We start from the raw sequence: 72,089 nt of genomic DNA on the forward strand, positions 1-72,089 counted from the left end.
AGAAAGCAAAGCACACACACGAGGAGACAGGAAAAAATAAACCATTCTCAAACAGCACTTAAAACATGAGAGTAAAGGGAAATCAGGAAGCCCTACAAAAGAAGAATGGAAAGAATAAACAAATACTTTTCAATAATAACTCTTAATATCAATGGCCTCAATGACCCAACTAAAAGACACAGACTTTCACACTGGATTAGAAGGCAGGATCCTGCTGTTTGTTGCTTCCAGGAAACTTATCTCCAATAAAAGATAGACACTGTCACCGGGCATGGTGGTACACACCTTTTATCCCAGCACTCAGGAGGCAGAGGTAGGAGGACTGACATGAGTTTGAGGCCACCATGAGAATTCAGAGTGAATTCCAGGTCAGCTTGGGCTACAGTGAGACCCTACTTCAAAAAAAAAAAAAAAAAAGATAGACAGTGTCTTAGGGTGAAAGGATGAAAAATGGTATTTCAGGCAAATGGGCCTAGGAAACAAGCAGGGGTTACTATCCTAATATCTGACAGAATAGACATCAAACCAACATTAGTGAAGAAAGATAAAGAAGGTCACTTTATGCTGATTAAAGGAACACTCCAACAGGAGGATATTGCAATCCTAAACATATATACACCTAAATGGGAGCTTCCAATTTCATCAAACACTATTAGACTTACAGTCACAGATAACACCAAACACAGTTGCAATGAATGACTTCAACACCCCATTCTCATCAATTGACAGATCATCCCAGCAAAAAATAAAGAGAGAGAGATCTGGATTAAATGATCATGGAGCAGATGGATAGAACAGATATCTACAGAACATTCCATCAAAACATTGCAGAATATACATTTTTCTCAGCAGCACATGGAACATTCTCCAAAATAGATCTTATATTAGGACACAGCAAATCTTAACAAATACAGGAAAATTGATATAATCCCTCATACTCTATCTGACCACAGTGAGATTAAAATACAGATCAGCAACAAGAAAAACTACAGAGCATACAGAAATTCACTGAGACTAAACAGTGTGCTATTGAATAAGGAATGGGTCATTGAAGAAATCGAAAGGAAATCAACAAATTCATAGCATCAAATGATGATGATGACAATGCAACATACCAAAACCTTTGGGACACAATGAAGGCAATCCTAATAGGGAAATTTATAGCTCTAAGAGCCCATATTAAGAAATTAGAAAGTTCACAAGTAAACAATTTAATGCTTCACCTTAAGGCTTTGGAAAAAGAAGAACAAGACAAACCAAAAATCAGTATATGGGAAGAAATAATAAAGATTAGTGCAGAAATTAATAAAATAGAAATAAAAAAATCCAAAGAATTAATGAAATGAAGAGTTGGTTTTTGAAATGATAAACAAGATTGATAAACCCTTAGCAAATCTGACTAGAAGAAAGACAGAAGAGACAAAAATTAATAAAATTAGAGATGAAAAAGGCACCATTACAACAGATACCAAAGAAATTCAGAAAACTACAAGGACATACTTTAAGACTATATATGCCTCTAAATTTGAAAGTCTGAAAGAAATGGATGATTTCCTTGATTCATATAACCAACCAAAACTAAATCAAGATGAGATAAAACATTTAAATAGACCTATAACAATTAAGGAGGTCCAAGCAGTTATACAAAGTCTCCCAACTAAAAAAAGTCTAGGCCCAGATGGATTCACTGGTTTATTTTACCAGACCTTCATGGAAGAACTAACACTACTGCTTCTCAAACTTTTCCATAAAATAGAAAAGGAAAGAATTCTACTGAACTCCTTCTGTGAAGCCAGCATCACACTGATACCAAAACCAGACAAAGAGAAAACAACAACAAAAAATTACAGACCAATCTCCCTCATGAACATAGATTCAAAAACTCTCAGCAAAATATTGGCAAACAGAATACGAGAATATATGAGAAAGATTATTCACCCTGACCAAATAGGCTTTATCCCAGAGATATAGGGATGGTTCAACATATGCAAATCAATAAATGTAATATACCATATAAATGGGCTGAAGGACAAAAATCCCAAGATCTCAATAGATGAAGAAAAGGCATTCAATAAAATCCAACATCCCTTCATGGTAAAAATCCTACAGAAACTGGGAATAGAAGGAATGTATCTCAACATAATAAAAGCTATTTATGATAAACCTGCAGCCAACATAATACTAAACAGGGAAAAACTTGAAGCTTTGCCACCAAATTCAGGAGCTATACAAGGGTCTCCACTGTCCTCACTTTTATTTAATATTGTACTAGAAGTCTCAGCTATAGCAACAAGGCAAGAGACACTCACAAAAGGGATACAAATTGGAAAGGAAGAGACCAAATTATCATTATTTGCAGATGATATAATTCTATACATATAGGGCCCTAAAGACTCTACCAGCAAACTGTTACAGCTGATAAAACACTTTTAGCAACATAGCAGGATACAAAATAAACACACAGAAATCAGTAGCTTTTCTGTATACTAACAACAAACATACAGAGGATGAAATCAGAGTGTTGCTCCCATTCACAATTGCTTTTAAAAAGTAAATAAATAAAGTACCTTGGAATAAACTTAACTAAGGAAGTGAAGGATCTCTACAGTGAGAACCTTAAAACACTCAAATGAGAAATTGCAGAAGGCACTAGGAAATGGAAAGACATCCCATGTTCTTGGATTGGAAGAATCAATATTGTGAAAATGTCAATCTTACCAAAAGCAATCTACACATTTAGTGCAATCCCCATTAAAACTCCAATGGCATTTTTCACAGAAACAGAAAAAAAAAATCCTAAAATTCATTTGGAAGCACATAAAAACCTCAAATAGCCAAAACAACTTTGATCAACAAAAATAAGGCTGATGGTATCATCATACCCAATTTTAAGCAATACTACAAAGCCATAGTAACAAAAACAGCGTGGTACTGACACAAAGAAAGGCATGTAGATCAGTGGAACAGAATATAGGACCCAGATTTTAATCCAGGTAGCTATATCCATCTGATTTTTGACAAAAAAAAGGCCAAAAAATTCACTGGAGAAAAGACAACCTCTTCAACATGTGGTGCTGGGAAAACTGTATATTTACATGTAGAAGGACAAAAATAGTTCCTTATCTTTCTCCATGTACAAGAATCAAGTCCAAATGGAACAGGGAACTTAATATCAGATTTAAAACTCTGAAACTGCTAGAGGAAAATGTAGGGGAAACCCTTCAACATATTGACATAAGTAATGACTTTCTGAATATAACCCCAATTGGTCAGGAAAAAAAAAAAAGAAAAAAAAAAGAAAACCACTAATCAACCACTGGGACGTCATGAAATTACAAAGTTTTTGTACAGCAAAGGACACTGTGAATAGAGCAAAGAGACAACCTACAGAGTGGTGGACAATCTTTGTCAGCTGTACATCTGACAGAGGATTAATATCCAGAATATGAAAGAACTCAAGAAAATAAGAAATTTAAAAATCCAATTAAAAATGGGCTATGAAATTAAATGGAGAGTTCTCAACAGAAGAAATGCAGATGGCATACAGACATCAAAAAAAGTGTTCTACATCCTTCGCCATCAGGGAAATGCAAATTAAAACTACTTTGAGATTCCATCTCACTCCTGCCAGAATGGCTATCATCAAGAAAACAAATGACAATAAATGTTGATGAGGATGTGGAAAAAGGGGAATCCTACTGCAGTGTTGGTGGGAATATAATCTGGTACAGGCATTGTGGAAATTACTGTGGAGGTTCTTGAAACTGCTAAAAATAAATTTACTATATGACCCAGCTATAAGCACTCCTAGGCATATATCCTAATGACTTTTCTCACTACCTTACAGATACTTGCACAACCATGTTTATTGCTGCTCTATTCACAATAACTAGGAAATGGAACCAGCCTAGATGTCCCAGAATAAATGAATGGACAATAAAGATGTGGTACATTTGCAGATGGAGCTCTATTCAGTGATAAAGAAAAATGAAATTATGACATTTGCAGATGGTTGGAGCTGGAAAGAATTATACTAAATGAAATAACCCAGGTCCAGAAAGCCAAAAGTTGCATGTTCTCTCTCATATGTGGATTCTAGATACAAATGTTTAGACTTGTGTGTGAGCTAGAACCAAAAATTGGTAGCAGAGGCCAGTAACCTAGAAAAAGACTATAAGGGAGGGAGGAGAAAGAAGGACTTTAAGGGATGGTATTGTAATTAGAAGAACAGATTACAGGAAGTGGAATGGCCTATGTGAGGCCAGGGGAAGAGACTGAGCAAGAGAAGGGTGGGGGGAGGGGAGGATCAATCAAAATTCAAGGTATTCTGAATAGGACATAGTTAAGCGTGCTTTTTTGGTTAATGGCACATCCAGAAGCCATAGATTGTCACTAGAAAATTTCCAGTGCCAGGGATGGGATACCTTCCATTGAGTTGTTGGCCAGGGAAGTCCGTGATGCATCCAAAACATTACAGGCTATTGCCAAGGCCCATGAGTAACAAATGGTAAGACCCTATTGCTGAAGACTTCACATACCTGGGTGGCAAAGTCACTGAGCAATCAAGCTGGGGCTGAGCTAAAAAAACCTTCTCCCTGTAGACCAGCCAACTGAAAGCTGGAAAAAGCTGCACTGCTTGCAGCCCTATGGGAGGCAGAAGTCATCAGTGGTGAAAACAGTGGATACTGGAAGCCTCAAGTTTGCTCAGACAGGCCAAATGACTGAATGGGTACAATAGTGGCATGTCTGCTCTGGAGGAAACCAACTGCTCTCTAATTGGACTGGAGATCCACTCTATGGGAAGGATACATGCCTGGTACTGAAACCTAATCAAAAGCCTATAGCAGGGATGTCATGAGCCATAGGGGTATAAAGCCTGCTCTTGTCTCACTAAATGCATGTATTATTCTCAGCAAACTACCCTGAAGGCATTACACTTCATGTTCATATTCATATATTACTGCTACTCTCATCTTTGGTTAGAGAAGCTTCTCTTTTCTGATGGCAGTGGCCACTGAGATGACCCAAAAAGCTACACAGTACAGAAAAGAAGTGACAGAGGAGTATGCAGCACTAGTTTTTCATTTTTAACTGTGTTTTTCAGGCCAGCTGTTCTGCATGTTTCCAGTTGATTCTCCTTTCATTGCCTACATTCTTTCCCTAGTGATGCTGGGATTACAGACACTAGAGACATAGTGTCCAGCTTTACATGTGATATGGGGATCTGAACATAAGCACTCATGCTTATGTAGCACTTTATCTACTAAACTATTTCCCCAGCCATAACAGGATATTTTATAGATAAACACAAACTAAGGCAACTCATGGCTACCAAGCTGGTATTGCAGAAGAAACTTGAACCCTAAATACAGGAGGAAAGACAGTCTCAATCACAAGTGTGCAGGCAAGCATAAATACCATGAAAGGAATAGATAAATGGAGAACTGAAAGGATTCCATGTCCATCACAGTAAGCCAGTAAACTTCTAATATGAATAAGGGAAAAAAGAACAAATATGTAAATATACTTAAATATAGAAATCACATGTGCTTATCTCTATTGAGACAAAAGAAACATTTGACAAAGTCCAATATGTCTTTATGTTTAAAGTACTGGAAAGAATTGGAATACATGGAACATACCTCAAAATAATAAAGGCTTTATATGACAAAACCACAGCCAACATTATATTAATTGGAGAAAAATGGAGACCATTTCCTCTAAAATCAGGAATGAGACAAGGATGCCCAATCTCACCACTTCTATTTAATATCATGGCTGAAGTCCTAGCTAGAGCTACAGGACACAAAGATAACATAAAGCAATAAAAGTAGAAAAGGAAGAAGTCAAACTACCTCTATTTTCAGATGGCATGATTTTATACATAAAAGGCTCAATAGAATCTACAAAAAAAACTCCTAGAGATAATAAATATTTTCAGCAAAGATGAAGGATACAAAATCAGAACACAAAAATAGCTTTAATATACAACAATTTTAAACTTGCAGAGAAAAATCAAGAAAACCTTCCATTCCCAGTAGTTAACAAAAAATTAAATACCTAGGAATAAGCCTAATCAAAAATGTGAAAGATCTGTACAATGAAATGTTAAGACACTAAAAACAGAAATCAAAGAAGACACCACATGATGAAAAGGCCTTCATGCTCCTGAATTGGCAGAATTAACATTGTCAAAATGGCTATCCTACCAAAAATAATCTCTAGATGCATTGCAATTCTCATAAAATTCTATTATGTTCCTCACAGAGCTCAAAAATAAGTCCAGAAAATTCCTATGGAACCACAAAAGACCACAACTAGGCAAAGCAATCCTAAGGAAAAGAGCATATCAGGAGATCACAATATCTGATTTGAAGCTATGTTTTAAGGCAATAGTAATCAAGATAGCATGGTACGGGCATGAAAACAGACATACAGATCAATGGACTAAAATAGATTATCCAGAAATAAAGTCACAGTGCTTTGGCCATCTAATCTTTGACAAGTAGACCATAAGTAGTGCGAAAAAGATAGCTTATTCAACAAATAGTGCTAGCCATACAGGGTATCCACCTGAAGAATAAAATTAGATCGATACCACTCTCCCTGTAGAAATACAAAGTCAAAATGGATCAAGGTCCTTAATCTAAAACCAGAAACACAGAAAGTGCTAGAGGAAATAGGATATAGACATAGCAAGAACTTCCTGAACAGACCTCCAATAGCACAAGAATTAGCCCCAAGAACTAAAGAATGAGACTACATGAAATAAAAAAGTTTCTGCACTGCAAAAGAAACCGTCACCAAAATGAACAGTCTATAAAATTGGAGAAAATCTTTCCCACCTATACTTCAGATGGGGGTTAATAATCAAAGTTTATAAGTAACTTCAAAAGTAAAACACCCCCAAAAATTAAATTGCCAATCACCAAATGGGCTAAAGAACTGAACAAACAGTTCACCAAAGAACAACACATGAATGACAAATACTTAAGAAATGTTCAACCTCCCTAGCCATCAAGGAAGTGCAAATCAAAACAACTCTGAGATATCATCTTGCCCAAGTCAGAATGGCTAGCATCAAGCAAACAGACAACAAATGCTGGAGAAGATTCCAGGAAAGAGGAACTCTTATGCACTGATGGTGGGAATGCAAACTAGCACAGCTATGGTGGAAATCAGAATAAAGATTTCTCAAAAGTGAGAAACAGAACACCCACAGGACCTAGTCATACCACGCCTGAGCTTATACCCCAAGGACCCTACACTCTACTGCAGAGATACTTGTATACCCTTGTATATTAAAGCTCTACTTACAAAAGCTAAGAATTGCAATCAGCCTATATGCCCAGTGAAAGGTGAATGAATAATGTATATTTGGTACATATACATAATGAAATTCTATTCAGAAGTACAAAAAAACAAAATTATGAAATTTGAAGGAAAGTGGATGGATCTAGAAAGAATCATATTAAATTAAGTGGCTTAAACTCAGAAAGACCAAAATCACATGTTCTCTCTGATATGCTGGTCTTAGTGTTTTCTCTCTCTCTTGATATATATATATGTAGTGTGAAAAGTCTGTAACCATTAGAACTATAACCCAAAGGAAATAGAAAACAGAAAGATGGGTTGGAAGCAGGGGATGGATATGTAAAAACAGTAGGAAGAAAAATATAGCGGGAGGGGATAGAGGTAGAATGGGTGTGGGGTAGGAAATAAATAAATAGGAAAGAACATGGGTTGGAGAGATGGCTGAGAGGTTAAGGCAACTCCCTGTGAACCCAGGTTTGATTCCCCAGAACCTGCATAAGTTAGGTGCACTTGGTGTCACATGCATCTGGAGTTCGTTCACAGTGGCTAGATGCCTTGGCACACCCATTCTCATCCCCTTCCCCCCCTCTCATAAATGAATAAAAAAAAGAAAAAGAACAAACAATCCAACCAACCAGAAAACAACCAACAAAATTATACAAATTAGTACTTTTCTTTCAATAATAATCCTAAAAGTAAATTGTTTTATCTATCTACTAGAATAAATTAGAAAACAAGATTCAAGCTACATACACATGGTGGTACACACTTTTAATCCCAGCATTTGGGAGGCAGACATAGGAGTATTGCTATGAGTTTGAGGCCAGCATGGGACTACACAGTGAGATTCATGCCATCCCTGGCTAGAGTGAATCTCTACCTCAAGAAAAAATGCCACCACCTCAAGAAAAAAAAAAAAAAAGGATTCAACTATTTATTGTCTGTAAGAAAAACATTTAATTGACAATGGCACTCAAAAACTGAGTGAAAACATGGAAGTCAACAGTGGAGCTCTCAATTTCAAAAAACAAATACCAATGGACATAAAAGGACAGATGGATTCTGATGCAGTAACAGTGGGTAACTTCAATATCCCACTCTTATTAATAGATAGGTCCTTATTAATGGACAGGCCACCTAGACTAAACATTGGTATACTTTGGAGTGTATCTTCTCCATGGGACTTAGAAGATATTTAATCTACCACATACAGAATATACATTCTTACTAGAAATCCATGGACCTTTCTCTACATAAATCACATTTCAGGCCATAAAGAAATTCTTAACAAACAGAAAAGAACTAAAATAATTTATGTCTTATCAGATCACACAGAAATAAAATTAGAAATCAGTAGTTAAAAAAAAAACTTAATAAATTCTTGGAGATTGACAATACATTCTTGGATGACCAGTGAGGATTTGAAGAAATAAGGAGTAAGGGCTGGAGAGATGGCTCAGCAGTTAAGCACTTGCCTGTGAAGCTTAAGGACCCTGGTTCGAGGCTCGATTCCCCAGGAGCCACATTAGCCAGATGCACAAGGGGGTGCACACATCTGGAGTTTGTTTGCAGTAGCTAGAAGCCCTGGTGTGCCCATTCTCTTCCTCTCTCCCTCCCTCTTTCTCTGTCACTCTCAAATAAATAAATAATAATAAAAATTTAAAAAAAAGAAATAAGGCGTAAGTTAAAAAGTTCCTAGAACTGAATGAAAACACACCATATCAGAACCTTAGATCTAAGGGTAGAGTTTATGACTGCTTACATTCAAAAACCAGTACGATCTCAAGTAAAGAACATAATAATATACCCAAAAGTCTTAGAAAAGTATAAGTTAACCCTAAAAGCAGTGCACAGAAGGAAATATATAAACATCAGGGCAGAAATTAATGAAATGGAGATTGTGATGGTTAATCTCTGGTTGCCAATTTAACAGGATTTAGCATCACCATGGAAAGAAGTCTCTGGTCTTGTCTGTGAGGGGTTTTCCACATTAGATCAGTTGAGGTGGGAAGACCCACCCTAACTCTGGGCAGCATGTCTCATGCACTGAGTTCTCAAACTATTTAAAAAGGAGAAAGCTAGAAGAGCATTCATTGTACTCTCTACTTTCTCTGCTGATATTGACAATGTGCTGTTGGGATATCTGTTCCTGCCACGTTTTCCCTCCTTTCTTTCCTTCAGCTGCTTCTGGATGGGTAATTTGTCCCAGCAATGAGTTGACTAACACAGTGACTAAAACAGCAAAAGAATTAACCAAAAAGTTGATTCTTTGAAAAAAAAATCTGGGGCTAAAAAGATGGCTTAGCAGTTAAGGCGCTTGCCTGTGAAGCCTAAGGACCCATGTTCAACTCTCCAGATCCCATGTTAGACACACAAAGGTGAGGGACACACAAGGTTGCATTTGACCACTAGGTGGCACAAGCATCTAGAGTTCGATTTCAGTGGCTGAGGCCCTGGCACATTAATGCTCAATCTCTCCTCTCTCTGTCTCTCTCACTCCCTGGCAAAAAAAAAAAAAAAAAAAAAAAAAAAAAAAAAAAAAAAAAGACACTTAGCCAAACTAAGAAAAAGGAAATAATAAGACACAAAAATGTAGAGATGAAAGGGGGGGGGTATATTGCTTATTATGCTATATACTAACAAAATTCAGAAGATCACTAATTATATTTAGAAAACCTAGACAATCAAAAAGAAATGGATAGGTTTAAAGGGATAAAATTAAATCTAATGAGCATTAGTGACTTAAGCAGATCTAAAACAAGCAAGAAGATTGAAGCAGTTATAAAGTCCAAGTGCAGCCCATTCAGCTGCAATTGTATGAGAGATTACAACTTTTGAGATTGGGACAGCTGACCTGCATTGAGACAAGGGAAAGAATGCAGTCTTTTGAAAGGGCCTGACTGCTGAAGGAGTCTTGTTTCTCAAAGTCTGCTTTATCGGGCTGGAGAGATGGCTTAGCAGTTAAGCGCTTGCCTATGAAGCCTAAGGACCCCGGTTCGAGGCTCGGTTCCCCAGGTCCCACATTAGCCAGATGCACAAGGGGGCGTACGCGTCTGGAGTTTGTTTGCAGAGGCTGGAAGCCCTGGCGCGCCCATTCTCTCTCTCTCCCTCTGTCTTTCTATCTGTGTCTGTCGCTCTCAAATAAATAAATAAAAAAATTTTTTAAAAGTCTGCTTTATTACTGAGTCCCCCCCACTGTGATTAACAAAATGGCACTCCACCTGGCATTACAGAGTATGAAAAATGCAAGAGAGGGTCATTGAATTTGCAACATGGTCTTGTATTTTAGAAATGGCCATGGGCATTTTGTAGCAGGTTTATTGCAGGCCAGCATGGAGACCCAATGGAGCCATGAGGATGAAATGTGGGTTGCAGTGGAGACCCAGTGAAGATGCTGGTACCACAAGATGGCTGCTAATGAGAGCTGCCGGCCCTAGATGAGGTTTTCCAGGACTGTGAGTAGCCTAGTTGTGGGGGGGGGGGGAGAGGGGCGGAGGGTGGTGGTGGTGTAATTGGAATTCCAGAGACTTGTGGCTGGTTAGAATTATCAGACTTGGAATTTGTCACTAACTAGAGTTGTTGGACTTGGAGCTAGAGAGTATGATGTTTGCCCTGTTTAAATCTTGTATTGGTTTAATATTTCTTTGCTACGCCTCCCCCCAAAAAAGTCCAAGTGCAGACAGAAGAGAAATTCATTGCTGAACTTGATTACCCACCTGAGGTAAAATGTAAGACTCTATTGCTGAATACACTACATGTTGCAAACACAGAACATCAAGAGATCCAGCTAGAATTGGGAAGGAAGGCAGTTCCCAAATGCTTAGCTGTGTAGTCCTGGGGGAAAGTGGCCAAAGACATTGTAAGCAAGCAGGGAACACTGATACACAAAAGCAACCAGCCTGACAAGACATACACACCTGTAAAATGGTGCCACACAGCCTTGGTGGGTAACCAATGGCTTTCTGATTGGCTAAGAGATCCACTCAGTGGCAAGGAATCCATAGCTGGAATTGGGAACCAAATCAGAATGCTATGGAGAACAGGGTTATGGTCGCCAATGACAAGTTCATACTGGTTTTTGAAGCCCAAAGAGGTGTCACAGCCATCAAAATCTCTCTAAATTAACAATTCTTAACCCCTTTAACATATGCTGATCTCTCTCCATTGGGTAATCTATTTTTCAGAAGGCAGTGAGAATCAAGGACAACTAAGAATCTGTCAACAAGACAAGAGAAGACAGCTGACTCTGGCAAGAGATAAACCAACCCACATGTATCAGCCAGTGCCCAGGTGAAACTACAGAGGAACTGGTAAAGTGAGCAAAAGTGCTGCTTTCATGGAGAGACTGACAACCTGCACCTGGGTGAAGGAGTCAGCTACTGAAGATACTTAACGTACACCAAAGCAAAAATCCAGAAGCTCCCAAGAGTTCAACACTAAAGTAGACTTAAAACGCACTAACCCAGAGCCCAGGGAGTTTTATGGAAAAGGGATCAGAAATATTGTAAGAGCCACAGACTGGGAGGGTGTATCTAAAGGCATTCTCCTACCCCCACAATGACTGCTGCTTTCACCCACAACCCCATGGAGAATATCAGCCATCTCACTGAGGAGGGCCCTCAGTGGATGGGGGCAGGGAGGAGGGAAATAATGCCAACACATGATGTGTCCACAGAAAGTATATAATTAATAATAATTTTAAAAAGAAAATTCCCAGCTGAATTCTATTAAAGTTTTATAAAGCTAACACAAATGATTTTCCAAGGGTTCCACAAAACAGAAAAGAAAGGAAGACTGAAGGGATGGCTTAGTGGTGAGGGCACTTGCCTGCAAAGCCAGAGGACTAAGGTTCAATTCTGCAGGACCCACATAAGCCAGATGCACAAGGTAGCACATACATCAGGAGTTTGTTTGTAGCAGCTAAAGACCCTGGTGAGCCCATTCTATCTCTCTCTCTGTCTGTCAAATAAGTAAAATAAATAAATAAAAATTTAAAAAGAGAAAGAAAGGAATACTACCAAGCTCATTATCCTGATATCAAAACTGGAGAAGACACTGAAAACAATAAAGCCCTTAAAGCAAAACCACAAATGTTCCCCCAAACCATAAAGCAATTTCTCTGCTGAACACAGATGCAAAAATTGTCCATTAAAATACTTGCAAACTAAATTCATACATATCAAGAAGATAATACACAATGATCAACTTGCTTGCATTCTAGGGAAGGAAGCAAGGTTGCTTTAATGTGTGCCAACAAGTAAATGCAATAAAGCACATAAGCAGATGGTAGGGTAGGAATCATGCAATCATCTCAACAGACACAAAAAAGGCCTTGATGAAGGCCAACCTTCTTTCATAGTAAAAGTTCTGAAGAAGCCAGGAATAGAAAGAACATACCTCAGTACAATAAAGGATAAACAGTCAAATATATAGCTAACATTATATGCTAAATGGAGAAAAACAAAGCACCTTTATTCAATGTAGCATTTAAGTCTCAGCTAGAGTGATAAGAGAAATAAGGGGGTACAAATAGAATGAAAGAAAATCTTTCTGTGATCCTATACTAAAAAGATCCTAATGACTCTACTGGAAAACTAAAATCTCATAAACACTTTTAGCAAACAGGAATACAGAATCAGCATGCAACAAATTAATAATTTTTCTATCAATAATGAACTTGTCAAGAGAGAAATCAGATGAGATGGAGAGATGGCTTAGTAGTTAAAGTTCTTGCCTGCAAAGCCAAAGGACCTTGGTTCGATTCCCCAGGACTCATGTAAGCAAGATGCACAAGGCAGTGCACACATCTGGAGTTCATTTGCAGTAGCTGGAGGCCCTGGTGCACCCATTTTCTCCCCCTCTCTTTCTCCTTCTCTCAAATAAATAAATAAAAATATTTTTTAAAAAGGGAAGAAAAAAAAAAACCTCTCACTCACAATAGCTTTAATAAACTAGGAATAGGGGCTGAGGAGATGGCTCATCAGAGAAAGGCACTTAATTGAAAAGTCTGCTGACTCAGGTTAGATTCCTCAGTCCCATTTAAAGCTAGACCTAACAGGGCACATGCATCTGGAGTTATTTGCAGCAGCAAGAGGACTTGTCATGCCTCTTTTTCTCTCTCTCAGAAGGTGAAAGACCTCTACAAGAAAAGTTATAAGACAGTGAAGAAGAAATTGAAGATACTAGAAGATAGAAAATGCTCCCATGTTCATGGATTGGCAGAATACTGTGAAAACATCTCCATTTCTAAAAGTCATTGAGTTAATGCAGCACCTTCAGAATTCCAGCACCACTCTTTACAGAAGTAGTCAGCACAAATGACCCCTAGTTACCAAAGCAATCCTAAGCCGAAAGAGCAGGGCTTGAAGTATCACACCACCTGCTATACTACAGAACCATAGGAACAAAGTAGCATGGTGCTGACACAGAAACAGTTATGGGAATCACTGCAGTAGAATAGGGGACCCAGAAACATATCCATACAGCCACAGCCACCGAACTTTTAACAAAAATTCTTCAGTAATGCTTGTAAGACAAATGAAGACATAATCTCAGAATGGACTGTTGTGAGAATTTCAATCGAATATGATTTAAATCCCTTTTCTGGTAAAAATAATATGAAGTTAGATGCTTTTGAAAAATACTGCTTCAAGCCTTAGAGCAAGCAGCTCATGGTGTTCACCATGGAATGGAAGCTTATTTTTAAATTAAATTTAACATTAAAGACTATTTTGATGTCAAGATAGAGCAGGACTTCTAAAACTACATTAAGAAGCACAAAATCTAAAGATAAATTCTTATTCTTTATGAATTTCCAAGAGAGTCTATTTTCTTAGAGTGAAACAAAGGATATATCTGGTCATTTACATAAAATTCAAATGTCCAGTAAATACTGACAAAGACATAGCATTTCATTAGTGATATCATTTCATTAGTAACCAGAGAGACTCAAATGAAGACAGCCTGGAGCTTCTTCAAGTTTGGTACTGCCAAATATTATGTAGTTTCCAATTCTTCTGTCTTCACCAACTCCTGTCAGGTTGCTACCATAACACAGCTGCCACCTGGTGGAGTCCTTTCCACAGAGGCTCTCCACTTCCACTGGTCAGCACAGGCCCCACGGCAATGTTGGGCCTTGTCAGGGTTCATCCACGTACATACACCGTGGTGTTGTACAACCCCCTTTGGGAACTGTGGGCTCGTGAGTACAAAGGCTATGTGTGGTTTCCCAGGAGGAGAAAATTCGCCTTGCTTTTATTATGCGTGTGAAGACATGCAAATGGTTCAGATCATGAAATCTGTAAGAAGGGTTTCTCCATGAGCTAAGCCCCTCACAGACTGGAAGCTGAGTCATTACCAAGCTATGGTTGAAATGTTAGGTGAATGAGGCACATACATTTGGTTGACTAACTAGGCTTGGAAAATGAATGATAATCTTCAAAGGCAAGCTTCTCAGGACGTTGACATAGAGCGAGCTGCTGGACACTATTTGGGCATCTAGCACACAACTGGCATGTCTTAAAAGAGCTAGTGAGGGCTGGAGAGATGGCTTAGCGGTTAAGCGCTTGCCTGTGAAGCCTAAGGACCCCGGTTCGAGGCTCGGTTCCCCAGGTCCCACGTTAGCCAGATGCACAAGGGGGCGCACGCGTCTGGAGTTCGTTTGCAGAGGCTGGTAGCCCTGGCGCGCCCATTCTCTCTCTCCCTCTATCTGTCTTTCTCTCTGTGTCTGTCACTCTCAAATAAATAAATTAATAAAATTATAAAAAAAAAAAAAGAGCTAGTGAATATGGCTTCCTGTTCTCACCACCTGAGCAGAACTCTATGCTTTCCCCCAAGAAGCTCAGGAAGGTGCACTCATGTACAGCACTTTGCTCTCCTTTCTCCAGTCCTGTCAAGGGGACTGCCACTAGGGGTGTGTGAGGAGCTAAGTTAAAACTAAAGCAGTATAAAATATATATATATATATATATTATAAATATAAAATAAAATATTGTTTCACTTTAGTATTTTGGTAAAATAGCTTTCGCCTAAGTTGAAATTTTCTTGTCTTTCAATTGGGTTTTTGAAAAAAAAAAGTTTGCATGTGTGTGTCTCACGTGTGACTAAACCCAGACCAAGAGGATTTGCAAGCCAGTACCTTTAAATACTGAGCCATCTCCCCAGCCACATGCACTTTATTTCAAACCTCACAGAACACCTTTTATAATAAATGGAAACCTTGTTACTGTTGACACTTTATGTAGAAGTGATTTTTCTCTCAGAGATGAGGCTGAAACACAAGAAATAAGAGATTGTGATCACCAATGTGCAGGCAAATTTGAAAATTAGATAAAAATGCTACAAATACATTGTTTATATGTACAGAAAAGTGCTCTTCAATATGGGAAGTAACAATTCTTACTTTGGGGACAAACATTAATGACAAATTATAATTTGTTACAAATGTGCCTTGTGATCAATTTTAGGAGGATTCTGAGGCCAGCAGCCTGGGGGTGACTAGGTAGACTGTGTTGAAGACAGAAAGAGAAGTCAAAGAGCTGACTGCCACAGCACCCTTTTCTGGCAGAAAGAGCCATTTACTTACGTAAGAGCCTAACTCTGCTTTCAAACCTTGTTGGGATGTGTATAGCTACAATTTTTAGCATCAAAATTGAACACATCAAGCCTCTAAGTACAAAAAAAGATTTCAATTAATTTCATGTTGAATGAAAAATTTTGAATATTTTAAATGCATTGGCAAACTAATTATATTGAATGTCACTGTTTCCTTTTATTGACATTGGCTTGTTACATTTCTTTTAAAAAAATATTTGTAAGCAGAGGGAAGAGACAGTTGCTAAAGACACCAGATACATGTGCCACTTTGTGCATCTGGCATTACATGGGTACTATGGAATCAAACTCTGTAGACAAGTGCCTTAACTGCTGAGCCATTTCTCTAGCCCTCATGTTACATTTCTCCAACACTGCAGTAGAATAATTTCTTGGCATGTCATCTCACCTCAACTAAGACGTGTGAGGTCCTTAAGAAGTCAACTGGGTTTGAGACCAGCCTACGGCCTACAGAGTGAATTACAGGTCAGCTTGGGCTAGAGTGAGACTCTACTTTGAAAATAATAAACAAAGTCAACTGGGGGCTAGAACAATGGCTCAGTTGGTAAAGTGCTGCCCAGGCAAACATGAGGACCTGGGTTCAGATCCCCAGCACCCATGTAAAATACCGTATGCCTATTATCGTAGCACTGGGGAGGCAGGCAGGGAATATCTGGGGCTCACTGGTTAGCTAAATCCATTCAATGACAGACCCTGTTTCAAAGAATAAGGTGCAGTCGTGGAGGAAGACACATAATAGACATTGACCTCTGGCCTACATAGAGAATGTCATACTGCAAAGGGCTTAACAGACACGAGGTAGTATTATGATATTCCTGCCAAACACTGTCCTGTACATTTCATTCCTCAAATAAACCTGCTCTTCCAGGTTCCCTTAATCCTTAAGTTTTCTTGGTAAGTGTGGAATGCTGACTGCTGTCTCCTAGCTACATGGCTGCTACCCCATTCCTGCCTGTCTCTAGTTAGGTGTGGCAGTCCACACCTAAAGCAGACCCAGCTTCAGACTCCTAGAGTCTTATTGCATCCATCTGCCAAGGGGATTTCAGAAAAATCCTCCAGGGAATGACAGCTTCAGTGATGACTAATTAGCCAAACTGCTACATGTAGACCACTCACATTTCAGGGGCTGCCAATACTCACTTCCTTTCCCTCTACTCTGTAGGACATGGGGGAGAGGAAGTTAGGGGCATTTTTGAAATAGCCTCCTATTACTTAATTTTGTGGAATCAGGTGCAGTGACTGTTAACTTGGTCACCAATGGTGCAACCACATTTCCCTAGCCTTGTGGACTGAGTGCTGGGAAGACCCTGACCCAAGTCCTTTCCCTTCTTAGGAGGCCATACATGCACCGAGGAAGTGCCCATGGGCAGCTCTGTAGAGAGGGTGATCACTGTGTTCAAGTCAGCACCTCTTGTGATTTAAGTCAAAGTACCTCAGGCACTGGTAGTGCCACGTTGACAGTTGTCTCCCACAGCTTCCTTCTGTGTTGGCCTAAGTAGCTGGTGCCAAACATGCCCTGGTGTAGAACTCAAGCACCTGTACTGTGTAGAAAGATGTCTTTAGGTGCTTAAGAAATATGTTATGTTACAGAGCAACCTGGTTAGTATGTGAATGTGAGACCAGATAAAATCTTAAGAGTTGCTTTATTTAACAAAACTTACGCCAACTTTTCTAACTATATACAAAAGTGTTTCAAAATCAGAGCAGCAGACACAAACTTCACAGAGGGGCTCTAACAATGCTTGACTGCTGTACAATGTTGTTTTCTGCTCATTCACAGATTCAAGTCAATCTAGAGGGAAGGAACTTTTGAGGGTTAATACATTGTTTAGCTAACAGTGCTTGGCCCATGATAGGGGCTTATAAAATGTTTTGGACTGGAGATAAAAATTTGAATAAAATATAATCTATTAAGAGAACATTTAAATCAGTGGCTTTAAATTTTTACTTCACTTGTTTATATTATAAACATAACAAGTTTCTTTCATTTTTTGGTTGACCAAAGTAAGAAAAACTACTTTAAAAAATAAATTTAAAATAATTTTATTAGTAATAGTATTATTACCAAAATGTAGAGAACCTTCAAAATCAACAGTACAGAAATACACAATGCATTCTGCTCTTCTCTCTCTGGGTTCACTAGATGGCTCCTCTCTCAGCACTCACCTACACGTTAACAACTTGTTCTGAAGATCTGCATGGGGAAGACAAGTCACTTTCTGCTCCCATGTTTATGGCTGCCAGGAACCCTTTGAATGTCTTACCAGGTCTTCTAATTCTGAAAATCCTCCAAACTTTTGCTACATATCCTACTCACAAAATTCAGCTCCACACAGGTTACATTTTAATAATACTTGAAAACACAGCTGAGCAGCTGCAGAGTAAATATTCCATGTTGACACCTAATAATTTCACTCATTCTGGGGCCAGCTCTCACACTGGTCATTCAGGAAAGTGCTACTGAGCTGTGAGGTACAGAAGGAAAAATAAAAGTAACACAAAAACCAGGGAACCCCACAGCCTTCCTTCCTTTTGCCACACTTTAGATATTCTGCATGCTGGAGGGGTGCCAGGCTACAACGTGGACCAAAATGCACAATGGTCCTCTCTACGTAGTGAAGTGTTACAGATTCCATCTGCTAACAAGCACCAATGCACGATAAAATGCCACAATGAAATGACCTAGAGGTTGTCTATTCCTGTTTGCTCATATAAAATCACCCCACCCACTACTGAGCTTTCATTATCTAAAAATGAGATGAAACCATTGTAAAAATGTACTTCCAAAATAAAATTTCTAGAATATAAAAATGTTTTATATTTTCCCAGATCACATTTTATAAATTAGGAAATCAGAAAATTAGTTGATAGAATTTGCAAATGGTAAAAAAATATTTATGTGTACACACATATACATACACATATAAAAATGCCAAGTTTTAAATTTGAAAAAAATTAACCAATTAACATAACTATCATGCACTGAATAATATCCAACAAATTCTGAGTTATCTATGAGAGCCAACTTGACAGTACAATCCTAAAGACAGGATAATCTAAGACTTCCTGTGTGAAAACTCAGTTGATTAGAAGTCATTGGTATCACTCTCAGATCTAACATCTCTCCTCCAGTACCACCACCAAATCCCCCAAGGAAAGCCTTGAGGAGGGCAGGCTGTGCTCTGTACGCATATCAGTGCCCTGCTGTCTGGGCAAGGGAAAACTAAAGTCCAGTCCTGTGTGCCCTTGCCCAGAGATCAACCTTCCCAGAAAGTCCTGCTTGTGTGGCAGGCAGGTTTCTAACATGCATCAAGGTGTGTCCTAGGTCAGTGAGCCCTGACACCCTGGTAGAGTGAAGTACTACCAGCGGAAGGGGAGCAAGAGGACACCGTGTTGATGTTTAGGACAGGTTAGAAGCAAACTGTGCCTGTGCCAGAAACCATGGAAGGTGAGGATCTCCCATAAGTTAAAGACAAGTAAGGCTTTTCTTCCATTCTGTTGACTCCTGCCAATTGTCCCAAATCAGGCATTTTAACAGAAAAAGCTATAACTTTGAAATTGTTTTTCTCCTGACTCCTGTTGTTGAATCAGGATCATCACACTTTTCAAACAGCCAAGGTTTTCATGGTCTCTAGAATACTGCTGAGGATTGTGGAGTGAGAACAGGTGAGCACAGCTTATTATCAAATGTATGATAACCAACAAAATAAAAAACATAACTTCTGAAGGAGTTAAAGGAAAAACTAAGTGGATGTGCATCAACATGTAGGTTTAGTTCTTCAACAACATTTGTCTAAGGAGCAAGTGTGAGGCATTTGAAACCTGTCCCTCAAATGCACTGTGAAAGATTCATGTCTACTCAGAAAACTGGTGCAGTGTGTGGAAAGGCTTCAGATCCCACTAGAGATCTGTTGAGAGCTTCACATTTATTCACCAGAAAAACATGAGCAACCATCCATGTGCATAGTTACTGGGCCTTATACACCTCTCCTGGTACCACCAGAGCTCAGGGAGGGGGCTCTCCACATTCCTAAGTCTACACCACTTCTGCCTCAGAGTGTACAGGGGCAACCCCAAGCTAGAAAAACTAAAACAATCTGGGTTTCAAAGACCAATGTACTTATTTGCCCTTGGAAGAAAGCACATCCCAGTCTCTAGTTGCCTCTATCAAATGTCGCTGGCCATGACTCATCCACTCTTCCTGGTCTTCATAGAGCCGGCCACAGAACCAGCACTTAAATATACACTGTGAAGAGTCCTCCGGCAGCGAGTCCACCACCTGGTAGTTGTTCTTATGAACCTTCTTCAGCTTCATTTTCAGCATCATCTGCCTCTTCATCTGGTTGGCTTCCTCTACATTCTGGCAGGTGAGCCTCATGTGGTGCCGCCGGATGCCCAGCTGGCACCTTGTCCTCTCTGACAAGACGACTTTGAGCACATTGCCTTTGTACTTGTTGATCACCTTCATCACGTTGGTCACTTCTGGTGAGTCAACGTCTGGGTGATTTAGCACAATGACTGGCTGGTTCCGACGGGGACATTTAATCAACTGATCAGGTTTAGCCGCTATCAGTCGAAGCTGTCTTGCTACCTGAAAAATGGAAGGCTCCTTGAGACAGCGGCTGGGATCGGCCTGCATCTTGCTTTTCTTCTTGGCTGAGCTAACCTGCTTGGCTTTATTCTTGCTTGCAGTGAGACCTCTGCAGAGCAACCTCCCTTGCTTGCTGAAGTCACTGCCTCCAGGCTGCCTACCACACACAGGGCTCATTTTCTTGGTGAGATCTTCTTTTCTTGGTTTAGATCGAAGAGATGTCTCCAGACCTGGGGACATGTCTATTGGCTCACTTTCACTTGTCAAAGGCTGCAGGTCTGGGGCCGTCTGTCTCACAGGGCTGAATGGAATTGGTTGTGGTACCTGTGCTTCCCTGCAAGGTATGTTGACAGGGGTGTCACAGGTAGCCTCAATGATGTGGGCATCTTCAGAAGAGTTAAGAACCCTCAACACAGCCCCTTTGGGGATCAGCACTGGAGTGGCAACATGAGTCTTTCTGGTCACCCTGCCTTCCATTTTCCTATCACCACCACTGGCAAGCTGTGGATAGATCTGTGGCTTGATAAGCTGTCCACTGCCAGTGACACCTCCCTCATTCTGAGGTTTTTGGAGAGGACCCACAGAGGGGCCCGGGCCAGTCAGTGACACATTAATTTCCTGAATTCCTTCAGGGGTTGCTTTTGAGGCTGGCTTTGGGGCTTGCCCTATGGAACGGCGATGAGCACTGTTTGCAGACACAGAGGAAGGCTTGCCGCAAGATTCAATCAACTGAGCTATCTTTTTGCGCAACAGTTCAATTGACTTTATTTTGGTCGTTGAACTATTCCACTTAATGCTTTCTGGGACGTTTTCAGATCCAGAGCTCAGAGAAAATACAGATGAGATGACAGGGCCATCACAAGTGTTACTAGTCCTTTCGGGAGTCTTCAGTTGCACAGGCTGATCCCTAAACTGTTGAGACCTAAGCCCATCTTCTGTTATATTTATATGTAAATACTCATTTTTATGTACAGAGGAAACATGCTTTATGCTGGACACTCTGTTTTCTGCTATCTGGTTACCTTCCAGTTTCCTTTGAGGGGAAACTATCTTTTCAGAAATACTGATCTTACTCCTGGATTCTATAGGTAACAGGCCCTTTTCTCCAGAGTGTGAAATGGTCACAGGTGACATAGGCAGAGGAGGAAGCTGCTGTGGGTCACTGGGCAAATTTCTTCTATCTTCAGCAAAGGAAAGAGCAGCTCTACACGGGAAAGGGCTGGGTACAGTTCCAGCACCACCATGAACACCGCTTTTCTCTCCAGAGCTTGAAGAACAACCTTTGAAGGCAACTGGGGGAAGAGCAGCTCGCGGTGCATATACACTATGGGTTTTCTGCAAATCTTTACCCATGTCAGAACCAAGAAAGGATTCTCTCTGGTTGTATATGCCAGAGTTTGACATGAAAACATCGTAAGACCTTACCCACTTGACATGTTTAAGCTGTTTCTGAACTGAAGACTGAAGATGATCAACACCCACAAAGTCTCCAACATTCCCTTCAATTGTAAGTGGCTTTCTTTTTTCTGCAGGAAATACATTTTTTTGTTCATCTAAGCCCTGGTCATTAGTCCTAGGCTCAGAATTACCTCCATCCCCACTGCCAGCTTCAAGGCGAATGTTTTCTTCCAGGGGGAATAGTTTCAGGACTAGTTGCTGGGTGCCATTGACGACCTTTACGTCTATCAACTGGGCTAGGCAGTTCGTGGGAACAACCAGTTCTGACGGTGCCACAACAGTCAGTGGCACTCCTGGCTGGACAGGCTCCTTTGCAGGGGACAGCACTTCCACCTCAACATTCTTGTTCCCCAACAGACTCAGCTCATGTGGCTCAGATAGTGTCATTTTATTTGGAATACACACGACATCTTTTTGGTATTCCTTTACTTCAGGTAACAACATGATATTATGTGTTCTGTCTTTGTTTGTTTGGAGAGAGAACATTGAGAGCTGATCTGACAACTTACTATGAAATGTAGTCCTTGCATTGGGAGTCTTCAAAAGCTCCATGTTTTGCTTTGAGATGTTTATTCTTTTTGGCTCCAGCTTGGCAACAGTTTTGAGTGGTCGTTTAGCACCAGCCCTCTCATGGACCCTCCTCCTGTGCTTCACAATGTAATCATTTCTAATAGCACCATAGTCACAATACTCACACCGATAAGGGAATACACCTGTATGCTTCACCAAATGCCTCTGAAACTCCCCTTTTGTGTATGAAATGTAGCTGCAGTGAGTACAGATGAACTTAATTTCTTCATGTTGAAGTGTGTGCTTTTTGTACTGCAGGGGGTCCTTTGTGGAAAAACGACATTTATCACAATAGTATTTGCCTGGCTTAAAGTTCCTTACTTTAAATTTGTTATTGACAGGACCTGAGATAGTTTCAGTTTCATTTCTAACATGAGTGACACTGGGGTTATTAACAAAATGAAACTGGGCAGGAGCCGGGTGAAGGCTGCACTTGAAGCACACATACTTGTCTTCCTTTTGGCTCTGCCCAGTACCCTTCTTCAAATCTTGGGGTGGTATCTTGTGAACACTTTTGCACTGCACACACGTAGCAATGGTCATTGGGCCAGTTTCTGCCTCTGAGCCTTGGTACAAAAGGGTTTGTGTTTCTTGTCTGTCTGGCCGAGTTGCTCTATTAGAATTAGGTGGTTTGGGTGACATAGTCAAGGAACTGGGTCCGCTACTCACTTGTGTAGTGTACAATTGTTCTCCAATGTCCTTCATCTTCTTTATCTGTGTTTCAACCACAAGCTGAATGAAACCCAGAAAGATTTTACATGATCAAATCCTTTGGAAGCATGCTTCACCATACTTTTGATTGGTAGAGGAGTGGCAGATACTTCCTGGGTAAATACTTAATAATCATTCTGTTGTATGATCCAAAATATTAGTGCATTTATCTCTTTGACATTCCAGATCACACTATAGGGGGGGAAAAAAACAGAAAGTATGGTCAGTACAGAAACTCAAGGCTTTGTTAAACCACTACAAACTTAGCAGTGTTGAATGGCTCTGGGAATTCTGTGCTGTTATCTCAACAGATTATGTGTAGTAACATAAAACATATCTGAGTTGGCAAGCCTAAATTAACAACATTTTATAACTCAATAGCCAGAAATCACTCCTTTAGACAAACTGTGAAGAAAGGACACTGGAAGACAGTACGAACACTCAGCCTTGTCTTTGATGAATGGAGGTTATTTTTAAGTGACCACTGAGCACATTCTAGCAGTCTTATGTTTCATAAGACATTGTCAGGTCAGACTTTTTTTTCTTTTTTTGAGGCAAGCCCAACAGACTGGCCTTGTTTTTCATGAGAGAGCAAGAATGGGGGGCGGGGGGGGGGGGAAGGAGGGAGAGGGAGGGAGAAAGTAGGAGGCGGAGAAGAGAATTGGAGTGCAACGTCTTCAGCCACTGTAATCAAACTCCAGACATATGCGCCATCTTGTGTACATGTATGACCTTGGGCTCTTTCGTCACTTTCTATGTCTGGCTTACGTGGGACCTGGAGAATTGAACATGGGCCCTCAGGCTTTGTAGGCAGGCACCTTAACTGCTAAGCCATCTCTCCAGGCCCCCAGCTCAGTTTTTGATCCAAGTGATAAGAGCCAGAGTTTTGGCTCAAATGTGCGCTTCCACATTAAAGGTTATGATGAGCTCAGATGCCAACTATGATGGTTAATCTTGTCAACCTGTTGGCATTTAGAACCACAGTGCAAATAAACCTCTACACTTGTCTGTGAGGGGCTTTACAGATACGCTATTTGATGAAGGAAGATCCACCCTAAATGTGGGTAGTACCATACCATGGGCTATGGTACTGGACTATATAAAAATGAGAAAGTAGGGCTAGAGAGATGGCTTAGTGGTTAAGGTGCCTGCTTGCAAAGCCTAAGGACCCATGTTGTACTCTCCAGATTCCTCATTAGCCACATGCACAAAAGTGAGATAAATGCAGGTCACATAAGCCCACTAGGCAGAACAAGCGTCTGGTGTCTGATTTCAGTGGCTGAGGCCTTGCCTCTCCAATTCTCTCTCTTCCACTCCTCTCTCGCTCTCTAAAACTGAAAAAAAAAAAAAAAAAAAAAAAAAGGAAAGAGAAAGCATGCTGAATAGCAGCACTCTTTGCTATCTGCTTCCTGACTCTAGACTGAATGTGACTGGCTGCTTTAAGCTCTTCCTTTCTGCCATGATGGGCTGTATCCCCTCAGCTAGAAACTGAAGTAAACCTTCCCTCTTCCTTCAGTTGCATTTGTCAGGTATTTGTCACAGCAATAAGAAGAGTGAACCCAATTCTTCCTCATACACTCAGTTTGTTTCCACAAGTCCTGACAAGCCAGTGATACTGGTGATATTAAAGAATACAAATTATTCTTTTAACATCTTCATGTGCCAGGCATTATTCTAAGTGCTGGAAGGCAATGATCACAAGCAAATTCTCCGCCACTCTAAGTATCCATTCGCTGGCTTGTGGAGTGAATGTTGTATTTAGTTGTTATATGGTGGAATGAAAACTGGGAAAGAATGCCAAAAGGCAAGGCATGGGACAAGGAGTGTGCACATGAGGTTGTGTGGCTGAAGTTTGGATGAAAGGTGATCCAGGAGAGGCCTCTTGATAGTAAGTCACATTTGCATAGACATCTAGAGCAGCTGAGGAGTACTATGGGTACCTGAGAAAAGGAAGCATCAAGAAGGAGAAGGGAGAAGGCCAAAGTCTGGGAGAGGTGGGTCTGGTGTACCAGGGCAAGGAGTGTGAGATGCAGACATGGTCAGAGAGAATGGCCAAGGAAAGATCTTGACACAGTATCACAGAAAGGTGGCTTCTCTTCCTGGACAGAGAACCAGGTAAGAGCCTAGAGAACAGGCATGATATGCTCTGATCTACATTTTAACAACAGCCTGAGCTGCTCCAAGAGGAAAAGTGTCTACAGGGGAGTGATGGCGGCTATGGACCACAATGGCTTGGACTGGGGCTAGAGATGTGACCAATGTTTCCTATAGTGAGTCTAAAATAGTCACATTGTTACACAGGGGCTAACTGCTATATAATAAATAAAAATAAAGAACAAAGGACTGTGGCTATAAACAGGACATGTGAATGCTCTGAACTGACAAGATGGGCATAGGCAGAGACCAGAATTTTTTACTCTCTGTACTCATTATGGTGACAACAGTTAGATCCTTCAGTGGAGTCACTAGGATACAATTTTCTAATTTGTAAATTCTGAATATATAGAACTAGGAGCCAAACAACATTATTCTTGTTTGGAATCTGCCAGAGGCCTTTCTTTCATGACTTAAGAAAAAAAAAATCGCATCATATAAGCTTCCCAGGTTTTCACCTGGCAAGTGAAATTGTGGACATTCGTTTTATGTCCTCCCACACAGCTGCTGCAATGATGTAAACTTTAGAGTGTAAGAAAATATCTGGAGTTTTCAAGCCCTTCTCTATAAGGCAAGTGGTACAAAGACACTTAGGAAGTATGTTTGATGGTGGACAGGAATAGAAGGGAGAACCAGTAGCTTTCTCTACTCAAGAACTATCAGCACAACAGCCACACAAAGCTGTTGAGGCCCCTAAGGCCTCTGAAGAAACAGCAGCCACATAGTCAGATCTGACATAAACACCTGCCTTAAAATGTAGCTCTGAAAACAATGGGAAAACCTTTATTAAAGAGAAACTCTTTTCTTCTTCATATGAACCATGGCCATTGTTGTAGACAATTTAATGTTGCTAGAATAAACATCCAAACCAGGAACAGTTTAGAGGAGGAAGGGACTTATTTTAAGCTTATAAATCCAGGGGGCCGTTCTATCGTTGGTGGCAGAAGCTGTTCCCATACCTTGAAGCACAGAGAAAGAATCAAACAGCTAGCCAGCTAACACCAAAAGCAACAAACACAAATTATAGCAAGCAGGATACCAGGCAGAGCTCAAACCTCTCCATATACCTTTGGGCTGGAAATCAGATCTTCCCCTAAACACATCTTAGGGCTGGACCCCAGGATCCACCCCCCAGTGATACCTCCTTCAGTCATGTTATAAGCTTTAATAAACACCTGAGTTTATGGGGGTCATTTAAACTACCAGTTATTTCTCTCCAACCAATTTCCAGCCTGCAATCATACCTTGCTGCTATCTACAAACTCCACTGGATCTGCCCTTCCAAGAGTGCCAGTACCCAGACACCAGGCAGACAGAGGCCTCAGAGTTTTTAGGGTACTACTTATCCCCATCACATTCAAGCATATCCCTATGCTAAGGGATTGTGGCTTTAAACAGGACATGTCAATGCTCTAAACTGACAAGATGGGCATAGGCAGAGACCAGAATTTTTCACTCTCTGTACTCATTTGTAAACTAGCTTTAGTGAAGGGAGACAGAAGTGATACTCAAAAGTTTTGCCATGCACCAAGTGACCCATGTGAACCCACCTGAACCTACCACTAGGTGAATTTTATGCCTAGCCTGACACTGTCAGTCCCTGAAGTTAGACTTCATCATCTGTACATACTACTGTCCTCAAAATGCTCACTCAGCATTCTTACCTGGAATCTCACACAGACACAGCTAGGACCTTAGAAAACTACGTATGCAGGCGCATAAGTCAGTGCATGGGGCTCATGTCTCAAAACTTGAGAATCCTCTAAACCAGTTAAAACACACATTCCCTGGCAACATCAAGTGTCAGGGGTAGGGAGGAGATGAGACCTGTGGACTGTAACAAGTGTCAGGTGACTGATGAAATGCCAGCATTTCCATTGCTAAGTAGCTTCTTTAACCCACCTCCAAACATCAAAGCTCCCCCCACCAGCAGAATTTAAATCGTTTTCACTGTGAACATTTGCCCTTAAAATGAAATGGAAAGGAGATTAGCTGTAACTCATCTTTTTCTACCCTGACACAAAAGCAACAAAACTAAAGGGCTCACTTTTGGCAGGCCCATCAGGGATGTGCACACCCTCTTCTCTTATACTGTTTTACCGCAGTCCCAGGTTTCCAGTTCTTGACAAAGATTTCCCTTCCAATCTCTATGGAAACATCTGCTTCTACCTAACAGCTTCTTATCTCTTAACGTGGGTGAGGGGGAATTAACTTTAACCTATCTTCCACCACAACTTACTTATCAACCATTTCAACAGACCACCTCATATGCACATTAATCCTAAGTAAATCTTTAAAGATCCATGTGGAAAGACTCCTCTATTGAAGAATCACCCCATCCAGGATTACATTTGCACATTTTCACATTTTTCCCCCAAGATTCAAGAATGAAGGAAGAGGTTTTTACCACTTTTTCTCCAAGACTTTCAAAATATGGAGCTTGCATTCCTTATAAAACTTTAAATAGATCAGACAGCAAGGTCACGACCATCAGCAAAAAAGCACAGGGCAACTTGCAGGAGAGTCTCCAACCATCAGGCCAGCTCTGTGTGCAGAGGAGCACAGTCCTCTTGGAACTATCACTTCAGTGAACAGATGCTAACTGGATTCCAAAGCAGTTATCAGCACATTGACAACAGCATAAGGAAAGCATGTATTTAATACACCTGGTCACAGTATGTTGCAGTGTAGCCTTGCCGACCTTTATAGGCAGAACCTTCACATCATCTGGCACAAACTACATTTATATTAAATGATCTTCCCAGGTACCTCCTTGAATACAGTACACCATACAGTATGGTTTATGTTTGTGACTGGCTACATGGCTGACTGAGCTCCTGCTTACACCTGCCCAACATCACAGAGATAATATAGCGCAGCCTGGGAAAAAGATCACAACTCACAATCAGAAGTATGCCTTCTACTGAATGCATACTCCATTTGCACTGTCATGAAGCAGGATATCTAGGCCGTGAGTGAATTATGTCAGCATTTGACAGTGCTTTCTGTGCTTCTAAATAATTCTCACTGTAATGCTATAGCGCTGCCACTTCCCACAGCCAGTAGAACCAATGTGAGGTTTCTTAAGTGAGAGTTCTCTTTGACCTTTGTAATTTCTGCACAGTAGAAAGTAGCTCAGATATAACACACAAAGACAAAGGCAAATGGAAGCAGCAGTGTGGGGGGATGGCAATGGCCTCAAGACTTGGATGTTTAGGTGAGCACTGCACATGATGCAGCCCACACAACTAAGCAGTACCATCCCCCTTGCATGCAAAGCCCTCCATGTTGCTCACAGCCAAATCTAACCATCTATAAAGCTGAGTCCTCTTGGCAAGTCACTATTTAATGGGTTGAAGACCAAGAATGAGATAAGACATGACAGACTGAGGGCTATCCTTGGGTGCACTTGATGGCAAGGACGCCCACAGGTCAGAGTTCCTCTAGTACCTTTGCAACTACCTCTGCATCTGAGCGCTTAGTACAAGAAATAATATTTTAAAATCTTTTTCAGGTAGCTTAGGACGGCTCTCAAGGACAAAGAAATACATAGTACTGTCAACTTCGTGGCACAGTTAAGATTTCTGTTTTAAAAAAATATTTTGAATTTACTTATTTGAGAGAGAAAGAGGCAGCTAGATTGATATAGAGACAGAGAGAGGGAGGAAGGGAGGGAGGGAGGGAGGGAGGGAGACTGGGTGCACCAGGGCCTCTATCCACTGCAAAGGAACTCCAGCTGTATGTGCCACTTTGTGCATCTGGCTTACAAGGGTACTGGAAAATTCAACAAGAGTTCTTAGGCTTCAAAGTGCCTTAACTATGAAGCCATCTCTCCAGGCCCACAATAAGATTTCTATTGATGTCTGTTTCCTATAAATTACTTACCAGCATATAGTGAACTTTGTAATGTACAGCCAAAGCCAAAGATGACTGTTATGCACCAAGAGAGATAGCCTCACATGTTACAATCCTATTCTCTTCAGGGGATATGGGGGAACGGGACAAGGACAATTATCTGCATGCACGAATACAATCTGCACTATCATGACATCACAACAGCACATGAAGATCCATCACAAGTCAGGGTGGCGCTTCTTTTCTTTAATTTTGAGCTTAGTTGCCTTGACTTCTTAAACAATGACTGTGGGAACACAAGGGAAAAATTGCAGAGGCTGGAAGAAGCCAGTTCATTGGTATCAAAACCTACTAAGGACATTCATGGCTGAATATGTCCTTATTAAAAGAGAACATCTGACTTTCAAATACTGGAAATGACTGTTTGTTTGTCAATGCATTAGTAGAGATATAAGTGCAACATCACATTTAAATCTCCAGCGTATGTAAACATTAGTTTTATATGTATTTTCTCTTCTTTTCTTGTGTGTAAATGTGGTGTTTATATACTAAGTATGCACACATGTACAGAAGCACAATGTACTCTGTTGCTTTTCTGTACTGTCTCCTTGAGACAGACTCTCAGTGAGCCTGAGCTCTGTTCATGGTCAAGCGATCAGCAAGCCCACATGATTATTGTCTCTGATCCCCTCAAAATTGGGGTTACAGGCAAGTATGGCACACCTGGTTATTTATGTGGGTACAGGGAAAGTGGTCTTACTTGCTGAGACCCCATTACAGAGTTTAGGTGGTGGTGCCAATATTCAGGTAGGACAGTTAACAGTGCCTATTCCAGGTCAGTGTGAGAAATTGATAACATAACATGCTCAGGTACGTAATGGCATGCCAGAAGTTATAAACATGTTACTTTCCATTATTGATGAGGAAATTAGGCCAAGCATAGTCAGAGGGGCTGAAATACAGGTTTCTTAGCTGCTTGACAACAGCCATTTCCAGAATATAGGCTGAACCTCATCTTATACTTTTGAAGGTTGTAAAACCTAAAAGATTCCTCCCTCCTTCTGTCTTACCCACCACCTGTGAGCAAAAGGGCTCTAATCACCACAGCATGAAAGCACAATGTAGATGTTTTTTTTGCAATCTTTGGGCTGACGTGTCAGTAAAGTAACCAGCCAACCTTTTCTTCATCGTTTCTATTAAAGCTCCACCACTCTGTATTGGCCCTCAGCCAGTGAATGTGTCCCTAGTAGACATCAATGTGAAAAGAAAAAGTGGCTGGCCAATTACATTACACAATTTTTGTGCGTGACAGATGTACAGCGAAGCCAGTCTTAGCTGACTGAATTCTTTCTGGGTGGGGAGACAAGCTTTAGCAGCTCTTTGAATGTGTCCTGACCCCAAACCCTCCCTTTCACTTTGGCTTCCTCTGTAAGGGTTACTGGGGTAGGGATACTGCTGCTGCTCCCATAAAGAGCGAAGAGATCCACTGGAAGGCTGGCTCTGACTCTTCACAGCTGGGTCTTCAGGGAAGTGAATTTTCTCTACTCACAGCTAGGAACATCAACAGGCTTAGGACTGTCCAGCTTAAAGGATGATCTGAAGAAACTGTATGTAAAGGCCTAAGCCCAATGGCACAGCCACCCACAAGCTGTATCTGTATGTTTGTTCCTTTACACTTGTCTAATTAGCAACTCCAAGTGACCCAACTTAATACAATTTGACCCCAGAAAGCTCAGTAGTATGAAAGAGAATGACTGGAACAGAAAACAACCAACATTAGATATAAAAATGACATTCTCTGCCAGGAGGACAATCTGTTGGAAGAAACCACTACCCTGGTAAGAACTTCATGCCTATAAGTTGCAATCTAACGATGGGAAAACACATGTTAAACAGGCAACACTAATGGACCATGCAATCTCTATGCCAAACTGCCTGGCACTCTAAAACTACTGAACTGTAAGCTTTTCACTATCATGAGGACAGAAAGTACCTCCAAATGTTGCTGACAAACAACTTGTTTATGGTCTTTGGTGTCCTTTGGTATTCTGAACCTAAGTGAATTGGTTGAGTATCAGAATGGGATAAGCAGACTGTAAGTGGCTAAACCTTCAGTGAATGCAGCTTAGAGGAAAAGAGATCAATGACCTTGGGCAGCCAAGGACAAGGGTCAAAGCAAGGCCTTTGGCTTCCTCACTAGCTGTGTGTCCCCCCCCCCCCCCAATTAAACACAGTAGTCTTTTTCTTTTCTTTTTCTTTTTTTGAGGCAGTCTCACTCTAGCCCAGGATGACCTAAAAATCACAGCAAATCCTCCTACCTCCACCTCTCGAATGCCAGGATTATAGGCGTGAGCCCCCTTGCCTGGCTTGATTTCAGACGTTTAACCTAGCTTAGCCTGAGTGTTCTCAGTTTAAATGGGAATAACAACCATTGCCGTAAAAAAAAAAAAAAAAAAAAAAAAAAGAGAGAACAAATAGGGAAAAATTTATATGGAAGTAGCAAGTAACTTTATGCTTGGTACAAAGTAAGTAGATGTTTTTTTCAAGAAATGTCAACATATTTTTACAAGACACTTTTAAATGTAGAAGAGACTAGTAAGTCCTGAGAAGCAGAAACTGGGAAACTTAACTAAAGAGCCAGCGGAGATAAAGGTCTCCACTGAGAGGACTTGTCTGGAGGCTGGAAGCACCTGACACTTTCCCCCACAGGATTTTTAGGGGAGAATGTGGCACAATAAGCACGTCAATGAATTTACTTTAGAAAACAAAGAACAGATTTTATTACCTGCTTTCCCCAACAGTTTATGAGCAAAGAAAAAGATCATACCTAGAGTCCTTGAAGCTTAATGTTTGTATTTTTAAATGGTAAACTGAAAAAAAATTAAGGAATAAATATATTTACTAGCATTAATTATAGTGTGTGTATGAGTAAGGACTATTACAAGCAATGTCACAAAAAATTCTGTTTTGATACATACCAAATACTTCAGGACTCTAAGGTAATAAATATGAAAAGCATACAGATTTTTGCATTTCTCTCCCTTTTGGACTTAAAATCTAAAATTTTGTAGAAGAAATAGACAAAGAGTTTAATGAAGGAGAGAAGAAACATCTCCCCCTACTTTGGGGGGAGGTGTCCTTGCTACATTAAGGCAAAGCTGTAAGGAAATGCCTATGTTTAAAGGAAGACCCTAGAACTGCAGGTAACCCCAATGCAGCTGGAATTACCTGAAGGTTTTAAAAATGACAATGCCTGGAAGCCACTCCTCAGACTGGGATTTAAGTGGAGGCAGGGCAGAGCACAGTTCGGACTTCTAAGGCTTTGTAAGTGACTCTAATATGTAGTTGGGCTGCAAGCCACCTGAATCACTGGAGAATACAAGAAGGGTATGAAAAACATCACCATGCACAGCCCTTTGTCCTGCAAGTAGGGATGGGCCAAGGTTCTACACTTCCCCAGCAATGAGACCCTGGAAACATCAGAGGTGCTCTAAGGTTTATGGTGACAGTATCTCCTTTGTAGACCCTCAGCAATATTCTTGAATGCTGATGGCAGTGCCTGGCATGGCCAAGGATGGTGAGCACAGCTGGGTCCCTGCATGGGATACTGTCCTTAAGGAATCTAATGGGATCCAGGTCAAGTAAATGGGCTGATCAGTGAGGCCCTCCCTATCAAGAAACTGAGCAGGGCTTGCTTGTCCCACTTTATAGTTTCTTGCTCCCAGTCAGGGAGGAAGGGTGTTCTTAAGTTACTTGGATACTCCTCAAATCAAACCTTCAATTACCTGCTGCTTTCAAGAAGAAAGGCCCCGGGTTGGTATATTCAGAGGTGGAGAATGGGGGAAACCAGCATTCAGTCATGACTCCATGCTGTTACCCTACTGTGTCAGCTGTGAGCTGACCTCGGTCAGGATCCCAGGCTTCAGGAGCTTTTCCTGCCAGAGCCACCAGGCACAGGGGTCAAGTGGTAAGTCTCCAGAGCTCGCCTTCCCTCTCAGGCATGGAGGGCCATGGGTCTCAGGCCTTGGTCCCTGGTGTGGGCTTCTGTGCTCAGGCACAGAGGCTGTACAGACAGGCCTGCAACAGAAGGGAGACACCTGTGTTTATGTGCTAGAGCAGCAGTGTGGTTTTCCAGATACCTATCTTGTAGAAAATAAAAAGAATTCTAGGTTTTCCCAGAAGTGCTTCTCAGGCATTGGCACATGGAAGTCACTTCAGAATCTCAGAAAACTTGAGGATTCATGCTAAGTAGATGGCTTCTTTCTTGGGGTAGGGCTCAGGCATATGGATTTAAACTCCTTTCCAGAAGATCTGGGGCTTCCCACCCTTCCTCCCATCCTATAAAGGGAATGTCTGGGTAAATGATCTCTAGCTGCTTTTCTTCCAAGGAAGAACCCTGGAAACTGCAATTAGCTGGTCTGGCACCAGAGCTACAAAATACCTAAGGCTGTAGGCAAGCCTGGGGAAGTGCTCCTCGAGATCACCCTGCTTATCCCAAGCAGCAGCAGAGTGGCTGAAAGGATGCCCAAGTGAGTGAAAGAAATGACAGCCTTCACAGTGACAATAATTAATGCACTCTTTTTCCCTCCTCATGGCAGACACTTCCTCAGACCCTCCCACTGAAAGACACACAGACCAGGAGATAAGCTCGGCCTTTTCCAAGCCGCCATTTTAAACATCTACCCTGGTTTAGCACAGCACCTACAGGAGGAAGCCCGGCAAACAAAGCCCGGTCTCTTTGTTTCCCTCTGCTTTTAAGAAGTCATAAGCATAAGAGGACTGAATACATCAGTCTACGCAGGGTATGGCATCAGGCCTTAAAACAGACACTGTTTTAAATGAATGTATCCTTAGTCAAAGATAATGTCAACTGAAAAATCTGAATACCTCACTTATACTCAAAGTACGTAACCACCTTTTCTGAACTCCCGTAGAACCTTTGCCAAGTATCTGTGTCTTGTGGTCATGGACTGAGTAGAAATTAGAATCGTGACTGAGGTCCAGAGACACCTTCCCAGATTAGCTCTCTGCTGTACTGTAGTCCAGTAGTGCGAGCTGCTGGAGACAACGTTTTCTTCCAACGTGATTTCAAGCCTACACTTGAGGGGCGATGTTTTAAGGACTCAAACACCACACTGAGTTTAGGTGGGTATGATGTTATTAAACAGGACCAAATGCTCCAGATTTCAATGTTACTTTGATGCACTGTTTGATAAAGTATTTTTTTAAATATCAGAAGAAGTTTAGAGTACGCTAAATACTGGACAAATATATACGGCGCTCGATATTTTCTACTCTCCTTGGGCTTTCCCTTTTTGGTTAATGAATTGCTTCATTCTTTTATGTTTGCCCTGGTCTTTAAGTGCCCACCCTCCCATCAGGCGAGATGAAAAGCACAGGCTGGGATGAGGCGGTCCCACAAAGGGTGACATTAGCATCTGGAACAATTCAAAGCTGCCTCCTCCACGGAGAGGAGAGGCGGCTCAGCCCAGCCCAGTAGGCCCTCCGAGGACGAGGCCAGGGAAACCCGCTCGACACTCCGAAGGAAGACAATGCCAGTGTTTCTCAAGTTCACGGTGGGCACGCTCACACGGGGCACACGGATCCACGGCGAGGCCACGTCGCGCCGCGTGCGCTGGCAGGAGGCGGGGCGGCGAGGCGGCATCGTGGCGTCCCGGGAGACGAGGTCGGTCCCCTGGGGTGCCCGGGGTTACCTTCCAACTACTGGAAACCAAAAGAGCGTCAGGCTGCCTCGGAGGCCCGGAGGAGGCTTTAAAAATGGCCTCCTTACGACACTTCCTGCTCGCGCCGGTCGGTAGGATCCTTGGAGCGATGCATCATTTAAACGGTTGGGGGCGGGGACCGGCGGCCGCGCACAATCGGTGCCCGAGGCGCCGGCCACGCCGCGCACAAAGGCCGGTGGGCGGGGGCGCGCCCACCCGGGCCTCGCGTCGCCCACGCCGCCCGTCCCGGCGGCTCCCCCGGGCTGTCACCGCGGCGGGAGGCCGCGCGCGCCCCGACCCCGCGCCCGCCGTGAGCCTCGCCCCGGGCTCGCCCCGCCGGCCTGGGCCCCACCCGCCGGGAGCCGCCGCCCCGATCGCGCCCCGCGCCCGCCCGCCCGCCCGCGCGGCCACTCACCCAGCCCGCCGCTCCGGGGCCGCGGTCCCCACGGACAGGCGTGAACTCCGCCGGCTGCCGGCCGCAGACCACCGCCGCCGCCGCCGCCGCCGCCGCGCCCGCTGTAGGTCCCTACCCGGGGGGCGGAGCCGGCCGGCGGCGCGCGTGCGCAGTGCGGCGCGACTGCAGCGGCGAGGCCGGCGTCCGAGGTCCCTGAGGCTGCGCCTGGTCCACGGACAGAGCTCAAGAGGCCGCCGTGCCTGATTCGCCCACCCTGTTTTGAGGTTAGGGCTCGACCCAAAGCATACGCACCCACAGCGCGCCAGGGCCACTGGCAGCACCCCAGTCCGCTAGCAAGCCGCTTCCCCAGTGAAAGGAGGCCTAAGGCTTTGGGCCTGCCTGGCACTGCTCAGGGGTCTGGGTGCCTGCCCTCGTGGAGCCGGTAGACCTGCAGCGGGTGCCCGAAGCAAGGGGAAAGGGGCCTCAAGTCTTTAGTCTTCATGTACCCTGGAGAGCAGGCAGCCGCGAAGCCTTGAGTTCGAATTCCACTCCTGCACATGCTAGCTGCTGGACCTTGCAAGGTGGGAAGTTTGACTCTCTCATCTCCGTGTTTTCATTTCTGAAGATGGGGAGGATAATTTTTGAGACCCAAAACCGATCTGCAGATGCTGTCAACCACTTTTATTGTTGGCGTTTCTTCCTGTCTTCTAGATTCCAATAACGTTTCCAGGTACCCCTCACCACCACCACAAATGTACATCCCTCTGAAGAAAGACCTGTCTCAAATAGTCTCACTGTGAGAGAACAGGTAAATCATACATATGGCTACGGTCCCCATAACCAGTGACACTGATGCCCAGCCCCACAAAATAAAACTGCTTCCCAGCAACAGCCATGGTAAAACCAGTGAAGTGTCACTGGGAAGTGCAGATACACCATGACAGACAAAGGTTTCTTTAAAGCTCTGGAAGGAGGAAGAGGTCAGGCTGGCCCTTCTCTTGGTGGTATCTGTCAGTGTACTTGGATAACAGGCAGGAGCCTGGGAAGCCTGGACAGGTGACATTCAGGACGAGCAGTCAGCCACCAGGCAGAACCTCAGCCCTTGAGAGCAGAAGCTGGGCAGAAAGTCTGACCAGAGAGCAGGTCCTTCCCCTGCTCTGTGAAGTAATCCTCTTGACCTTGTCCTGATAAGGGAGCTGCCCCTGCCCCTGTACTTTCTTCAGGGCTCAGAGAAGGGAAAGACCTTCTCTTAGAACAAAAAAAAAAAGGATACAGAGTTTAAAGTCTCCCTTAAGAGTAGGTGGGGATAGGCAGGACAATTTGAACTGGCCACTGCTAGAAAACCTGTAATGTCAAAAGGAACCAAAGCTTGTTTCCCAAGCTTTAGCCCACACTGTTGTGCCTCTGTGCATTATCCACACATGCATCACAGCCCTGACCTCTTTGGTCACACAGAATCAATGGAAGGTTTACCTAGACATTTTCCTGGAGTTTTAGCAGTTATGGTGTTTATAACTTGTAACCCTGCTCCCTAGGCTGCCTGAACCTCTATTTTCTCCTGTAGAATTCGGTTAGCAATAGGAAAGTAAGTTGAGCCTGTCACAGTCCCTGGAAGATAAGAGGAGACCAAAAGTTGACTCTTGTACTTCCAAAAAATCCAAATGCATTGAGATTAAAGAGTTCGCAGAGGGTTTAGAAACTGGATGTTTACAGCCTGAAAGAAAGCCAAGCAGGGATATGAACCAATCTTGCAGAAACATTGAAGGTTAAAGCAATGCTCCCCAAAAGTCCTTTGATGGAAGGATTCATCCCGAAATGCAAGCCACCACACATGTCCTGTGTTTCAGTGCCAGCAAGTCCTCTTCCCCACCTTCCAGCACGGTTTGCCAAGTTCTTTCACTTTTCATGGATCCTTGTGGTACACTGAACTATGTTCTCCAGAAAAATATAGGTTGAAGATCTAAGCCCTGGTTTCTGTGAATGTGGCCTCATTTAGAAATTCAGCCACATTCAGATGTGGTCATTAGGATTGGTCCTTGCCCCACACTACACGTGTTCTTGGAAGAAGAGAAAGAAAAAGAGGTGGCAGGTGAAAACCCAGAGAGATACAGGGAGAAGTCAGCATTAAAGAGGCAGAGGTTGGGGGTACAGAAATGGCTAGGTGATCACAAACTGGGGAAGACAAGGAAGAACAGCCCTCTCCATCTCGTGCACTCTGGACATTCTAGAGGAAGCATGGCTGTGCTGATAGCTTGATTGCAGACATCTAGCTTCAAGAAATGTGTAACATGGTTTTGTTTGTAATGACAGCCCTTAAGAGCAAATAGATTCTCTGTTATGACTGCCTCAGCTGTAGAAGGGAAGATTAGAGTAAGACAGCCTTGACTGTAAGCCCTGGTGGGCTCCTGTCCTGTTACCGCAGCACTCTTTCCTCCAGAGTCTACTGAGCTGCAGGCCGGGACAAGGCCAGGGTGAGAACCAGACCATGTGGGCTCTCAGGGAGCAATCACTTTATTGAGCATTGTAGGCCACAAGCTTACACAGGAATATAGGATTAATATTTAGCAGTGATAGATGCTGGGGGAAAGTGTGGTGTGGAAAGACAGCAAATGCAAAGCAGGAGTGGGCCTGTAGAAGGCTCCCGAGGGAGTTCAGAGTTCTCAAAGCATGGGGATGGAAAGGGCAGAGGGAGGGGCACATGCCAAGGCCCCCAGGACTGGAGTTGAGCATGTTTGGGGATGGGAGGAGAAATGTGGGTTTAGATCATTCAGGCACTTAACTGTGCCCATAGAGTCCTTTCTGGAATCCTGCCTCCTATCCTTAAGGATCCTGTGGACCACAGGGAGGCATCTATGAGCCTTTGCCAGTCGCTTCCTTCTACTTTACACCAGCCCTTATTTTATTTTATTTTATTTTATTTTATTTTATTTTATTTTATTTTATTTTATTTTATTTTATTTTATTTTATTTTATTTTATTTTATTTTTTAGTAGCCTCTAACACACTCAATTATTACTTGACTAATACCCACCCCACTGCCTCTTGGAAAGGGCCAAGTCGCTTGCGCCCAGGCCAGTATGGTCACACTTGTGTTCCTATACAGGGACCCACGATGGCAGCTCACAAATTTTCACAAATTTCGAGTATTTTCGAGCTTCCAAAGCTTGTCTATGAAATAGAAATAACCTTTTCGCTCCAACCTGGCACACTACAGACCCTGTACTCAAAGGCTGCTGTTCTCTTAAGTCATGGGGCACAGGGAAGGGAGCTCATCGCTTACACCTGTGTGACCTTGGGGGAGTTATTGCTGATCTCTGAGACGCTTCTCTCAGCTAGAACGAGCCAGTCTTAGGAGCAGCCAAACATGAAGGTTGCCCCGGAGCCAGTGCATAGATCACTTCCCAGCAGCTCTCTTCAGCTTCTCCTTCCTCCGCCAGCCGGGCGGTGCAGCCCCAGGCGCTAGTGGCGCGCAGAGGGGCCCGCGGGCGGCGCGAGCAGCACCGGGCATGCGCGGCGAGTGGACACGGAGGCAGCGCGCTGCAGTCCTGCGGGCGGCCGGTGGCGTCGCTGCGGGGCCGGCCCTGGCTGCGCTACTGTAGAGCTCTACGACAGGCCGCCTGGCTCTGGGACTCCTTGCGCCTGGCGCTTTGGGAATAGAGTCGGGGATGCGCTGCAGCTGCGGGGCTTGCTTACTGCGGGAGCGCGAGCGTCAGAAGTTCGGCTCGCTGCGCAAGGACGCCATTTGGCTGGACACCAAGCAATGCGCGCTGCCGCCTTGGGGGTCAGCTACAGGAAGACCATCTGCTTGGTTTCTAGAAGCCCCAGCTCTACCAGTGCCTGGCACCCAGCACGCTGGGCTTTCAGAGCCCAAATGTCCAGAGCCATCAGCCTCCCTGGTCTACACTTAAGACTATGCAGAGCCTGGTGGGGACAGGGCTCTTCCTCAGATTGTTTGCAATCTGACCAGACACTGGACAGGGGAAAGGAATTGGCGGAGACAAAAATCAGCGGATGAGGTCACTCATGGCTAGAGTCCCGTGACACAGGAGTGGGGAAAGCCTTGGCTGCAGATCTAGATCTAGGCTGCTTAGAGTTCATTTTCCAGCGTTCCTTCGCTTCATATCCACTCTGCAGCATGCACAATGGTACTTCCACAGTAGCGTGTGTATCAGTTCTTGGGGGGGGGGAGGGGGTCTTCAGTCCTCCACCAAGGGAACACCGTGGTCTCCCAGGACAGTTTACTGTCCCACTGCCTCTTCACCCTGTAGGTTCTCCTGCCTCCCGGCTTCCCTCTGCCCCATTCGATGCAAGGCTGGCTCTTCTGTTGCCTTCCATGAGCCATCTTCCTCCTTAATCTCCAAGTGACCTCCTCAGAGCCCCCCCCCACACTTCTCACATGACCATTTAGTCTCTGCTGTCATTCTGTGTTTTGTCTTTTCTGTTTTCATTATCCTCCACTACAAAATAAGCCATCATCTGTCTTCTTTACCCTTATACCCACCTGCAGTGAGCCTGTAACTTAATAGGTATCTAAGAGTCTAGTTACCCTTTATTAATTAAAAAGAAAAATTACAGCTGTGATTTGAGTCACACTTGCAGGACCTGGTGTGGATGTGAGCACTGAGCCATTCCTCTATTTCGTCATCTCTAGAATGTCTTGGCTGAAGCAACTGGAAATTATGGAGGAAATGGTAGCATCTGTTCTATAAGGTTGCTATAATATGAAGATGACTGAACTTTTGTAGAAGACAAGGATATTCACAGCTAAACGTGGACCAGCCACTGCATCAATTAGAATTGTCTGTGTGATGCTGCAGTAATAAACGTTCCCCAAATCTTAGTTGCTTCATGTCTGTTTTCACTTACACATTCATGATGGGCTGAACAAAGCCTTATTCCTTGATATCTTTAGTGGAAAGACCAGACTAATAAAGCAGCCAGCTGATGTGTGGCCAGTTTGCAGGGCAGGGAGAAGAAGAGCTTGTTTTAATCAGAAGCACCAAATTACACATTCAGTTGGTCAAAGCCAGTCACATGACCACACCTAGCCACAAAGGCCAGAGGAGTTCCATCTTACCATTGCCTTGAGGAATGAAACTGTGTCCTAGACGACAGTTCTTGTAATTGGCATCAGTCATTCTTACAGTCTTTGTTTAGGCATACTATAAGGTGCATACATATCATGAGTACCAAAACTCTAGGAAGCTAGAATAGACATCTGAATAGAATTTTTTTCTTGCTCCTGTATGTAGCCCAACATTCTTTAATTGAATTATTATATTTATTTAGGGAAGTACAGAACCAAGGAATGACACCCGCTTGGCTTGAAAGCTCATGTGGTGGGCCTGGTAAAACCATAGAGAGGACAGAATAGAAAGCACAAAGAGCTGCTGCCATGTGTAGAAGGAGATCATGTGGAAAGTAAGGGCTAGGGGCTCATCAGCCTAGGTGAGCCACATTGAGGAGAAATTCACCAGAAGCAGTGTTATCCTCAGTGACCACCAAGGAGAACCAAACACGTATGCAAGGGCAAGGAGCTTTATTTCGGGCTAAGCTCCGTATCTTGACTTCACCAATGCAGTGGATCCATACAAGAACCCCAAGTAGTGGGAGGGTAGGTTTTTTTGGTTTTTTTTTTTTTTTTGGTTTTTCCAGGTAGGGTCTCACTCTGGCTCAGGCTGACCTGGAATTCACTATGTAATCTCAGGGTGGCCTCGAACTCTCGGCAATCCTCCTACCTCTGCCTCCCGAGTGCTGGGATTAAAGGCGTGCACCACCACGCCTGGAAAGGGTAGGGTTTTTATAGGGATTTGAACACAGAAGAAGGGGATGGGTACATGATTGGTTGATTTAAACAGTAACTGCACTTGTACTCTTCTGATTGGCTTGGGATTTTGGCCAGCAAAGTTGGGGGCAGGAGCTAGGGGAACTCTAGGCAGAAGAGGTAATCTCCATTGTGATTGGCTAAGCAAGCAGCCGTACCATTTGTATGCTTTCCCTTGGCCGGGGCAGAAAGGCAGAAGGGACAGGTCTCGGGCATGTCCTGGGCATGTCTAGGGGTGACTCAGGACCTTGGGAGGGTATGTTTCCTGACCTTATGTCAGAACAGTTGCCTTCTGCTTAAGCGGGAACCTGAGACTTAAGCCTAGCCAGGGCAGTGCCCTACTGAATCTCTTCATGGCCTCAGTTTAGTTTCTGGGTCTTTCAGCAGGAGGTTCAGGAGAGTTCAGGTAGTGCAGAGCCCAACATTCTTGTGTGTCTAAAGAATGTACTATTGGTGAACAGGTCTTGATGTTTGTTGTTTTCTCTTAAAACATCTACATGGTCCAAAGACCATGTTGATTGTTGTAGTCAGTTATGTGTCGCCAGTAGTGAACACCCAACCAAGAGAAGCTTGTGGGAGGAAAGGGCTTATTTTGGCTTACAGATCTCATGATGGCACAGGAAAATAATGACACGTGCAGAGGGTGGATATTGTCTCCTGGCCAACATCAGAGGAATAGCAGGAGGAGAGTGTGCCAAACACTGGCAAGGGAAAGCTGGCTATCACACCTATAAGCCCACCCCCGATAGTATGCTACCTTCAAGAGGCTCCAATTCCCAAATTGCTATCAGCTGAGGACCTAGCATTCAGAAGTTTAGGGGACACCTGAATTAAATCACCACATTCCATCCCTCGGCCCTATAAACTGATAACCATCCATGATACATGCATTCAGTCCAACTTTCAAAGTCCCACAGTTTTTATCAATCCTCATGATGTTCAAACAGTCCCATAGTCCAAGGTCATTTACCTAAGTCATAGTACCAAAAACAAAACAACAACAAAAATACCTAATGGCTCAGAATAAACATTCACACTGCAAATGATAACATTGGGCACAGCAAAAAAATATCGAGCCAATACACGATTTAAAACAGACAGGGCAAACATCAAACTCTATAGCTCCAAGTCCCACAACTCTAACCAGTGAGAAGTCTCCAAGTCTGGTAATTATAATCGTGACAAGTCTCTGAAGTTTCAATTCTGCCTCTTCAGCTAGGCTACTCAGAGTCCTGGAAAACTTCATCCAGTACCAGCAGCCCCCTTTGTAGCCATCCCATAGTCCTGGCATCTCCACTGGGTCTCTACTGCAACCCACAGTTCATTATCATGGCTCCACTGGCCTCCACAAAGATAATCCAACAAGCTTGCTTTACAATGCCCATGGCCATTTCCAAAATAAAAACTGTGTTGCAAATCCAATGACCCTTTCTTTCATGCATTTGTCCATAGTACCAGATGGGCTACCAACTTGTTAATCCAGGGGGGAATAAAGTAGACTTTGAAGAGAAGACATTGCTTCAGCATTTAGGCCCCTTCAAAAAGAGTCTGCATGCTTCCTGTTGTCCCAGTGCAGATAAATTGGCCCAATTTCAATAGTTGTAATCTCTCAAACACTTGCAGCTGAATGTGCAGCAGTTTCAGCCCTAAGATTTCATTTCTTTCTATGCCACATCCCTCTGCTCACACCAGTCCATTTCTTCATGATGAAACTCTACACAAGTTTTCAGGACATGGGCATAACAGCAAACCTCTCACACAAAATGCTTCTAGGTCAGTCCAGGCAAAGCTCTTTCTCACCCTCATAAGCCAAACCTGTCCATACTTCCTTTATTATTTTTTAAAATTAAATTAAATTAAATTTTTTATCTTTTCACAATTTTTATTAACATTTTCCATGACTATAAAAAATATCCCATAGTAATGCCCTCCCCCCCCACACTTTCCCCTTTGAAATTCCATTCTCCATCATATTACCTCCCCATCTCAATCATTCTACTTACATATGTACAATACCAACCTATTAAGTACCCTCCTCCCTTCTTTTCTCTTCCCTTTATATCTCCTTTTTAACTTACTGGCCTCAGCTACAAAGTATTTTCCTTCTCACACAGAATTTTTTGAATTATATTATTATTATTTTTTATTACTTATGGACATACTTAGTATGTAAACAGCACATGTTGGTACCATCCTATCCCTCATCCCTGTCACCCCTCCAAAGGGACTCTCCTCATTGTGTATGCCAGTCATACCCATGTGGCTTGTGGCTCTTGCATTGTGAGGGCAGCAGTCGGTTAGGGGGAAAAGGCAATGTCCCTGTACATAATGTCCAAACTTATGGCTCTAACAATCTTTCTGCCCTGTCTTCCAAGAAATTCCAAGCCATGCTGGGTTTGTTTTAAGTCTACTTCAGTGATGTGCTCTTAGGAGCCTCTGGGTCTCTGTTTTGGTAGGTGTTGAGTGGCTTCAGTGTCTTTCTCCTTCACCCTTGTGCTTATATAAGGTTCACCAAGAAAGTCATTTCTCTCCTCAGGTCCTGCTTCTGTCTGAAAAAGAGAAGCAGATTTTCCAACAGAGAGTGAAGTCAGCACAGATTAAATGGAACAACCATTATTAGTTTAGAGAGAATTTAATGTGTATAGACCTTCTTGTAGCCCAAGATTAGTGGGAGCTTGATATTGGAAAGCAAACTCATTGTCTGGATGTGATTCTGATTTGTTTCCAGTTCCAGATATGGGTTATTTTCCACTGAGTGGATCTTTTAGTCAATCCAAGAGCAGTCGGTTAACCACCATGGCTGTGTGCCACTATTGCACTTGTGTAAGCATCACGTTAGGTTGTTTGCTTCTGAGCAGCTTAGACCTCAAGTTGCTTGGACAGATGTTGGCTACTTTTACCCCCATAGCTCATGTAGCACCTTCTAGCACTAGATGGGCTAACTATCTGGGAACTGGCTCTCTTCCAGATTTCAGCCATGTCTCTCCATGTTCCATACCAAAAGCAAATGGTCTCTTTGGCAGTAGGGTCTTACCATTAACCTCTGGTGGGTAATCAAGTGCTCTGATGGAAGTCTGTGTTGTTTTGTGAAACCTTGTAGGTCTCTGATCCACAGCTTATTGTGGGTGTTAACCACATCCTGATACTGGGAGATATAGACCAGCACCAAGGGAAAAGAAAGAAAGAAAGAAAGAAAGAAAGAAAGAAAGAAAGAAAGGAAGGAAGGAAGAAAGAAAGAAAGAAAGAAAGAAAGAAAGAAAGAAAGAAAGAAAGAAAGAAAAGAACAGGAGAGAGCCCTTTGATTCAGGTGCTCCTCTAAGGTCCTGTTGGGGCCATACTTCTTATTGCATTTAGGTCTTTCAACTCTGACCAGAATGGTCCATCAAGCTGTACTTACAGCACTGCAAGGTGTTTCTTAGGCCAAGGTTTCAAACCTCTCCATATTTCTTCCTCAAATCAATTCCAAATGATCAAAGCCACACAGTCAAGTTTCTAGCAACAATGACACCCCACTATCAGGATCAATTTAACTCTTGCAGTCAGCTTTTCATTGCTGGCAGAGAACACTCAACCAAGAGCAGCATGTTGGACAAAAGGGTTTATTTTGGCTTACAGACTCAAGCGAAGCTCCATGATGGCAGGGGAAAATGATGACATGAACAGAGAGTGGACGTAATCTCCAGGCCAACATCAGATGAACAATAGCAGCAGGAAAGTGTGCCAAATACTGGCAAGGGAAAGGTAGCCATAACACCTATAAGCCAACCTCCAACAATACACTATCTCCAGGAGGCTCCAATTCTCAAATTGCTACCAGCTCAGGACCTAGCATTCAGAGCACATAAATTTATGAGGTACACATGAATCAAACCACCACAAGCATGTTCACCTTTTGTGCCATGAACTCCTAGTATAATTTTCTGATGTACTGAACTCCTAGTATAATCTGGAAAATTATTTATTGAATAATTTGTGGACTAGCTGACAAATACACCTTTTTTTTTTTTTTTTTTTGAGGTAGGGTCTCACTCTAGCTCAGGCTGACCTGGAACTCACTATGTAGTCTCAGGGTGGCCTTGAACTCAGTGTGATCCTTCTACCTCTGCCTCCCAAGTGCTGGGATTAAAGGCATGCACCACCACGCCCGGCTAAATATACCTTATTGGTACTATGTATGCTAACAACATATACTTGTATGTTAACCTGCGTGTACATGTGTGTGTGTAGCTCCTAAAATAAGATTCCAGAGCTCTCATTTCCCATAATTTAGCAATGAATATTAAGTCCTTGCACAAAGTAGCTTAGTTCCTGGGATTTAAAAATATATATATTAGAAAATTTAACTTTAATATTTTATTTTTACTTGAGAGAGAGAGCAAGAGAATGAGAATGAATGGGTGCATCAGGGTCTGCCTCTAGCAACTGCAATTGCACCCCAGATACATGCAAGTGAGTCTAGCTTATGTGGGTACTGGGAAATCTAGCCTGGGTCCTTAGGCTTCACAGGCAAGTGCTTTTATTGCTAAGCCATCTCTCCGGTCCTTTAAAATGTTTTTATTGAGAATTTTGATGTATGAGCATACAGTTATTTGATCATGTTTCCATCTCTTTATCTGTCCCTTCTCTCCCACCCATATCCCCTGAGGACCCTCCTCTTTCAAGGCAGCCCTTCCTCTGTTTTGTTGTCTCATTCCTTTTGTCCTTTTCCATCCTCCATGTTAAAATATTGGTTGACTCACAACCATGCTGCTCCTTGGGGGTATCATTAAACACTATGGGTCATAACCAGTCAGTTCTTGTCTTCAGGATAGTGCCTGAAAATATGCCTATGCAAATGGTTGCTCTTACATTCTTTCTGCCCCCCTTTTGCAATGATTTCTTTTTTCTTCTTTTTTGGGGGGTTTTTCGAGGAAAGGTCTCACTCTAGCTCAGGCTGACCTGGAATTCACTCTGTAGTCTCAGGGTGGCCTCAAACTCATGGCTATCCTCCTACCTTTGCCTCACTGATTAAAGGTGTGTGCCACCACATCTGGCTTTGCAATGTTTTCTGAGCCTTGGAAGGAATGGTAGAAATATTCTTTAATATTGAGCTCTTGACAGTCTTTTATTTTCTCCATTGATGAGTTTTGACACACCTCAGTATCTACCACCTTCTCTATAGAGACAGTTTTTTGGCTGGCAGTGAGAGCAGCATCATATTCTTTCTGTGACTACTTCTGCAATGTTTCTGAGTCCTGCTGGGTATGACAAAGATGACTTGTCCAGTTCTAAGCCCTGGTATTTCTATTCTTGTAATTTTTATGAGTCTTGGGTTAGGTTAAAAAAAAAAAGGTTCTGGTAAAATGCACACTTAGAAAGCTGTTCTATGAACATAACATCTCTCTTTAGCCCAAGGACAATGGAAACTTCTCTGTGGGATCTATGACTTTCCAAGCCATATTTTGACTGGGTTCTCAGTACCAGGCATGAGTTACATCCTCCTGACTGTATGGGCAAGCCAGGGTCACTTGCTGTTGCAAATGAACTCTAGAAGCATGGGACTCTTATCCAATCAGAAAATAGTTGATTAGTCTATAACTTGTGTGCCATTATTGTACCATGGGTACAGCTTGCCTGGCTGGTTGATTTTGTAGCTTGCAGGATCGACTGCATGTTCATACTGCAGTAACTTTTCTCTCCCAGGGGCTCATGTAGCACCTTCCAGTACTATTGCAGCCATCTGGCAGGGAGGTGGCTCCCACCTCAGTTCTTCCTTGATTTGTCATTGTCCTGTGACTGCAACCTGTGGTATATTTAGCAATAGCATAAAAAAAAAAGTCTTAACATCTTCTGGTGTGTAATGAAGCTCTCTGAAATGACAAAACAATGGCCTCCATTGTTTTGTAGTTTGCATGGGCCTCCTTGATACACTGTTGGGGAGGTATGGTGGCTTGATTCAGGTGTTCCCCCATAAACATAGGTGTTCTGAATGCCAAGTTCCCAGTTGATGGAGATTTGTGGATTAATGCCTCTTGGAGGCAGTGTTGGGGGCAGGCTTATGGGTATTATAGCCAGTTTGCCCTTGCCAGTGTTTGACACACTATCCTGTTACTGTTGACCACCTGATATTGGTAAGGAGATTATATCCACCCTCTGCTCATGCCATCATTTTCCCCTGCTATCATGGAACTTCCCTTCGAGTCTGTATGCCAAAATAACCCTTTATTTTCCCCCATAATCTGCTCTTGGTCAAGAATTTTCTGCCAGTAATATGAACCTGACTGCAAAAATAAATTTGGTACCAGAGAGTGATGTCATTACTGCTTGCAACCTGATTGTGTGGCTTTGGCCTTTTGGAGCTGATTTTCAAGAGGAATGTGGATGAACTTAAAATGTTGGCCTAAGATATACCTTGCAGTGCTGTAAGTACAGCCTGATGGACTATTCTGGTCAGAGTTGAAAGACCTGAATGCAATAAGAACTATGGAGTGTGAGGTTTGGCTTATGATGGTGAGAAAGAGCTTTGCCTGGACTGGACTAGAAGCAGTTTGTGTGAGAGGCTTGTTGTTATGCCCGTGTGATGAGTATTTGTTCAGGATTGCATTGTATAGAAAGGGACTAATGTGAGCAAAGGGATATGGCACAGAAAGGAGTCTTTGGTCTGAAACTTCTGCTTGTTCAGCTGCAATTGTATGAGAAATTGCAACCACTGAGATTGGGCCAGCTGTTCTGCATTGGGACAACAGAAAGCATGCAGAATCTTTTGAAGGGGCCTGAATGCTGAAGGAGGGTCCTGTTTTTGAAAGTCTGTTTTATTTTCCCTGGATTAACAAGTTGGCACCCTTCCTTGTATTATGGAGTATAAGAAATACCATAAAGAAAGGGTCATTAAATTAGCGACATGGTCTTGTGGTTTGGAAATGGCCATGGGCAGTGTGAAGCAGGTTTGCTGGATGCCTGCATGGAGACCAGATGGATCAATGAAAATTGACTGTGGGTTGCAGTGGAGACCCAGCCGTGATGCGGGGACCACAAGGTGACTGCTAAGGAGAGCATCTGGCCCCACATGAAGTTTTTCAGGACTATGAGTAGCTGAGCTACTAGGTGTGGAATTGGGACTCCAGAGACTTGTTGCTGGTTAGAATTATTGGACTTTGAGATTTGTCATTGACTATAGTTGTTGGACTTGGAGCTATAGATTTGATTTGACTCCGGGACCTCCCTACCCATGAACTCACTGGAAAAAAAAAAAAATAGAATTATAAAAACATACACAAGTGGCCAAGAACAGAGGAGAAGGTATGCAAGATCATTTGTAGTAAGGAAATAAAAATTATAGCCACTCTTCAAACTCCTTTAGATTTAAATCTTCTATTGGTTAAATATTTCTTTACTATTGCTGGTGCCATCTTTTGCAGTATATGTTTATTCTGTGCCATTATGATTTTTTTGGGGGGGGTATTATGGACTGAATGTGTTACATTTTAAATCATACATGGTAATCAGTTTATGGGGGCCAAGGGTAGAATGTGGTGGTTTGATTCATGTGTCCTCCATAAACTTAGGTATTCTGAATGCTAGGTTCACAGCTGATGGAAATTTGGGAACTAATGTCTCCTGGAGGCAATGTATTGTTGACGGCAGGCTTATGTGTATTATAGCCAGTTTTTCCCTTGTTAGTGTTTGGCATACTCTCCTGTTGCTGTTGTGTTGATGATGTTGATGTTGGTGAGGAGGTGATGTCCACCCTTTTCTCATGCCATTGTTTGCCCCTGGCATCATGGAGCTTCCCCTTAGGTCTATAAGGCAAAATAAACCTTTTAACCCACAAGCTGCTCTTGGTCAAGTGTTTTCTGCCAGTGATGTGAACCTGACTGCAACAAGAGGTGACCCATCTCCAGCACTGGGATTCACCAGCAACAACTCATGTCTTCAGAGTTTTCCTCATCCCAGCAGAATTCCTGGGCATTTAGAGTCTGGAAAACTTGAGAGGGAAGGCCACAGACTTGAAAGGTGATAGAGCCTGGAAAAGGACCTAGAGGTGAAAGATGCTCTGTAATAAGTTTGGGATTTGTTGATCGCAGTCTCTTAGGAATCAGGTTATGTGTTTGTCTTTTTATTCCTTAGTAAGGACTTTGCTCCAATCTCTTCCTTGGTACACAGCCTCTCAAAATAAAAGATTACCTTCTAGTCTTGCTTGTAGCTAGGTATGATTACATGACCAAATTCTAGACAATTGTAAATGAATAGATTCAGAGTATCCTTAAAGGAATAGACAAATAATTTTTATTCTTTTCTCCACTCTACTGGCTAGAATAAAGGCATAAAGGGTGATAGGTGGATCTGGAACAGCCATCATGGACCATGACGTGAATGTCACTTGGCACATAGCAGATCAAAAACAGAAGGGGACTGGGGTTCTGCTAACCACAGAGCTGCTATGATTTATGTTGATGGGAGCTTTCCACACATTATTCCCTGTGGAAATTTGAATGGAAGTCTCCCAATACATTCAGGAGTTTATTAATGCTTATAATTTAGATCTCCAGCTGTCTGATGGATGAGGTGTCACTGTGGGTGGATCCTAAGATCCAGACCTAAGGTGTGTTTGGGGAAATACAGTCTAAAGATATGCAAAGTGCTTGAGGTTTGACTGGAGTTCCTGAAGTGTGCTTGTTATTTATGGTGCTGGCTTGGATCTATGAAAGGGTGTCAATTTCTTCTGCCATTATGGAACTTTCCTAAATCAATAAGCTTCAATAAATATCATTCCTCTTATAACTGTGCTTGTTGGAAGTTCATCCCAGCAACCTGAGGCTTTCTACTACACTTTCTCAATAAACTTGCTAGAGGGAAATAAACTGATATTTTGTACTTTCTGTCACCAAAAAAGCCCCTGAATATGTATGGATTGGGTGCTATTTGGGAATGGGCAAAACATGAGCCAATGGGATATAAAAAGAGAGCAGTATGAATTGAAGATCTATGAACTCCAATAATTCATCACAAGCAAAAACTCCAAGGGACAAGTGTGAGAATGAGTCTTTTACCCTGCCCAACCTCTTGAAAAGCTTCTCAGAAATAAAGTGAGGGCCACTGTGTCTCATGCTACAAGAAGGATGCTCCTGCCATCTTCATTTGGATTCAAAGTAGAGAATGATGTATCTTCTCACTTCCTTTAAAACAACCTCGAGTGCAATGGATATCTACAGGGTTTGTCAGGATCTGATGAATATATTCAGTATTGTCAGGACTAGTCTTATGAGAGGGGGAAAAATTGCATTTTGAAAACACACACACACAGGAGATATCTTGTTGGAAATTTCTAGAAGCCAGTGATGTGAAAATCCCTCTAATCCTGTTCACATCCATTGTTTCTATATTTGTTGTCAGATCAGCAGAATCATCTGCGTTCCCCTTTCTCTTACACAGTGCTAAGGTATGTTTCATGGTGTATGTGTTTTATCCTCTTATCTACCTTAAAACCACTTCCCTTTTCTCAAGCAAACCTTGTACTACCTCAAACAAATGTTAATTATCTAGTACTTAAAAAATATTGTGTATGTTTGAGGCTTACAGCACCATGATGTATGACACATATAGATAAGAAAATGGCTATAACAGTGAAAGAAATTAACAGATTTATCATTTCAAATGCTTGCTTTTTGGTGATAAGAGCTGTTAAAATTTACTTATTTAATAAAAATCTCCAATACAGCCAGGTGTGGTGGCGCACACCTTTAATCACAGCACTTGGGAGGCAGAGGTAGGAGGATTGCCATGAGTTCAAGGCCACCCTGAGACTACATAGTGAATTCCAGGTCAGCCTGAGCTGCAGTGAAACCCTACCTTGAAGAAGAAAAAGAAGCTGCTTACTTCCATATATCCAAGTGGAGGGGAAAACTGCAGCAAACACCAGCACCAGCAAACGCCACAAAGCAGCAAGCAGGGACCCCACCAGAGCTCAGACTGCTGTACACCTCTGGGCTGGAATCAGAGCATCCCCCAAATACACCTTTGTGCTAGATCCCAGGGTCCATGTCTGGTGATATTTCCTCCAACAAGTGGCTAGAGATGAAAGTTACAAGTTTTGTTGTTGTTTTCTGAGGTAGGGTCTTGATCTAGCCCAAGCTGACCTGGAATTCACTATATCATCTCAGGGTGGCCTTGAACTCATGGCAATCCTAGTACCTCTGCCTACCAAGTGCTGGGATTAAAGGCATGCACCACCACGCCCAGCAAAGTTACAAGTTTCAATGAAACACCTGAGTCTATATGGGACATACATTCATATTCAAACCACCACAGAGAGAAAGAGAGGCAGAGAATGTATGCCAGGGCCTCCTGCTGCTATAAACAAACTCCAGACAAAAGTGCCACTTTGTGCATATGGCTTTACGGGGATACTGGAGAATCAAAGCTGGGTTGTGAGGCTTTACAAGCAAGAACTTTTATCCACTGAGTCATCTCTCCAGTCCAGTTGTATATCTTTTTATGTTATTTATTTATTATTGACAACTTCCATAATTGTAAACAATATCTCATGGTAATTCCCTCCCTCCCCTGACTTTCCCCTTTGAAACTCCACTGTCCATCATATCCCCTCTCCCTCTCAATCAGTCTCTCTTTTATTTTGATGTCATGATCTTTTCCTTCTATTATGCTGGTTATGTGTAGGTCGTGTCAGGCATTGTGAGGTCATGGATATCCAGGCCATTTTGTGTCTGGAGGAGCACATTATAAGGAGTCCTACCCTTCCTTTAGCTCTTGCATTCTATCTGCCACCTCTTCCACAATGGACTTTGAGCCTTGGAAGGTGTAATAGAGATATTTCAGTGCTGAGCACTCCTCTGTCACTTCTTCTTAGCACCATGGTGCCTTCTGAGTCATCCCAAGGTCACTGCTATCTGAGAACAGAAGGTTCTCTAACCAAAAGTGAGAGTGGCATTAATATATGGATATGAACATTAAGAGAAATGCTTACTGAGAAGATTGGTGATCGCAGTACATTTAGCCAGACACCAGCAGATATTACACCCCTAAGGCTCATGACTACCCCTGTTGTAGGTTTTCAGTATCAGGGTGTATTCCCTCCCATGAAGCAGGCCTCCTCCAGTCTAATTAGAGAGAGGTTGGTTTTCCCCATAACAGACATACCACTATTGTACCTGTTGGCTCATTTGGCCTGGCTGGCGAAATTTAAGACTTGCAGTGTCCATTGTTGAGTATCTTCACTGGTGATTTCTCTTTCCCATTAAACTTCATGCAGTGTAGCTTTTTCCAGCTTTATGTCAACTGGTCTACATGGAGGAGGTTTTCAGCTCAGTTCCAGTAGGAACTCAGTGACCCTGTAGCCTAAGTACATGGTGTCTTCAGCAATAGGATCTTACCATCTATTCCTGGTGGGAAACCAAGTTCTTATAATGTTTTGGGGGTATCAGGGACCTCTCTGGCCAGCAACTCATTGGAACATATCCTATCCCTGGCACTAAAAATTATCTAGTAACAATCTGTGGCTTCTGAGTGTTTTGTCCAAAAAACTAAGTTTCCATATGATTTATTTATATCCTCTTAGATTTTGATTAGCCCTCCCTCCACCTTTCCTTTACTCAATCTCTTCCCTGACCTCACTTAGGCCTTAAGACCTCACTTATCCCCATGAATCCATTCTTCTATTTACATATATACAATACCATTTTATTAGGTCCCCCCTCCCATCCTTTATATCCCCTTTCTAGCTTTTTGGCCTCTGCTAACGAATTTTATTCCTACTCACATAGAAGTTCAATCATTTGTAGCTAGGATCCACATATGAGAGAGAACATGTGACATTTGGCTTTCTGGGCCTGGGTTACCTCACTAAGTATAATACTTTCCAGATCCATCCATTTTCCTACAAATTGCATAAATTCATTTTTATTTTCTGCTGAGTAGAACTCCATTGTGTAAATGTGCCACATCTTCATTATCCACTCATCAGTTGGGGGACATCTAGGCTGGTTCTGTTTCCTAGATACTGCAAATACAGCAGCAATAAACGTGGTTGAGCAAGTATCTCTAAGGTAGTGAGATGAGTCCTTAAGATATATACCTAGGAGTGGTATATCTGGGTCATGTGGCAGATCTATTTTTAGCTGTCTCAGGAACCTCCGCACTGATTTCCACAATGGCTGGACCAGATTGCATTCCCACCAACAGTGTAAAAGGGTGTCTTTTTATTTTGATAAATATCTCTCTTAGGTATTTTGCCCACTTTTCAGTTAGTTTGTTTCTATTATTGAGTTGCAAGTATACCTGAAAAATCTTATATTAATAAATTCTATATAAGATATGTTTCCAAAATCAAAATGTTTTTATTATTTAATTCTTTTTTTTTTTTGATTTTTAGCCCAGGCTGACCTGAAATTCACTCTGTAGTCTTAGGGTAGCCTAGAACTCATGGTGATCCTCCTACTTCTGCCTTCCAAATGCTGGGATTAAGGGCATGCAACACCATGCCTGCTTGTTATTTAATTCTTTTGAGAGAAACATATAGAGAGAGGAGAGAGAGAGAATGGGAAAACCAGGGTTCGTTGCCCCAGCAAACAAACACCAGTATGCGTGTGCCACTTTGTGCATCTGGGTTTACATGGGTACTGGTGGTGGTTTGACTCAAGATCCCTCATAAACTTAGATGTTCTGAATGCTATATTCCCAGCTGATGGGGATTTGGGAATTAATTCCTCCTGGAGGGAGTATATTGTTGGGGGTGGGCTTATGGCTGTTATGGTCAGTTTCCCCATTCCAGTGTTTGGCACACTCTCCTGTTCCTGTTGTCTACATCATGTGGGCCAGGGGGTGATGTCCACCCTCTGCTCATGCCATCATTTTCCCCTGCCATCGTAGATCTCCCCATCAATCCTGTAACCCAAAATAAACCTCTTTTTCCTAGAAGCTGCTCTTGTTTTGGTGATTTCTACCAGTAATGTGAACCTGACTGCAAAAGTAAATTGGCACCAAGGAGTGGGATTGCTGCTAGACACCTGACTATGTGGCTTTGGCCTTTTGTAGTGGATTTTCAAGAGGAATGTGGAAGGATTTGAAACCTTGGCCTAAGAGATTCTTTGTAGTGCTGTAAGTACAGCTTGGTGGACTCTTCTGGTCAGGGTTGAAAGACCTGAATGCAGTAAGAACTATGGACATGAGATTTGGCTTATGAGGTTGAGAAAGAGCTTTGCCTGGACTGGGCTAGAAGCAGTTTGTGTGAGAGGCTTGCTGTTATGCCTGTGTCTTGAGAAGTTGTGCAGGGTTGCTTTGCATAGAAATGAGCTGGTGTGAGTATACAGACATGGCACAGGAAAAAAAAAGAAAAATTTTTGGGTGAACTGCTGTCTGTTCAGCTGCAATTGAGAGACCACAACCTTTCAGGTTGGGCCAGCTGACCTGCACTGGGGCTACAGGGAGAATGTAGACTCTTTTGAAGGGGCTGAGTGCTAAAGGAGTGTCCTGCTCTTCAAAGTCTGCTTTATCTCCCTCCCCCCCCCCCCAAATTGGCATCCTACCTGGTGTTGTGGCATATAAGAAATGCAGGAAAGAGAGAGTCATTGAGTTTGCAAAATGGTCTTGTGTTTTGGAAATGGCCATGGGCAGTGTGTAGCATGTTTGCTGGATGCCTGCATGGAGACCCGATGGAGCCATGAGGATGATCCATGGATTGCAGTGCAGACCCAGTGGAGATGCCGGGATCACAAGATGGCTGCTAAGGAAAGCTGCTGGCCCCAGATGAAGTTTTCTAGGACTGTAAGTAGCCTAGCTGGAGGGGCAGAATTGGAATGTCAGAGTCTTGTTGCTGGTTAGAATTATCAGAATTCAAGATTTGTCACTGGCTAGAGTTGTTGAACTTGAAGCTACAGAGTTTGATGTTTGCCCTAATTGTTTTAAATCTTGCATTGGTTGAATATTTCTTTGCTATGGTGAATGCCATCTTTTGCAGTGTGAATATTTATTCTGTGCCATTATGGGGTTTTTGAAGTTATTTTTGGTATTATGGCTCAGTTAAAAGATCTTGGACTATTGGGATGTTTGAACATCATTAGGATTGATAAAAACTATGGGAACTTTTAAAGTTGGACTGAATGCATTGCATTTTATATCATGTTTGGTTATCAGCTTATGGGGGCCAGGGTCTGAATGTGGTAGTTTGATTCAACTGTCCCCCATAAACTTAGGTGTTCTGAATGCTAGGTTCCCAGCTGATGGAGATTTGGGAATTAATGCCTCCTGGAGGCAGTCTATTGTTGGGGGTGGGATTATGGATGCTATAGCCACTTTCCCCATTGCCAGTGTTTGGTACACTCTCCTGTTGCTATTGTCCACCTGATGTTGGTCAGGCGGTGATGTCCACCCTCTGCTCATGCCATTGTTTTCTCCTTCCATCGTGGAACTTCCCCTTGAGCTTGTAAGCCAAAATAAACCTCCTTTTCCCACAAGATACTCTTGGTTGTGTGATTTCTACCAACAATGCAAACCTGACTGCAACAGTACTAGAGAATCAAACCAAGGCTGTGAAGCATTGAAAGCAAGGGTCTTAGACCACTGAGTGATTTCTCCAGCCTAGACATGTGTTTTCAAAGTATTTATTCATTTATTTGTGCATATGCATGTATGCACACATGTGTTTGTAAATGTATGGATGAGAAAGGGTCTCTTTCTGCTGCAAATGAATTCCAGAAACATGGGGGTAGGCATTGGGGAATCGAACCTAAGCAGGTTGACTTTGCAAAGCAAGCACCTTTTTTTTTTTTTTTTTTTTTTTTTGAGGTAGGGTCTCATTCTAGCCCAGGCTGACTTGGGATTCACTATGGAGTCTCAGGGTGGCCTTGAACTCATGGTGATCCTTCTATCTCTGCCTTCTGAGTCTGAGTGCTGGAATTAAAGGGGTACACCACCATACCTGGTGAAAGCAAGCACCTTTAACCACTGAGCAATCTCCTCAGCCCATAGACGTGGCTTTTTTAAAATAAGTTTCCACTCTGTAGGTTGATTTTTCATTTTGGTGGTGGTCAATTTGGCCATGCAGAAGCTATTCAGTGTGATATTGCTGTAATTTTTATTTATTTACTTACTTTTTTACCACTGGGAAGATAATGCTACAATAAGCATCTGTGATGGTTTATCTTTGTTGTTAGCTTGACTGTGCTTAGGAGACATGCACTTTTGGTCATGTCCTGGAAGGGGTTTTCAGAGAGGTTTCATGAAGGAGGACCCACCCTGAATGGGGGTGGCGCAATCCCAGGGGTTAGACGACTGGCATTTATGAAAGAGGAAAAAGGACAACTATGTCATCAACCATCTCATGACCCTCTGCTGTGCTTCTGCCATGATGATACCCTTTCAAACCATAAGCCAATAAAAACCCTCCTCTTTACATTGCTTTTTGTCAGGTATTTGGCCACAGATATAAGAAAATCAATGACTACAATACCTTTTACCCATTCATGTGCCTACTGAAGTAGGCTTCAGTAAATATGCTTTTATTTTCTCAAAAGTAATTTTATAGAGTAAATTTCCAGAAGTGAAATGGCAAGAGGATACATATATTTTTATTTTACTGGATTTTTGCCAGATTAATTTGCAAATGGTTATAGTGAATCTAGTGCCTTGTGTTGTGACAAGTTTGTTAAAATTTATCATCCTGCTCAATCCTCTCCCCTCAACTTGTCTCCTGACCTGTTTGACACCTGTGGGATGAGAAGCAGTTAACTCATTGTTACTATAATGGGTGTGCCCCATATTGTTGTAAATGTGAACTTCTGTCTAATGCCCAGGAACATCAGACTTTCTTCTTCTGACTACTTTTACCCTTGGACTGTGTTTAACTGGGGCTGTTTGTCATCATCGTTTGAATTTAAGGGAGCTATTTTATATGTGGTATAAATGGGAGCCATTTACCTGACTTTATGCTTCAGATATTCTCCACAGTCCATTTTTTGCTTTCTGACTTTTCTTATCATCTCTTACACTGAATTTTAAATATTTATAGTCAACCTTTCATTTTCTTTTCTTACTTTCCTGTCTTGTTGATGACATTTTTTTTTCTGATACATACACCACTACTCAAATGCCAGACGTGTGTCATGAAGTATTTTTCTAGGTTTTCTTCTACATTTATATCATCTATCTATCTATCTATCTATCTATCTATCTATCTATCTATCTATCATCTCTTTATCTATCTCTCTAATCATCTATCAATATAACTTCTATCTAATCTATCATCTATCTATGTCTATCACCCATCCATCTAATCTATTAATCTATCTATCATCTATCAATCTATGTATCATATCTTTTGTAATGCTGGGGAATCAAACTCACAGCCTCACTGCTGTACCATTGAGTTACACTCACATTGCCTATTTTTTTTTTTTATTTTTAACTTTAAATATGTAATTGTTAGGCTAGAGAGGTGGCTTAGCAGTTAAGGTGCTTGCCTGTGAAGTCTAAGGACACATGTTCTACTCCCCAGATCCCATGTAAGCCAAATGCACAAGGTGATGCATGTGCAATATTGCACATGCACATAAGTTGGCACAAGCATCTGGAATTGGATTGCAGTGGCTAGAAGCACTCACACACCAATTCTCTCTCTCTCATAAAAATATGTAATTTTCATGAAATTATCTCTACATAGATTAAGGGAAAGCTTTCCTTTCTCACTCCCCTTTTGAAGTTTGATCTTCCAGATATGTCCAACTGATGCACCCTTCTCCCACTGGAACTGCCTATATCACATCCTCAGTTTCCTATTTGTGGATTTCCCACTACTTTTTGGTTACAGTAGCTTTATGTTTTAAAAAAAATCCTCTAAGTGGCCCCCACCCCACTCTCTCACATTTTTATACCAGTATTTTCTTGAGTATTCTTTGGCATTTATTCTTCATATCAAACATATGCCAGTGAACAGAGTTGGGCTGATTTGACTAGGCATCTTCAATTACTGCTGCAATAGTTCCCATCTTTAAGGTGTCTTAGAATACTGTGCAGTCTTTGGAAGCAGCCCCCAGGGACACTGCTGAGGACAGGCAGGTTGTGAAATTCTCTGCACAGTGTAACAGGCCAACCTGGGGCTTTCTGTTCAACCAAGACCCCATTTTTCTCTAAGCCGTGAGGCCTTATGTGCCCCGCCCCAGCTGTTTTATCCCTCAGTAAGCCTGTACTTAAGTGTCAGAAATGGTGGTGTCTTCTCCCTTCTGGGATTGAATCCCTGTTCCATCGTTAGTACACTGTGGACACTTGGGACACTTTAGTGAACAGAACAGACAATGATATCTGTCCTCCTAAACTTAATGCTGTGGAAAGGAGAGTCAGTGAGTGTAAAACAGACAAAATAACTTATAGAGAGTGTCGGGCTGGGTGACCACTGTCCCTATTTGCCTGGAGTAAGGGCCTTCGCAGGTCATAAGAGTTTCAGTGCTGAAGATGGGAGAAACTCAGGCAACTGGTGATAAATAGGTTATGCTAGAAAAGACCTGTGTTTTTGAGAAGGAAACATGAGAGAAGGGAAAGGGGTTATATAGATTGTCTATATGAATATAAATGTGTATGTGTGAAAGTGAGACAGAAAAGGACAGAATCAGGACACTTTACTGGTTGGGGAAAAGTCATCTTGCTGGCACTGTTGTCTGTGTGGGTCTATGAGTCTGGATGGCTTGTACTAGCCTGTGAAGTAGCTCATTATAGCAGCACATATTTATACTTATTTCTGTATGTTGTTGTTTGAATATGAAATATCCCCCACAATATTGTGTTTGGACATTTGGTCTCCAGCTGGAGGCACTATTTTGAAAGGTTGTGGGAATTTTAGGACATGGAGCCTTTCTGGAGAAAGTGTTACTGAAGATAAGTCTTGAGGTCCTATAGTCTGGCCCCACATTCTGTCCTTTCTCCATGACTACACATGAAACAATGTGACCAGCTGCTTCACATGCCTGCCACCCTGCTGTCTCCAAACAGTGATGGGTTACATTCCTTCTTAATTGTCATTTAAAACAAGCCCTTCCTTCCTTAAATTGCTTCTTTTCAGGTATTTGGCCACAGCAAGTGTTGGGCCCTGAAAGGCCTAGGTGTGAGGCCTAGTGGAACTTCCTGAGCCTAGCTAAAGTTTGGCGACCTGTCTCTGGCCAGCTATGACTCAGCAAGATGCCTAATGGCTTCTTGCCTGCCACCTCTGCATAGGAGTTGGAATTATCATTTCAATAGTCACAGTTTACTATTGGCCCTTACCTCTCCCCTCCCCCCAGCCCCCCCATCCTAAAATCCCCACATTCGTCCCTAACATTATATAGGCACCTGCTTACAACAATAAAGCGAGTTCCTGTGAGTTCCTGCTTCCACAAGACTCCGGACTCAGTGTGATTTTTCTCCGGTGACTAGGAGAGATTCTGGGTTGTCCGACGTCCACCCTCTTCCTTAACCCCTTGGGAGGAACCAGCAGGCCTGGTCCGTCCTCAGCACTACCTGCCTGCCGGCAGAACCCGGCATCTGGCACCTAATATGCGGCTCTGAGAACCCGGCAAACTAGTGCCCAGGAGAGGCATTCATTGAGGAGGTCAATCAGTGTGCGGGTGAGTGTACCCTCATAAGTTATGAGGCAGCCTTCATATTTAATGTGCAAAACTTTGCTTCTATAACTTGTGCTTTCTTGTCAACATCTCTTCATTCTCTTTCTCTTTCCTTTCACTTCCTGTTCCCCGGCAGCTTTTGTATTTCTAAACGGGTCCTAGCAAGCTACATCTGTGGCTTTTGTATTTCTGAAGGGTTGTGCTTCTCTCTCTCTCTCTCTGCTTGGGCCTGTGAAGGCAGGCCAGCTTTCTCTGCCATTATGGAACTTCCCCTTGCTCTGTAAGCTTCAATGAATATCCCTTCCTCCATAACTGTACCTGGTCTGGAAGTTTATCTCAGCAAACCTAAAGCTGTCTGATAAATGGACTGAAATAAACCTGACCATGTGGATGTTGATCTTTTGGAACCTTTGTTTTGGAGGAACAGACATGGACTTGGTGCTTGCACCTGAAGGTGTCTTCTGGAATGGTAAGCCAAATTTTATGGACTATTCTGATGAGAATCTGATAATGCTAAATGCAGACAGCATTAAACTTCAAGGCTTGGCTTATGAGCTTTCTAAGGGAAAGGAAAGATTGCAGGGGACTTTGTTGGAACTGGGCTACTGGCATAAGGACTGGCTACATCCTGCTGCCCAGGCCCAAAGAGTTTAATCAAGGTTAAATTTGTAATGGACTGATATACTTAGCTAGAGATATTGTACTGAGAGATTTAAGATTTTCGTTGTTGTTGTTGTTTTAGTTTTTCAAGGTAGGGTTTCACTCTATCCCAGGCTGACCTGGAATTCCCTATGGAGCCTCAGGGTGGCCTAAAACTCATGGTAATCCTCCTACCTCTGCCTCCCAAGTGCTGGGATTAAAGGCGTGCATCACCACGCCCAGCTGAGATTTAAGATTTTAAGCTAAAAAATCTCAAGCAAGTTAAAGTTCCAGGCACTGAGACTAATTTTAGGTAATAGTGGTTCAATTTGCATTGTTTTAGTCTCTTCTTGTATGCCTTATACCAATTAAAAGTGTTTACTCTGTGCCTTTATATGTTAGAAGTGTTTAACTTGTTTAATTTTACAGGTCTTAATATCTTAAATTGGTCAAGACTGTGGGGACCTTTAAAATTAAACTGAGTACAATTTATGTATAATATATGATGGTTATTAATCCATTGGGAGCCAGGGACAAAATGTGGTAATTTAAATAGATGATCCCTAATAATTCCAGTATAGACGTGGGGTACATTCATCCTTCCTTCTGTACTTTTTACACAACTGATCCTAGTGCTCAACGCTGCCTGCCTCCTGGAATGGTTTATGTTTGTGGAGGCGGGATGGCCTATGACTTTCTGCCCACCAATTGGATGGGCCTTTATGCCCCAGCCACCTTAATCCCAGATGTAGATATCATTCCTGGAGGCTAGATTCCCTGGCTGAGGTAGTCCTACAAAACAGGAGGGGGACTAGACCTACTAACGGCCAAAAAGGGAGGCATATGCTTGTTTTTACAGGAAAAATGCTGCTTTTATGCCAATAAATTGGGAATTGTCCAGGAAAAGATTAAGAGGCTCCAGGAAGACTTGGAGAGGAGGCGACAGGACCCCCCAGGACAGCCCACTGTGGACGGGCTTACATGGCTCCTTACCCTACCTCCTCACTTATCTTAGGCCCCTCCTTCCCCTCCTCCTTATCCTCACTGTTGGGCCTTGTATGATTAACAAAATTACACAATTTATTCACTAGCGGCTAGAGGAAATAAAACTTCATCAAGTCAAAATAAATTATCACGGCTGACAACTCAGGAATTAAGTTAAGCAGATGACCCACTGCCACCTCCCCTGCCCTCCATGTGACCAATGACGGGTAAGATCTCAGACTGACTGAGACAGCCTAAGACAGGCCATGGAGTGGGTTCTCAGTGAGCTAAACACATGGTACCCAATGACAGGTAAGATCCTCAGAGGGGGACAACCTCAGACAGGGGCCATGGTGACTAATGCTCTTATAAACACAAAAGGGGAAGATGGGCCCTGAAACGCCCAGGTGTGAGGCCTAGTGGAACTTCCTGAGCCTAGCTAAAGTTTGGCGACCTGTCTTTGGCTAGCTATGACTCAGCAAGACGCCTAAAGGCTTCTTGCCTGCCACCTCCACATAGGAGTTGGAATTATCATTTCAATAGTCACAGTTTACTTACCACTCCCTCCCCATCCTAAAATCCCTGCCTTCATCCCCAACATTATATAGGCACCTGCTTACAACAATAAAGCGAGTTTCTGTGAGTTCCTGCTTTCACAAGATTCCCACTCAGTGTGGTTTTTCTCTGGTTCCCTTTGGGGGGAACCAGCTGGCCTGGTCCCTCCTCAGCACCACCTGCCCACTGGGGCAGAGCCCAGCAGCAAGTAACTAGTACACAATACTTATCTGTACTAAATTAGGCATGAGCTTATTCTGATATCTCTAACTCTAATGCAGCTCACATGGCTCATTCTAGCCTTGCCATCTTTGTTTATCTGCAACATCTCTTATCAATAGCAAGAAGCCTCTTCTCCCCATCCATCATTTACTGATGTCCAATCTCAAATCCCAGAATACCTGCATACAAAGACTCCCACCATAAACGGCTTTACTAGTTAGGCACAATGCATATGCTCTCTTGTTTTTGTTTTTAGCATTATAGTGTACACTCATGCCTGCAGTACTTAGGCCAGCATCCCTGTCTCCTACTGACTTGCCAATATCTTATTGATGATTTAAAAAATGTTTATTTATTTATTTGAGAGCGACAGAGAAAGATATATATAGAGAAAGAATGGGTGCAGAAGGGCCTCTAGCCACTGCAAATGAACTCCAGACACATGTGCCACTTTGTGCATCTGGCTAATATGGGTACTGGAAAGTGAACCCAGGTCATTAGGCTCTGGAGGCAAGTGGCTTAATATCTGAGACATCTTTCTAGTCCCTCATTTTTTAAAATAACTGATGTCATATCTACTTTATGAAAAAGAGTATGGAAGTGTTCTCTTCTTGGAATCTTTTTGTTATTGCTATTGCTATATTATTTGTTATTTTTAAAATGTTCATAGGACCCACTTTGGTCTAGAGCTTTTGTGGCCAAACTTCTAATTTCCATGAAACACAAAATGCTGTTCAGCCCTCTATTTCTTCCTATGTTAGTTTGTATCTATCAAGTCATATTTCTCAACTTCCCTGGATTAAAAATGTTTCTGATATTCCATCAGTGCCTGCATAATGTTTTATTTTCTTTCAAGGTAGGGTCTTGCTCTAGCCCAGGCTTATCTATGATTCACTATGTTGTATCAGGCTATCCTGAAACTCACAGTGATCCTCCTACCTCTGCTGTGAGTGCTGGGATTAAAGGTGTGTGCCACCACTCCTGCCTTTAAAAAACAATTTACTGGCAACCTTAATATATAAATATATTGCAAATTGGTCATATTTTAATATAGTTATCCTCTTATGTCCTGTCTTCCCTTTCCCTATTCCACTGGAGGCCTCTTCTGTGGGGGTGTTGGCAGTCACTGTGGGGTTGTAGATCTACCAGTCAGTTCCTCTTGGGGTATGCATGACTTCTCAAAGGTGGCTCTTACATTCTTTCTACCCCATTTCCCATAATATTCCTGGAGCCTTTATTCCCTATTAGTAGTTTGTAAATGTGTTACTTATAGTTTGGAGCACTCCAACTAGTTGTTTTTATCTTTTCTCCTCTTTCCTTTTCTTCTTTCTTTCTTTCTTTTTTTTTTTTTTTTGAGAGATAGAGATAGAGATAGATAGATAGATAGATAGATAGAGAGAGAGAGAGAGAGAGAGAGAGAGAGAATTGGCATGCCAGAACTTCAGCCACTACAATCCAATTCCAGACGCTTTGCCACCTAGTGGGCATGTGCAACCTTGCTCTTGCCTCACTATTTTGCATCTGGCATAGTGGGATCTCGAGAGTCAAACATGGGTCCTTAGGCTTCACAGGCAAGTGCCTTAACTGTTAAGCCATCTCTCCTTGTTAATTTTTTTAATCTTTACAAAGTGCAATCTGTTGACTGTGCTGGCTTTTCTCATTTTCTATTCTTTTGTTTTCTTCTTTTTATTCTTTTTCCTTCCTTTGAGCTTGATTTATGCTTTTCTTTATGAGTCATGATGGAAACTAAGATACTTAACTTTAGGACTTTCTTTGTGAATTTAAAACTATTAAGCTTCAAATGCTTAAATTTCAAAGTTGCCACATCCTTTAAATTTTAGAATATGGCACTTAATTCCCATTTTGAGATATTTTTAAAAATTCTCATTGTTTTCTTCTTTAAATATGAGTAATATGGAAATGTCTTCCTTAATTTCTACATAGCTGAAGATTTTTCTAGATACTTGTTATTGACTTTTAATTTAAATCTTAATATTTTTGTTTTGCTCAGAGAATATGTTTTGTCTGTACTTTAAGTTTTATTGAGATTTGTTTAAGTCTCAAGAGATGGTCCTTCTTGGTTCTATGTAGACTAGGAACATATGTGTATTTTACAACTTTTAATTTTTGCTTGTGTGTATGAAAGAGAGGATGAGAGAGAGAGAGAGATAGAGAGAGTGTGTGTGTCTGGTATGTGTGTATATGTACCCTGGGTGTACCCTATGTGCTTGTCTGCAGTGGGGCATTTGCCTGTGATAACTGGAGCAGAACTTCTTTTAATGCATTGCTCTTTTGCCCATTTTGTTTGAGCAGGAGTCTTTGACAGATACCTGACCTTATGTTTTTCACTAGCCTGTATAATTCCGTCGTCTCTGCTCCCCTTGGCAGGACCGAGGTACAGATGTGTGTGATGCTGTTTATATGGGCCAGAACGATTCAAACTTGGATGGTTTCAGGCCCCGTCAGGCTTTCATGTTTGTTTGTGCAGAAAGCACACATATGTTGAGCCATTTCTTCAGCCCTGTCTTTCTGTTTTTATAAACTAGTTGGGTAAATGACAATTAGATCTAGTTGGTTGATAGTGTGTTAAAATTTTCTATATGATTATTCATTTTTTTTCTTACCCTCTCAGTTTCTGACAGCTGTGTGTTAAGATTTAACAATATCATTATGGTTTTGCCTTTTTTTTCCTTTCATAGTTTTCAGTATTTTGCTTCTAAATATCTGTTAACTTAAATAGTATCATGCTGACTTTTTATGGTTTAAATATCTTATCTTTCTCATGATATTAAGTATACTTCTCTGTGTAGTTTTCAACATCCTGCATCTCTCATTTATGTTTTAACTTTTTTTTTCTGGTTTGCAGCTTCTCTTTGTTTTTTTTTTTTTTCAGATTGGAAGCTTCCCTTCAAGCTCATAGCTGTTCATATTTAAAGAATAGGGCATAAATAGGCAGATCGAGACATGGTTGTGTGTTGGTGTGGTTTCCCTGCAGCCTGTTAGAGGGGCGATCAAACTCTTGCTGGGGACCTGTCATCTGTCAGTAGTTGTTGCAGAAGTCTCTGAGGTGTTTTTTTTTTTTTTTGTGTGTGTATGTGTGTGTGTGTGTGATTCTACTATTCTTCTCAGGAGCCTAGTGTTTAAGAGGGGTAAGAGTTGAGCTGTTTGAAATAACACATTCACTAAGGCCCATTTTCCAGTAAGAGTTTACCTTGCATTTTCAGCAGTCTTATGTGCCTTATTTGGAATATTTCTTGGGGTTTTATTCTCTTAGTGGTCATTGCTAGACTGGCTCAGTCAACCTCTGGTTCCTGGGGAGGAATGCTGACTGTAACGGGCTCTCATATGACTGTGGATGAAATCTGCCCTTTTAGCCTCAGCAGCTTTACTGGCATTTCAGGGCAAACTGTAATGCTACTTCCCAGATCTTTCCAGACTTTTGGGTTTGGAAATCAGCCTTTTTTTTTTTTTTTTTTTTTTTTTTTTTAATGAATTTACTTCTAGGAGGTTAACATTGATAATTCCACCTGGCCAGTCATGAAAGCAAGACAATTAGCAAGAAGGGGTATCTTCAGTTAAAGGATGTAAGTTTCCTTTCTGGGTGTGAATTGTTTATGACATTTGCTCATACATGTTAGGTTGTTTAATTGCCTTTTGGTTCGGTCTACTTTTTAAAACATTTCCAATTTTGGTGTGATGAACCCGTCAATATTTCCCTTGAGGATTTTATATTTTCCTCTTGTTTAAGAATTCTTTCCTTCTGGGTATGGTGGCACACATCTTTAAATCCAAGAGAGGTAGAAGGATCACCATGAGTTCAAGGCCACTCTGAGCCTACATGGTGAATTCCAGGCCAGCTTGGGTTAGAGTAAGACCCTACCTTGAAACACTAAAAAAAAGAAAAAAAATTCCTTATCTCCAAATCGTAAAAGTTATTAAATGAAACGCAGAACTATACATGGACTTATGAAATCATCACTATGATCAGGTAATAAATATATCTATTGCCTCCAGAACTTACTTCCTGCTCCTCTCTCCTTTTGTGCTAGAGTATTTAACATGAGGCCTATGCTGAATTCATTTTTATGTGTGCTACATTACTGCTGACTATAGGCACTGTGCAGATTTCTAGAAACATGAGCTTGTGTGGTATAGCAAGCTTCATGACCATTAAGCAACTCCTTATTCCCTCCTTCTAATGCCTGGAAGCCATTTACTCTCTGCTTCTATAAATATAGCTATTTTAAATCCAATTTACAGTATTTTTGTGTGTGTGTGTGACTTAATTCAAATTCACTTAGCATAACGTTCAGAAATTTTATCCCAGATTGTTGCAAATGGCAGGATTTCCTTCTTTGTTAAGATTGAATAGTACTTTCTTATATGTATATATGTAACGCATTTTCTTTATCCATTGGTTAGCATTTAGGCTGGTTTCATACCTTGGCTATAGTGATTAGTGCTGTGATAAAAATGGGGATGTAGCTAGCTCTTCTAAATCCTGATTTCATTTCTTTTGGAGAGGATCCTAGAGTGGGATTGTTGAACTTATAGAAGTTCTATTTATTTATTTATTTTTGTAGGGATTATACTGTTTACTATAATGACTGGATATCTGACATGTCTATCACCTGGGTTCTGTTTGCCTATATGCTTGCTAACTCTCATCTTTTTTGTTTTGATAATGAATGGCAAGTACAGGAAAGTATTCAGTGTCACTAACTACCAGGGAAATGAAAATAAAAGAGCTGTCATTACACAACTGGCACGATGGCTATTACTCATTTTTCCTGGGTGGTTCTAAGCTCCCAATCACAAGGATTATATCTTTTTCATATCCCCAGAAGTTACAGTGCTCATCTGTTAATAATTGTTCTAGAAATTTTTCTTAACTATGTCCTAAGTATGATTTTAAGTGTTCCAAGTGCAATAGGGCATGGACAAAAGAAAATTACATTCTTCAGCAGCACTCAGTTATGGAGAACATTATAGCATTTAGCATTTAATTGTATACTTGTTTTCATTTAAGTTAGAATATCTATAAACACAAGCTTTTTGAAATTATATCTATATACAATATAGGCTATTTAAAAATTGTGTGTATGTGATGATGACTATACTTGACAATGGAGTAAAATTGATTTTCTATAGTAATTAGAATAGATTTAATTAATTATAGGTATGATGTAGTTATTCAAACACACACATTCATCAGGAGGAGAAATGAAATAAGTTGTGGAAAATCTAAAAATGTTTTAAGGACATCTTAAAAGCCATTTCAAAGGAGTTTCCTTATAGTATTTAATGTTGATTCCCTCTCACCAGCACTCAGTGATATGTTGAGATGGAAACAGAAGAGTGATGACAAACCAACGCCTATTTTCTATTTATTTGAACACTTACTTCTCTGCCTCTCACATGTTCACACCTATATTTTGAGCATCTACAATAGTGCCTAGTAGTTAAATACACATGCAGTGTGCAAAAAAATGCTTTGACATGGCTATATTGAATGTAAAGCAGATCTAGATTGAGAACAGGGGCTTTGTCATTTAAAATAACTCTGAAATGCACTGAGGTTGTGATCAGATAAACCTAAAATTCCATTACCCCAGCGGTTGGGGAAATGGCCTGCAAGCCTCAGTTCAATTCATTAGCCACCCACATAAAACTGGATGGGCATTTATTTCCAGGAGTAACAGACCCTGGCATGCATGCATGCTCATACATAGGCAAATAAATAAATAAACATTAAAACAAAATTCCACTACTCCATTGAGTCCAGATAGCAAATAACACTTTCTAGCTGAGAATGAGATAGTGATTGAAAGGGGATAAAACACTGTTTTATGGGCATGCCAAACCCACTGAATTTTCAATAGCAGACCCAATAAAGCAGACAGAGAATAGGGGAATTATATGTGAGAACCTTGGTTGTAGTCACAATGTCACTGTAAGATTTTGACCAATGAGAAACAGTTTGTTCAATAATAAAACTCATTAGGAGTATCTGCATCTCCACTCCTTTATAGAACTATTGTCAGAATCAAATAATTATAAATATTATATGCTATTCTTGAATAATCTACTGCAAGCAAAATGTCCTTATTATAACCAACACTGAAAAAAGTGAGCACAGGAAAGTTGCTGTGGCTGGTGTGGAGTGAGACACTTGCCTCCTTTAAAATAACTTGCTGTGGACTGGAGGGATGGCTTAGTGGTTAAGGCTTTTGCCTACAAAGCCAAAGGAGCCAGGTTTGATTCCCCAGGACCTACATTAGCCAGATGCACAAGGGGTCACATGTGTCTGGAGTTCGTTTGCAGTGGCTGGAGGCCCTGGCACACCCATTTTCTCTCTCTCTTTCCCTCTTTCTCTGTCAAATAAACAAATAAATGAAAATACTTAAAAATAACTTGCTGACTAGCAAGTTAGTGGACAACTTCCTAAGTAAGTACTTTCTGTGTCTGCCACAAGACTTCTTCTAGGGCAGTTCTAGTCAATGACTTTACAAAGAAGAGCCACATGGGGCTATGACCATTGCTGTCAATGTGACACTAATTATGGACATCCTAGCTCTTCATTTCACCATGGAATGGTCAAAAATTTTTAGAACTGTGGCTCTGGTGTATTTGGAGTTTCCTGCTCTTTTCCCTTTCTTCTCCTCTCATAAATGGTGGCCTGAGGGTCTCCATACCACCTATGCTCATCTCCTCCTTACTGACCTTTAGAAGGGGCTTTTATTGATGTTCCTGATCTGACCTAAGGCAGCACTTCTCTCTGGCCTTGCACAGGACAGTGCTGGAGCTAGTGCTTATGGGGTGATACCAGGAGGTCTTCCAAGAGAGCTTGCTACCTGCTGTGATAAAGAGACAATGCCTTTTCACTATATTTTCTTGCCTTTCCATTCTGTTTCCTACCAATTACGTAAATATCCCATGAATTTTACATGTGGGATGTGGCAGTATTTGTAGTCATGGGGGACTTCTCATTTCAGCGCTACCTGCATTCTTACTATACTAAAGAATTTAAGGTGACTCTCTCTGTTTCTCCCCTCCCTTCTCCTAGCTTTTCAACTCCACTTTAAAAGCCCCAGGGTAGAGAGGAGTGTGCCTGGGAGGATGCATCAACACAGAGCCTGGCAGAGAGGGCTGCAGCTGGACTCGCTTCTTACTGAGACCAATAACTTCTAAAAACCCCCTCACTATGAGAAAAGACTACATCAGGTGTGTGCTGTAGACACAGAGTACTTCTTTCTTTCTTTTCTCGCTCCCCGCCCCCCTGCCCACTCGCTGCCTATATTTTCAGGCAGAGTCTCAGTGCAACCCAAGCTGACCTGGAATTTATTCCATAGTTCAGGCTGGCCTCAAGCTCACTGTGCTCCTCCTACTTCAGCCTCTAGAGTGCCGGGATTACAGATGTGAACCTCTGTGACTGGCTCAGTTAATTCTTTTTAAAAAATATTTATTTATTTATTTATTTGTTTATTTATGTGTGTGTGTGTGAGAGAGAGAGAGAGAGGGAGGGAGATATAGAGGGAGTGTATGGGTGAGCCAGGTTCTCCTGCTGCTGCAAATGAACTTCAGACATAGGTGCCACTTTGAGTATCTGGGTACTAGGGAATCAAACCTAGGCTATCAGGCTTTGCAAGCAAGTGCCTTAAACCACTGGCCATCTCCTCGGACCCCTTTTATGGAGATAGTTCTTTGTCACCTTTGAATGTAAGTCTGTCATCAAAATTGTTTAAAACATTTCACTTTCATTCAGGTGAATGCTTGCCTTAAGAGTTTGCTACTAAGAGTTTGCTAGTTCCATGTTGCTTAAGGTCACTGCACACAGAGTTGGGTGGGTCTGTGGATACTGTACCCCACAGTTAATGCATTTCTGTGATTAGGTTACTATTTACCAGTTCCTAATACCACATTTCTTCCCTACAATTGAATTTCTGGGATTGGAGAACTACTTACAAACATCTTCAGTATACAGAGTCATCTATCATCATCAGAGCTGAGCAAGGCCAAGCCCTTCTGAATTAAGAAAATGAATCCAATGTCCTGCCATGGTTTGGAATTCCTGTGCAGCTGAGGCTTCATGTACTAACTGCACACATTTGAGCAGTAACTACTTGCCAGCTTTGCTAGTTGTCTCTAATGTGACTGTGATGACCATGACCATGCTGATAGGTTTTTGCTGTTGTTTAGAAAATAGTTCTCAAAGCTTGGGTTTTATTTTTGCAAGTCATAAAGATTTCTTCTACGGGGTAAGCTTTTTCCAATGGACTCACAATTCCCTTTCCAGAATATGTTTCACTGAAGAGCCAAAAGCTTCCCGTGAAGACACAGACAATAATCTTTTGAAATTCATGCAGACTGATTCAAGTATTGTGTCCATTGAGCTGGGGTGGAAACAAGGCCTGGCTACCAAGATGGGAAGTGTCTGGCCCGACTGAGTGGCTGAGTGAGGTAGCACTGTCTCTGGTGTACCCCAGCTTTATCTTTCCCATCCATTAGGATAATAGGAAAATACTTGTAGTGTTCAATGATATCTATCTTTCACAGAATCAAACTTCTGAAACACAAAAAGGAAAGTTAATGATTTTAACACACAAGATGTCTGTAACACACAGCTAAACTAAGGCATTTTACTCAGGGAAGGGTGAGCTAACTTCACAAGGAATTTCAGAGATTGATATTTTGTTAGTGTTGTTGCTTTGAGACAGGGTCTCACTTTGTAGCCCAGGCTGGGCTTGAGCTTGTGTAGCTCAAATAGGTGGATTAACTTTCTCAGAGTTACATAGCACCATAGCTAGTGGCTTGGAGCCAAAAATTGAGCCTCATTTTAAAAAACATTTTATTGACAATTTTCATACACATACATAATATATTTTGATCATAATCTCATCCTGTTACTTTCTTTTGTTCTCTCTCCCTCATGCCCTTTCCACTGAAGCCCTTCTTCTTTCCAACTAATCCCTCTACTATTTTAATATATATGGGCCCAATACTGTGCAGGAAATGACAGATGCTATGAGGTCATGAATGCAATGGTCACCTCATTTCTAGATGTCTTGGAGCCTCATTTTTAAAAATAAGTGTCTGTGCTTTCTATTATATAACTTTGCTCATGGCTCATGACCACTAATGTCCTAACAGAGTAGGGTAACACTGATGTCGCCTGAAGGGAGGGAGTGCTCCTTGTATTCTGATTAAGCTTTGTCTGCCTACGGTGCCCTAGGTGCAGACATAGGGAAGAGGCCCAGGCCTGGACACAGGGAATGAGGATAATGAGGGCCAGTCTTCGGGGAGAGTCCCTTCCCTGGGGTTGTAGGAGGCTGCTAGGAAGATGGCTGAGCCATTACCTCCCTCCTTCCTGCTGGGTGGAGCATGTGAAGAATGTGAACTATACCGGGGAAGACTGAAGGAGGGACATGTATTGGCTGAGCAAGTGAGTTTCTGACATTAATGAGTCCTCTTATTGCCTCAATTTTTGTTCTTGGCATGATCCTTTGACTTGGGCATTATTTTACATTGGACTTAAGCCTATACATGGCTTGTCCCTCTGAGCCTTTAACTGGATTGGAAGCAGAGTTTTCAACCAGGTAACCCATGTTTTAGCCTGTCTTCAGCCACTTAGGCTGCTGTAACAAAATGCTGTAGACTTAGCAGTAGTGTGAAGCTACCCAAGTTGTGCATTATATCCCAAGGCGGGAAGTCCCAGCTCACGGTAGATTCTGAGAGTGGGAGGCTCCAATTTTCATTGCTTGCTGTAATATTACATGGTGGAAAGGGGGCTCTCTGTGGAGTCATTGACCAGGGTTTTACACTCATGACCTAATGCCCCATAGGACTCACCTCTTCATATCTTTACATTGTGGTTAGGATTTCAACATGGGAAATCTAGGGA

General features: G+C 42.1%; 1 protein-coding gene across 4 annotated transcripts; it reads right to left on the reverse strand.

Moving 5' to 3' along the window:
• Positions 1-17,551: 17,551 nt before the first annotated feature.
• On the reverse strand, positions 17,552-35,480 carry Znf518b (zinc finger protein 518B). Of its 4 annotated transcripts, none has more exons than XM_045133566.1 (3): positions 35,405-35,480; positions 33,052-33,343; positions 17,552-23,449 (listed from the first exon to the last, which is right to left on the reverse strand). In XM_045133566.1, the coding sequence occupies exon 3, from the start codon at positions 23,249-23,251 to the stop codon at positions 20,048-20,050; it is 3,204 nt and encodes a 1,067-aa protein (XP_044989501.1). In that variant the 5' UTR covers positions 23,252-23,449; positions 33,052-33,343; positions 35,405-35,480; the 3' UTR covers positions 17,552-20,047. The 4 variants fall into 4 exon arrangements, with proteins under 4 accessions (XP_044989501.1, XP_044989502.1, XP_044989500.1 ...); XM_045133567.1 differs by lacking the exon at positions 35,405-35,480 and adding an exon at positions 34,182-34,833 and having other exon boundaries at positions 33,169-33,343; XM_045133565.1 differs by lacking the exon at positions 35,405-35,480 and adding an exon at positions 34,182-34,833.
• Between the last annotated feature and the right edge of the window lie 36,609 nt (positions 35,481-72,089).

This window comes from Jaculus jaculus, chromosome 14 (assembly GCF_020740685.1).
Source record: "Jaculus jaculus isolate mJacJac1 chromosome 14, mJacJac1.mat.Y.cur, whole genome shotgun sequence".
NCBI lineage: Eukaryota > Metazoa > Chordata > Mammalia > Rodentia > Dipodidae > Jaculus > Jaculus jaculus.

Coding starts and splice junctions, on each gene's coding strand:
- Znf518b (XM_045133566.1), bottom strand. CDS start 23,251: ATGAAGGACATTGGAGAACAATTGTACACTACACAAGTGAGTAGCGGA.